This window comes from Enoplosus armatus, chromosome 23 (assembly GCF_043641665.1).
Source record: "Enoplosus armatus isolate fEnoArm2 chromosome 23, fEnoArm2.hap1, whole genome shotgun sequence".
NCBI lineage: Eukaryota > Metazoa > Chordata > Actinopteri > Centrarchiformes > Enoplosidae > Enoplosus > Enoplosus armatus.
In genome coordinates, this window is record NC_092202.1 from 4,289,140 (window position 1) to 4,341,428 (window position 52,289).

General features: G+C 41.2%; 7 protein-coding genes and 1 long non-coding RNA gene across 10 annotated transcripts; 5 read left to right on the forward strand and 3 right to left on the reverse strand.

The window, feature by feature from the left end:
* Positions 1-6,404: 6,404 nt before the first annotated feature.
* Positions 6,405-15,998, reverse strand: LOC139305851 (heterogeneous nuclear ribonucleoprotein C). 3 transcript variants are annotated; one of them, XM_070929805.1, is made up of 11 exons: positions 15,896-15,955; positions 14,130-14,163; positions 13,591-13,645; positions 11,283-11,332; positions 10,370-10,617; positions 9,490-9,562; positions 9,285-9,332; positions 8,757-8,917; positions 8,550-8,663; positions 7,752-7,903; positions 6,405-7,404 (listed from the first exon to the last, which is right to left on the reverse strand). In XM_070929805.1, exons 3-11 carry the CDS (start codon positions 13,615-13,617, stop codon positions 7,291-7,293), a joined length of 987 nt encoding a protein of 328 aa, XP_070785906.1. In that variant the 5' UTR covers positions 13,618-13,645; positions 14,130-14,163; positions 15,896-15,955; the 3' UTR covers positions 6,405-7,290. The 3 variants fall into 3 exon arrangements, with proteins under 3 accessions (XP_070785906.1, XP_070785907.1, XP_070785905.1); XM_070929806.1 differs by lacking the exons at positions 14,130-14,163; positions 15,896-15,955 and adding an exon at positions 15,965-15,998; XM_070929804.1 differs by lacking the exon at positions 14,130-14,163 and having other exon boundaries at positions 15,896-15,924.
* A 160-nt stretch (positions 15,999-16,158) lies between these two features.
* On the reverse strand, positions 16,159-20,489 carry LOC139305843 (FH1/FH2 domain-containing protein 1). The gene is made up of 9 exons (XM_070929797.1): positions 19,430-20,489; positions 19,135-19,275; positions 18,723-18,905; positions 18,167-18,286; positions 17,892-18,053; positions 17,344-17,594; positions 16,999-17,221; positions 16,802-16,910; positions 16,159-16,694 (listed from the first exon to the last, which is right to left on the reverse strand). Exons 1-9 carry the CDS (start codon positions 19,967-19,969, stop codon positions 16,666-16,668), a joined length of 1,758 nt encoding a protein of 585 aa, XP_070785898.1. The 5' UTR covers positions 19,970-20,489; the 3' UTR covers positions 16,159-16,665.
* Positions 20,490-22,707: 2,218 nt separating this feature from the next.
* On the forward strand, positions 22,708-26,778 carry LOC139306242 (uncharacterized). The gene is made up of 5 exons (XM_070930193.1): positions 22,708-22,801; positions 23,989-24,090; positions 24,646-24,735; positions 24,993-25,067; positions 26,629-26,778. Exons 2-5 carry the CDS (start codon positions 24,022-24,024, stop codon positions 26,776-26,778), a joined length of 384 nt encoding a protein of 127 aa, XP_070786294.1. The 5' UTR covers positions 22,708-22,801; positions 23,989-24,021.
* Positions 26,779-26,807: 29 nt separating this feature from the next.
* LOC139305853 (uncharacterized) lies at positions 26,808-28,901 on the forward strand. Its single transcript, XR_011599350.1, has 2 exons — positions 26,808-26,964; positions 27,296-28,901. It is a non-coding gene; the product is annotated as an uncharacterized lncRNA (long non-coding RNA).
* A 3,150-nt stretch (positions 28,902-32,051) lies between these two features.
* On the forward strand, positions 32,052-36,229 carry LOC139306243 (kelch-like protein 26). The gene is made up of 5 exons (XM_070930194.1): positions 32,052-32,399; positions 32,583-33,906; positions 34,038-34,977; positions 35,069-35,236; positions 35,707-36,229. The coding sequence occupies exons 1-5, from the start codon at positions 32,052-32,054 to the stop codon at positions 36,227-36,229; spliced, it is 3,303 nt and encodes a 1,100-aa protein (XP_070786295.1).
* A 460-nt stretch (positions 36,230-36,689) lies between these two features.
* Positions 36,690-38,691, reverse strand: LOC139305852 (cerebellin-1-like). The gene is made up of 4 exons (XM_070929807.1): positions 38,388-38,691; positions 38,232-38,297; positions 37,863-37,994; positions 36,690-37,249 (listed from the first exon to the last, which is right to left on the reverse strand). The coding sequence occupies exons 1-4, from the start codon at positions 38,644-38,646 to the stop codon at positions 36,969-36,971; spliced, it is 738 nt and encodes a 245-aa protein (XP_070785908.1). The 5' UTR covers positions 38,647-38,691; the 3' UTR covers positions 36,690-36,968.
* Positions 38,692-41,622: 2,931 nt separating this feature from the next.
* LOC139306244 (C-type mannose receptor 2-like) lies at positions 41,623-44,314 on the forward strand. The gene is made up of 4 exons (XM_070930195.1): positions 41,623-41,656; positions 41,871-42,248; positions 42,683-43,012; positions 43,509-44,314. The coding sequence occupies exons 1-4, from the start codon at positions 41,623-41,625 to the stop codon at positions 43,853-43,855; spliced, it is 1,089 nt and encodes a 362-aa protein (XP_070786296.1). The 3' UTR covers positions 43,856-44,314.
* A 1,356-nt stretch (positions 44,315-45,670) lies between these two features.
* Positions 45,671-48,332, forward strand: LOC139306246 (C-type mannose receptor 2-like). Its single transcript, XM_070930196.1, has 4 exons — positions 45,671-45,701; positions 45,958-46,335; positions 46,769-47,098; positions 47,594-48,332. Exons 1-4 carry the CDS (start codon positions 45,671-45,673, stop codon positions 47,938-47,940), a joined length of 1,086 nt encoding a protein of 361 aa, XP_070786297.1. The 3' UTR covers positions 47,941-48,332.
* The last annotated feature ends 3,957 nt before the right edge of the window (positions 48,333-52,289 follow it).

Below are 52,289 nucleotides of genomic sequence, written 5' to 3' on the forward strand. Positions count from 1 at the left end.
TCTGGTGCATTGACTACGTGTATATCTATATGTAGCACAATCACTAAAAACAATCTACTAAACATAAAATAAAAGTGACAATATGAGTATATTCTACTGCAGTGAGTGGGTGACTGTAATCTACATTATGTCAGTTAGTATTGTCTATGTATATGTATATGTATTGTCGGTTGAGCTTACATAACAAGTCCATGATGTATAGTTATAGTTATGCTGGTATGCAGAGCTCATACACTGACTGTATTTTAGATCATTGCCTAGAAAATGTAGGCACTGATTTGGTGACTTGAAGGTCAAAAGTCTATGTTAAAACTGGGCTAAATGTCTTTTTTTAGACATGTTTTGGATGTGAAAAGGGAGGACGGTTCACTAAATTTCCAACATGCAAGCTGCAATATGCAACATGAGATAATTTCCATACCATATACTATACTTGCGACATGTGCATGTGCATGCAAGAGCTCTGTAGGACTCAGAAATTGATCTGCAATTTGTGAGCGATGATCATTTGTGAAACAAGCCCCAGGTCTTTTAAATGCAGTTGAAGTAATGGTTATATTTAGTAATGTTATTTAATCAGGTAATCTTCAGGTAATCAAGATCTCTTAAGAGACCTAGGAACATCGATGCAGCCAGCATACATACAAAAAACAATCAACCAAATAGAACTAATTAAAACTATTACAGGTCGTAAAAAAACATCAGATAATGAAGCTTTAACGTCTGTAGGGTAATGAAAGAATCTATCTTGAGAGCTGTTTGCAGTTTCTTCCAATTAAAGGGGGCATAGTTGAATTGGGTCCTCTTTAGGTTAGAGGTAGTGTGCTGTGTATATGGGATATCGAGGTTCAGTAATTACTGAATTAGATAGTTACAAGACTTAAATAAGAGAGGGAACGTGAGGTAGGTGGAAAGCTTTACCAGTAGAGCTTTATAGAAGATGATGTTACAGGTCCACTTTCCAAATGTGTTCCAGAAACATATGAATGTAGTATTGTCCAGTGGAAAACAGTACATTCACAGTACATCAGTGTCAGTCAAAGTGAACAGAAACGATGTACATTTACTTAAACTTGTGCTATTTTGTACTTCTCCTGTACTACATTTCAGCTAGCCAAGCTCTGTCCAAATGTTTGTTTAATTGGTACAAAAATGGATTTGTCGTTTCATGGGGTGTTATGTGTCGGACTATTTCGTGTTGCGGGGCAACCAGTGTAGACTCCAGAAAGTTACCGGTCCCGGACAAGAAATAGTCCGGCTGCAGCTTCATATTTAAGCCTATTTCCCAAAACGTTTGATTATTCCTTTAAGTGAGACTTTAAATGCAGGATTTGCACTCAGTATTTTTACATTATGATATTGCTACTTGTACCACTGGTGTTTTCCCCACTCTCAGGCACCAGCCACTGCATCAGTGTGGTGTACATAAATGTATTACGGTGGAAAACACATGTATTGGCAGATTTTTTGTGTTCCTGAACACAAGCAGTTTATCTGCGAGGAGCAGGGAGGCTGAGGTCTGATTACAGCCGCGGGGGTCGGATCTAATCTCAGGCTACTGTCAGATCAGACAACAGTTGCTGCGGAAGGAGGGAAAGGAGAGCGATACTGTTTAATGGTTAAAGAAAGAGTGGAGAGAAGGAAGTAGATAGAGGGACGGGGATGGAAAGAGATATGGAAAAAGCAATGAAGTGTGGTGACGGATGAAGGGATGTAGGGCAAGACAAACAGAGAAACAGACGGAGAACAGTAAATAGAGAAGGGGTGTTCAAAGGTTGCACAGATTTAAAGAAGATAAAGGAAGACAGAGAGGGGGACATAATAGAGAGGAAAGAGAGGGAGGGAGATAATCCAACTTTTCCTCCCTGCGGTGAACATGGCCTCTGGTAGAAAACGAGGAAAAAGGCAAAACTGCCTAAAGCAACAATTCCTCCTCTCATCCTCCTCCTCTTCTTCTCCTCTTCCCCCTTTTGTGTTCAGTGGAAACCCTCTTTCTCTCTCATTTATATTCACACCAGCTATGGGGCTAGTCACAGGGCAACCACTGCACAATACTGTTCAAAACACACACACACACTGTTACAGTCAGGCTCTTCTTTGTGAGGCTAAATTAAGTGCAACCAAGTGCAGCCACAACAGGCTGGACCAAAAAAAAAAGAGGAACTTTCTTTCATCACTAACATGCTGGTGTCAAATGGTTTGACGGGAGGTGATCGTTTCTTTTTTGTATTCCACAGATCTCACATGCAGTATGCACAGCAAAAAGAAAAGGAAAGGAGAAGAAGTAATTGAATATATCTAAATGAACAACAGGGAGCCAAAATCTGGCAGCCCTCAGTCAATTATTTGACTAATCTGCAAAAACTTATATTTTTAGAACAAATGACTAACTGTTACACCATAATCAAGCAAAAATGCCAAAGAAAACTGGTATGAACCAGAACCAGAACACCAGTCCTCAAATGTGGGGATTCAGAAAGAATAATAAATTAATTAATTGAAGAAATACTGAGAGATGAATCATAAAAAATCAATCAATAAAAAAGAATCATTATATTGTAGTTACAGTCCCACCTGGCCCACCAGAGTCATGATGAGTGGCACACAATTGACCCAAATAAACTCTCACCACTTCTGTGAACCAACACTGTCCCAAAGTGCTACAACAAAAGGCCGTGGTGGCATCAGGCTGTATTCTGTCGTGATGTGGTTGACAGAAAAATGATCATAGAGGCCACGTTTGAATAAAAATATTAAGTTAACAGTGTTTAATATAGTTAAGTAGTAAGAAACTCTGCTGGTGGCAGTGTTTCTTACTACTACAACACCTTTCTCAACAAGTCTTGATTTCAAATCAGAAGCAGGGGACTTTGTGGGTGTGTTAACACAGGACTGATAGTCTTACAGTCAGACCCTCCATCACTCAGTGCATCCGTAATTACCAGAGTTAATGGACGGGGAATTAGGTGTAAATTGATGTTAAAACAGGTGTAAATGCCCTTCTTGTTATTGCTGCTGCTTTAACACACACACACACACCAACTTTTAACTCGTATTTCATTGAGTTTTCCTAACTCTCTCTCTCACACACACACACACATATAGATGCTTCTGACGCACTCACATAGCCTCCGTTACTTTTATGAGTCTCTTTCATGGTGTTTTTGTTTTGTGCTCCTTCTTTCTCCGCTGTCTCTCGCTCTCTCACACAGTCGTACAAAGAGCTGCCAGCAGCGACACTGATGAATCACCCTGGAGGCTCAAAGCTCCATCCCTCGACCTCCCATCGTCACCTCCCTCCTCTTCCTCCCCTCCGACCTCTCTGCAGCCTTGTAATACTCTTCCCTTTCATCTGCCTCCTCCTCGCCCCCCCCACCCCCACCCCCCCATCCCTCGATCCTTCCTCTCTCTCCACCTCAGCCGCGACCTCTCTTTGGCTCAGATTATGGCGCCGCTTTTATCTTCCCTCCTTCTTTCAGTTCAATCTTCACCCGCCTGCAAGGCAGCATCACCTGCTGCATCGTTCACCTCTGTTCATTTTTATTTTTACATCTGATGGTTAAAGGCAGTTTACAGTATAAAACTAAAACTATCATTACACTAGAGGGCTTCTGCACAGAGCACAGACTTGCAGACATGCTAAGTGGACAAAAATAATGTCCACAACAAAAGGATCATGTGACATCAACAAGTATTATGATGACAAAGTAGAATTATGTTGTAAAAGCACTATAAGACGTGTTTAGTTTAATTTAGTTTAGGCTTCGGTTAAGGTTAGGGAAGCCTGTGGTCACTAATAAATGAAAAGCTTGCAACAGAAAATGTCTTTTCACATTAAGTACTGAAACCAAGATAATGCAGTTAACAGTAAATACACCAAAACCACAAAACAGTCACTTTCCGTTGAGTTCTCATTATCAAAGCGGTGCTTGTTACTTAAAATGTTTCTTCCACATCTTACTTTCATGGTGAAAGAAGATTTTTCATGCTAATGTCAGGTGCTAAAGTGGTGAAAAGATTTCATAGCTTTTTATTATATGGCTCATTATGTATATACTGTACTGTGCAAGTACCATTAACTCTATAGGTGATGGAGCAATAATCATTTTAATAATTACAAACTGCTCTCACAGTGGACGATTAGGCTGGGCAGGAAAAAAACATAATGAGGCCATTAGTAATGTTATTAGTCACACAGGTGTAACTATATAGCTAATAGCGTTGGCTGCATTTAGTTGTGCCAGCTGAGCAAGCATGCACACAGAGGGCGCAGCTGGCAAACCTAAATGGAACGCAGCCCTTATTAATGCCATTACAGACATGACAAAATGACCACCATGATAAAGGTCTATTTCAGGCCGGCACCTGCTGTTTTGTTGCCAAGTGATTTTTACTCCTTATAGAAACATGGAAAATCTGGTGGTTTAAATGGTGGTTAATGCTGCCATCATCAGTTTTCATGTGTTCTTTGTCTGTTTTCCATGTAAAGCGTCCTTGGGTCCCCTGAAAGGTGCTATATCAACGCAAACTGTTATTATTATTAAAATGTGAATCAGTGTTTCACCGTCAAAAGTGTCATCTGACTCAGATTTGTTTATCCTTTAGCCACGATTTGAAGTCAAGTGCCTTTCTCAACAACAGCTGTATTTACTCAAATAAGCCATTTTCTGCCTCTCTAACTAGCGCCCCATGAAGTCACATGGGTTCACACTTTAATTTGCATTCAAAAGCATTTCTAAGATCAATGTTTGAAATGAAAAAGTGAGTCAACTTCGCGACGGCTGCAGAGAGTTTTATGGCATTAAAGAGTGGCAGTGTTTCAGGCCTGTTGTGGAATGTGCCTCAATGATATAATCTGTTCATTTGATCATCTAAATGTTGGCCTGCTCATATAGCTTCTTGACGACATGGAATACTTTTAATAAATCCATCAAAACCTCAAATGTGATGTTAATAAAACACACATATTTTCAAGAGGCCGCAATAAAAGCGTTTTTCTGCACAAGATCAACCGTCAGTGCTTAGAGGATGTTTTAAGCAAAGGTACTGCTCTGCAATCACTCACTTTTAACTGTTACACATTTCCACATCCTTCATCCCCTCCAGCGCACGCCACAAAATCTTTTCCGCTTGTCCTGTCATCTCTCCATCTGTCAGCTCCTCCATCTGTTTCCAGTCTTCTCCGGCCTGTTCATCCATCGCCTCATTATCCATCCCCTTTACATCTGTCTGTTGTTCCCTCGTTAATCACAGCTCACCCTGAACACTGCCGCTTATTGATTAGTTATCCATCTTTCCTCTTTGCATTCCTCTTTATTCCTGCCGTCATTAGCAAGCTCCAAGGTGCCTGCAGACTCCCGGCAGGATAATGTATATTAATAAGGAAGCAGCGTATTGATGCAGTTTGGTCAATAGTAATGAAGTTGTGGACAAAAAAGCTGGTTTCCGTTCAGTAGATTTATTTTCTGAATTCTTCCTTTCCATGTCTAGCTTGTAGACTGAATGGAAATGTTCACAGGTAGAGAAAGAAAAGTATTTTTGATCAGGTTTAAGAAATGTAGGGTCAGATCACCCAAATTACACAAAAAAATATTTTCTCATTTAGCTCAAATGATATTTAGCCATGCAGATGTTTTTGGTCTTACTTGTCCATGTTTTACAACAGAGGATTTCTAACAGTGAGGTGCGTAAGCCCAGGGTTAGGGAGTTGAAGGGAGGAGGGCGAGACTTGAGGCCAAGACAAGGTAAGGTAATTAACATACTTAAAACCCGGCCGATTGCTGCAATTTGCGTCAAAAGTCATGCATGGACAGCTACACATATTTTTAGATTCAGTGTGACTCACACTTTACACAGGATATCATTACCTCTGATGTCCATCGCGAATAAACTTCCATAAATCTGTTTAGAAATCATAGAAAAAAAGACGTTCCTTATAAACTCCATAACTTGCCTGAGAATCATCACGTTTATACGTTTTCTTCAGTATCAAAACAATCCAGTGATGGTTGTCATTGCAAACAGGAACTCCTTAATTCGGCATACTTTTACTGGTGCCAATTTGCCAAAATTTCTCAATTTTTGGAAACCCCGTTTGAGATATTCCTCTCTCAGATCTTTGCCTTCTTCCCAATATAATGGAGAATCTGCTGTCAACAAAGGGTATTTTTACAGAAATCTTTGAGACAAGGTAATAAAAACACTTAAAGCGCAATCCAGCCTCAACCTGTGTGCTCTATAGCTAAACCCACCCACCATATATGTCAATTACACTCTCATCCTATTGCACAGCTCATAATTTCTCTGTGTCTATCCACCTTAATGGCACACAAACGGCCGACAGCCTCACAGCGCACCTGAATGCATCCATGTGAATTGTACCAAAAGCTCGTACAAGTTCCAACTTGGAAAACATGTTTATTCACTTTCACCAGTGCAATCGAATGACAAACAGAACATCAACAGAAACGGACAAACATGGAGTAGCACTGCATTACACAAGTCAAGGTCAGTTAAGGTCGCAACACCTCGGCAACAAACGAAACTATTTTCAAAGCACTGAGCATTTTGTCTGAGCATCTGCGCAGTCCGACGTGAGGTTCTTTGTACATGCTCATGTTGTTATCAGACAAGCAGAAGGGTTAAGATTTTCTGACAGATATAAGTCCTTGTGTGGCCAGTTGTTATGATACACTGCCACCTGCTGGTTGGAGGAAGATGTACAGCAGCTGGATCAGGAATATATTTTAAACTTTATATATTTTCACACCTGGGCTGTAGTACCATGTCTGGTATTTGTTGCAATGTCCGGTGGTAATTTGTTCATTTTTCATTAGTGATACGGGGGATAGAGTGGCTTATAGCCCTGAGTTTAAACATATTACATTTATCCTCAAGTGAACTTACATTTTGTCTAAATGTAACACATCAGAGTTTGTATCTATCCAATTGCAGAAAATATCCATAAAAAAAGTCAAATTGGCCAGAAAAAAATTAAGAAAAAAGTAGGAAACATCAAATTACGAACCCGAAAGAAAATTGTAAAATCCAGAAACAAGTACTTGACATATTTATGAGTTTGTGTATGTGTGTGAGAGAGAGCGATATCTACAATACACTGTATAGAAATGTCCAGTCAATTCAGCAGATATGAACGCATGACCACTGTGTACAAGTCTGGTGTGGAGATACAATCATACACAATTTGTTTTGTGTATGTGTGTGTGTGTGTGTGTGTGTGTGTGTGTGTGTGTGTGTGTGTGTGTGTACATCTGTCTGCCTGTGTAGTGTTTAGGAGTCGTCTCCGTTGGCGCTATCGCCGTCGTCCTCCCCTTCCTCCTGCTCGCCCTCCTCCTCCTCCTCCTCCTCCTCCTCATCATCCTCCTCTCTCCCTCTGCTTTTCATCTGGAAGGAAGTAGAAACAGGACAAATAACCTCCACTTATCACATAAAGGATATACAGTATGAATGCGTTAGTCTCTTTAACATATAAACACATCAGAAGATAATCATGAACCATATCTTTGGGTTTTGGATGATTGGTTAAACCAAAAAAAAAAGCAATTTTAAGAAATCATCTTGGGCTCAAATTTCATTTTTCAGTAGTTTCTGGCATTAACTGACGTACTGAGTAGCCGGAAAAGTAATCAACAGACTGAAATGGTAATTATATTATTGCAACTTGCTTCAAAAGTCACTGATGTCTTAGCTCTGGTCCTGGTTCTCTCCCTCTCCTCATCCTCACTCCTCACCTCGTCCTCGTCCTCCAGCAGATCCCCCTCGTCCTCTGAGTCGTTCAGCTCCTGGCTCTCTCTGTCCCGCTTCAGGCTGTCATCTTTCTTGCTGGAGGTGGAGGAATTGAGGGAGGACAGCTCACCTGGTTCCGGTTTGCTGCTTTTCATCTCTGAGTAAATGGAGGGAGATATTTGGGGGGGGGGGGGGTGTAATACAAAGAGAGAGAGAGAGGTGGATGAGCTCAAAAGCTGATGGGATCAAGGGCCACAAAATGGAACCTGATGGTGGCTGTTGAAGCTCATGCGCCTTCTGAAACCCCCCCAACTCACAAGGGAGGAGGGAAGGGAGGATGGGTTTGTTTGATCGACACCCCCATCCTAACTGTCACTAGCGCTAGTTAGCTTGATAGACCTGGACATTTCATAGAAGGCACCAACGGCTCATCATACTGGATGAATTTGCAAATGGCCCTTCGTGACTCATCCTAGTGCAGCATGAGTCACAGAGAGCATCCGGTGACTTCTGAAAAGGGTGAGAAAAACAACCAAAAAATGCAACTCCTGTTACACATTTGGCATTTGTAGTGATAGATTTTTACTTCCTTTGGTGTTAAGCAATCACACATTAGCAACTAATTAATAATAAATGTGCTATGTGGTTAAAGTTCAGGTTAAAGTTCTTAGTTTTTTAAAAAGTTACCTCTTGTTTGTCAAAAACAGAGTTGTTAAATTCGCTGTCAACAGGTCGTTTTACTCAATAAATATGTTTGGTCACAAAAAGTAAGGAGACTGAAAACAAAACCACTGGGGGCCCACCTGACTTCTTGCTGTGGTCCTTCTCCATGCGCTCTAGGCTCTCCAGCAGGTAGTCCACCTTGTGTTTGATCTGCGTGAGCTCTCTCTTGATGGTCTGCAGATCATCTGCCTTCACTGTGGAAGGGAAGCAGTAGAAAAGTCATTAGCACACTGATGCGGGTGTGAGGGGAGCAGCACATCACACCACGACACAATGGTGGTGCCTACTGGTACGGGAGGTCCTCTGGCTGCTCTTGGAGGAGGAGAAGCTGGTTTTGGTTCTTCGGCTCCCTCCTCCGCTCAGACTGACCCTCGGGCGCTTTGAGGGAATGACAGCACGGGACAGGGGAGGAGGGGGGGGAGGCACCCGGGACTGGTAGGAGTACACCCTGAGATACGAAAGAGACGCGAAAATATAAAAAAGATGCCACGACAAGCATGAGTGGTACATTTGTATCACTGTCAAAGTTTTCAGTTACAAAAAAACTTTGTCAACTCTTTTTGTTGTCAGTTTTGTATTTTTAATAATATTACTTATTAATATTATGCTAATCCAAAACCCAAAACAATAATAGTATCCCTTTGCACACATTTAATCTCAAATTTAGAACAAACTATAAACTGAATTAATAAACCATAAAAATCAGGAAATCATGCACTCTGGACAATAAGGACTTCAGCAACACCAGACAACAGGTATATGGATTAAAAAAAACGTGCAATTATTCTTAAAAACTTAAAGAATAGACAGTTTACCTATCGTAGTAATCTCTTTGAAAGTCATAGTCCAAATCAATAGATGAACTGTGGAGAGAGCAGAGACGTGGTAGAAAGATTAACTACAGCAAAATGCTCATGATGCAATACCTCCTGACATTTTTGGCATTTTGAAGCCTGTCTGAATGCAGAATTACTGAAATTGGCTACGATGCTGCTGTGAGCATAATTACTGCGTACACACCTGTACATGTCTCCCGCAGAACGCTTCACCGTCTTCGATCTGTGAGGTTTCGGCTCGCCTGCCAGGTTGATGTCTGAGGGAGGGAAAAAACAAGGAAGGACAGGAGGAAGCAAGAGTTAAGAGCTGCCAGGAGTCGGGAGAATGTGCCAGAACATGTTATGGACAGAAAGTGTGAAATCTCAATTAACACATTTCATCACTCCCTCCCCACCACCCGATGGTGTTATTTTGGAAGACTAATGCAGGTTTTACCCCGACCAGGTGGCATTTGCAAATAATTACTCACGTTTATTTTAACCTGCGTTGAGCACCAGACAGGTCAGAAAATGTAGACCGAAAACAGCTGTTGCTCTGTCTTTACTTTAATGAGAGATGTTGATGTTTTTACTTGTACAAATAAATCCTTTAAAATCCTCCTTTCAGTGTTGTTTTTACTTTTAAGCAGTAGGGGGCAGCACAGTGGCTCAGCTGTTGGTAATGCAACATGAATTTTAAGGTGAACTTAAGACTATAAATTAGTAATTAGAAAAAAAACACATTTCCTGTGATTTCACTGACACTATGTGGATGGACCCTTAATGAGAAACTGAGTGTGTTTTGGTGAATGTTGTGTTTTTGTGTCTGTCTTTTGGCAAACTAACTTCATGGAGTCTTGTTGCCACCATGAGGTTGCCCGGCAACCAGTACCTGCCCAAGATATGTTGAACTATTTCTTTAAGGAAGACAATAAAGTCAAACCGTGATAAATCTCATCTCACACAGCCTTGGGGTGGACTATCTTCAGCTGAATTAAAACGTCTGTCTCTGAATTGACTGGGAGACCAGTACTGATTTTAAGACTCAGTACTGGTCTCCGTAGCTTCACCCCCCTCCGCCTCACCTAGCACCTGTCCAACGATCATGCGGCCGTCCTCGCTGGCCACGGCGGCCCGGGCGTTCCTCTCATTGGAGTACTGGACGAAGGCGTAGCCCTTGTGGATGGAGCAGCCGACGACCTTGCCGTACTTGGAGAAGATGGCCTCCACGTCGGCCTTGGTGACCAGCAGGGTGTTGAGGTTGCCGATGAAGACGCGGGAGTTGAGGGAGCGAGGGTCAGTCTTGTTGGTCACGTTGCTGCTGGCCATTGGGCTGGAGGTGGAGGGAAGGGAGGGAGGGAGGGGAGGCCGGGGGGAGAAGGGGAGGAGAAAAAGGAGTTATGAGATCAGGGACAATATTTAGAGATGAGTGATGTTCAGGGAGACAGGAAGGTGTGGAAGAAAGAGAACGGGCAGATAAACACATTGTGAGGGCATCATTAGTCTACAAAATGTAAGAAAATGCCCATCACAATGTTGCAGAGCCAAAGTCGACATCTTCAAATTGCTTGTTTTATACGACCAACAGTCCAAAACATGTAAAATAGAGAATAGCAAATGCCTCACATTTGAGAAGCTGGAGCCAGCAAGTTCTCGACTTTTCTGCTTGTGAATCATTATCAAAACTAAAAATAAGCCATGAATTGACCCCTCATTTCAGCACTAATGACATGTTATATGCTCATTTACTAATATTAATACATGACAACCAGATTTACCCATCCGTATCTTAACAAAATGGCATCGTAATCATATATACGTGTGAAAATTCAAGGTGTGACTCCTACTTTCTACCACCTTCTACAACACAGCATCTTACACACAGTCACACACACTAAATGTGTGTTTGCACTTTCAAATGGGGAGACTCGAGCCGCTAAAAGATATCAGACAGCAGAAAAGACAGTGTGATCGGGTCATGAAGCAGCCGGCACTCACTCCATTATGTCTGTACTCGGGTCGGTGAAGGTCTGCCTGCCTGTCTGACTCTGTTGGAGAGAAGAGGGTCATCGAGGAACTTTGAGAGATGGAGTCAGTGACTGTGGGGAGACATCTACTACACCTCCAAAAAGTTTGTTCTTTTTTTTTTTTTTTTGGTTTCTTGGCAAACCCAAGACAAGCTTGGAAAAGATATAGGGGCTGTTTAAGAGAGGGTAGATAAAATGTTTTAAAAAATGGAGGTGGTAATAAAAAAAACCTGTGGGATAAATGGTTGTTTGTTATGACAGAACAAGATTTTGCATTAAAGTGAGATGGCTGCTTTTGACAGCCTTCTTTACTTTCTAAATTTGTATTTGTACTACAGATAACGTCCATGTCTCTAAGAAACACTTTACAGTACCCCTGCAGTAAACGTCACTTTAGTGAAGCTCATAATGTTTTTGCGTTGACTTGTCCTTTTAAACTTATCACTATTGCAGGCCAGATTGTTGCTGCTGTTGCATTAGTGGCAAACACTGCAAAGTTATGTAACATTGCAGGGGGTGTGGGGGGTCTCACAAAATCATGAACACATGTGCCAAACACAAGGAAGCTATGAATTACACTCACTGTAACACTTTTACTTCCTTATTAAAACGACTGACTATGACATGAACATGTTCAGAAATAAAAGATTTGCTCCAGCGTCTTGCTGTAAGGTGTTTCTGTTATTTTGTCCAGCCCCTGTAATTGACTACATTCTTCACCTTTCTGTTTTTTTGGGGATTTTCTTTCAGCATCAGGACACATAAACCCCACCATGAGTATACACTGGCTTTACTCATTAGCCTTTTGTGTATCTCTCTTGTTTTTTGGCTAATTCCCTCTCAGTGCGGGGAGCCGTTCATCTTATTATCAACCACTTCAGCCATTACAAAGCCATATATCACCCGCCAAAACACAACGCTGCAACCAGCTGGGCTAAACTGTGTCCCAGCAGCAGCCTCTCCCTCTCTGGCCAGTAGCTACTAGCCGGGGATTACATGGTTTGCAGCAGGCTGTCTGGCCAAAGCTTAATGCTCCGCTCTCCTCTACATGATTTGGCCGGGATGTTTCTATTGCTTGGCAAGCTGACAGGGTGTCTACAACACCGGGCGTGTGCAGGAGAGAGGGGGGGGGGGGGGGGGGGCTGGAGGGCTGCTATCACAGGCCACTTAGCAAATGTTTCTAATTCTTTGTGGCATGTTGGGGTTCAAGCAGGAATATCCAGGGTTTATATACAAGCACTCTGTGCGATTTTCATGACAGAGACTGATGCTGAACACAGCCAATCAGAGAACGTTGTTGGTCAGTAAAGAAAGACATTTATTGGAGAATTTGGTATTCATTCATATTTACACACTGGGTGGACAACAGAGCAGGAACATCTTACATGTAATGTAATGTGCCCTGTGGATGAAAAATTAAGCCCTTAGTGTTTTTGTTTGGACTCTTGGATCTACTTGATGATGCTAGTCCTGTTTTTGCCCGTGTTATCTTCCTGTGTTTAGCACATGCCGTCCACTTTTTAGGACTTTTCTCGACACCATGTGATGTGTAAATCACAGTTAAAAACCCAAGATACAGTGCCACTTCGCTTTAATAAGGGTCTGACATTCACCATGTTTATCATTGAGCTTCTTTGGCAACTTCCTGTAAGTATAACAAGGCCATCAGTTTTAATCAGCACTTGATAATCTCAATAAACTGAGCAACATAAGCTTCACACAAGTGGTGTCTGCAGGGCTATGATATCGGATTGCATTACATTGTACTGGGCTTTATTATGTGATGGCCTGTAGCTGAGCTATAATAGTGTTTTCTGGGATCTGTAGTTTCATTTTGACTGGAAACTGGGTTCATTACAGCACATCAGTTATGTGAGTGAGTGTTGGTTTAATGTTTGTGCTTCAACTGTGAACGACACTGTGCCTGCGGCTCTCAGGACTCATGCTTGAAGACACACAAGACAAAATGACAGACAGAGCGGCTTTGCAGTTTGTACAGATGTGTTCGGAGCTGTGTGTCGTTTGTGTGCGTGTACTTTATAGATTTATGAAGTACAAATTAAGAAGGAAATTGTAAATAGAAATATAAACTTAACCTTTGGAGGTTTAATGAGGTTTTAAACGCTCAGTGTAACTGACGATAAATGTGAGAAAGGCTGTTAGGGTACAAAAAAAGAGAATTGCTTTTAATCAAATAGATTCAGTATTAGTGATTACTGAATACATTAGTAATTCATGGTATTCAGAAGGCAAGCTTATTTTAATGGGTACAAACTTACTATTCGGGGTGATAATGGTGACATCATTACTATCAGAGCAGGTATCTTTGTTTTTCTGTGGATAATGGACCAGATTTGACTCCATCAAATGACATGCACACTCAAAAAGAAAAAGATTAATCACATTACAAAGCAAAGGCAGCAAAAATGGGGAACTATTTTGCCTTTGTCAGTGTCAGTCCTTAATCCAAGGACTGGATGCAGGAGGGAGTCGAGGGAGTGTTATACAGTCATTAGCTACAAACAGGGTCTCTAATAAGCAACACTGAACATTATGCATTTGATTATCATAAACTGGGAACATGTGGGAAGCTCTTGTAAGAGGTCGCTAGTGTCAAACAGCAGTCCATTTACTACTTTCACAGCACAAAAAAAAAAAAAAAAAACACTACATGCTACTTGCTCTAGGGAGTCGAAAAGGGTGAGAAACGGGCGAAATCACAAAGGGGTGAAAACAAAAGTGGAATATAAAAAAAGTGATGCAAAAGCTGAGGTGAAAAATAAAACCAAAAAAAAAAAAAAGGTTGAGACCAACTTACGATTTGCCGCTGTTCAAAAAAGTGGCTTCAAAAACTAAACAGGGGGAAACAAAAAGCGTAACATTAGAAAAGAGGCTCTTCTAAAAATGAACTAGAACTATTATTACAACAAGCAGGGATGGCAAAGTATGGGATTTATGTAAAAGCTTTGACAAAGCTATTAGCCACTTTTCAAGCAGCCTACTACAAGTTTGAACTTGGTTGCTTTTTGAGGAACAAATACCTAGCAGAATTATTTCATGAATAATTAATGTTTATCACACTTTATCATACTATTGCTCCTGGTTTGTTTTCCTTTGAATGCTACAACTGCTCCAGCAGCAGGTGAACGTGGCACCAACGCTGCCAGGGTTGCCAGCTCAGTTGATAATGTGCAGCACCGCTAGGAGTTGAACTGGCAACCCAAATGGCAAAAAAAGGAATGAAATGGATATGAAAAAAATATTTGTCTTTCTTCATGAAATAAAATACTCGTCTGTAAAACTCAACCTGCTTATTTGTGCTCAGACTACTGCAGATATGCAAGCTGACATCAACCAATATGAGCAGGTAAATATCAGACACTGGTGTCAGCTTCTAGGGCCACACCAGGGTATCACCAGTCTGAGGGAATTGGTGGCTCCCTACTCTTTCCTCCTGCCTACCCTCCTTGTAGGGGCTGGAGTAAAGGGTCGGCTGCAGAACAGCGCCCCTGGAGCCTGGAGGTGCTCAAGGACACTTCCAGAGGACACAATTGGGGCCAAGGGGGGTGGGGTACAGTAGGGGGTAAAACAGGGATCTTGCAGTTTTGGGGGCCACCGTCAGCAGCAAGTCTACCCAGCCTTCCCATTGTAAACGTCTGTTGCAAATTAGATTATAAGTTTTTCACAGACATGTATACAACTGATCAGTCATAAAATCAAGAAAACAGAGCAATTTAGAGGTGCAGGCCTGATTACAGCTCATTGCAGGCCCCTCTGTAGGCCTTCCTCCTGGGTCTAAGCAGCTCCACAGCTCAGAATAAACTGCTCCTGAATTAATGAGTTTCTCAATCTGCAAATACACTCAAATAATTATCAGAATTACCAAATACACAAATTATGTCGCACCAACGCTACAGAAATCCCAGGTCCATGACTGCACAATACATCAAAACACTGTTGTGTTAATGTTCCTTAAAAACGCGCCCACTTGCCATTAAGGGAAAAAAACATTTTGCCTCAAAAAAATTACATCATTCCTGAGAGATTTGCAGCAGAAAATATACTGCCTCAGCACTGCCAAAATCACAAAGAAAATATGAAAAACACGTCTTAGTGTCAATAGTAGTCAATGTCAACGACTGCAAATCAAGTTACGGGTGGGGGCAAAACACAGGACGAGAATAAAAAACCTTTTAAAAACATATTTCCAGAAAAAGGGCCACCGGAATTGAACACTGTCCAGAAAAGACTGGAACAATCTTCCATATTTCTTTCCTCGAAAATATGACCACAATCAGATAAACAATAAGGTAACACAGCAGCCTTGAAAAATGGAGGTTTTCAATTGTCTTATTCGAAAAACAAAAGCAAAAATGTTGCTGTGGAAGCTACTTAAAACTAGTTTCTGCGCAGCTCATACAGCCATCACAAAATGTACGCCACTAAAGCCAACACAGTCTCGGGAATACCAGCCAGGAAAAATGCATTAAAAATAAAAACAAAAAGTCCCAAAGACGGTTCAAAGTCAGGAAAAAAAATAAAAAAAAAGATAGGGGAAAAAATCTCTCGGTTAAAAATACTCACCAGGAGCTTAATACAAAAATGAGTAAAATTCAACGCTGTTTTTACTTGAGTAGGTAAAGATCCGCTTACGGCTCTGCAGGATGATTGTATCACCTTGAAAGCAGTCGACACGAAATGGCGTCGACTCATGCCCACAACCGAAGGGTCACGCCCACTGCTGAATCCCAGTTTCTGATTGGATATTGAAATCGCCCTGTGTGAATATACTCCTCAGTGATTGGCAGACGAGCTTGCCAGTCGGACTCACGACATGACGACATCCGTATACTGTACTCGGGTTTATTTGTTTTAAATTTTTTTGAATGACATTTCTCTGCAGGTGAACTTAAAGGCTGTCGTCACCTCACGTCCTCGCGCCACATTCTTATTTTGCCAGCTTTAAAAAAAAAGTTGATATAAATGCTTCCACGCGCTGCGTCCAAGCGCGAGCCACAGCCACGCAGAACAGACAGGCGGGTTGTGATGTCACAGTAACAGTTTTTAATACAATTAATCAATGTTGTTATGTTACAATCACATTAGCATAATGGTAATGGTACTTACATTTAGATTTTACACATTTTATTGCTCATTTTGCTGTTTTATTGTTCATTTTATTGCATCTTTACAGAACACCTCAAACATGATTAAATATTTAATTGCATGTGAAATCTCACGCCCCTGTCCATTTTTTTACTGATAAACAACTTTGTGCTGCAAAACTTATTTAACAGCAATAAGTCATAAATAACAATCATAAACAAATGACTTTTGAAAGTATATCAGCAGGGTCACCACTTCATTTTCCGTGAGAATGGACCTGAGAAGTAAACAAACGTGGGTTCAGTATACAACATTTGATATATAAAAGAGGTAAAGAGAAGTAGGTTGAGGCTTTTTCAAGCATGTGTGTATCACATAAAGTACCTTGGATGTCAGTCATCCTCCTGCGGTTTCGAGGCAGAGTGACGTCCATTCTTGGGATGGACTCAGGTGTTCTCAGCACCTCCTCCAGCTTACGTTGCTCCTCATTTTCCTGGTGGATCAGCAGATAGCGAGTTAACGAAACCAAACAAAAAACCAAACAAACGGTACATCACTTTAAGAGCATCTAAAATAAAAACCTGCGTCGGCGTTTGTTGACGTTTCCGTCTGGCTGCGGGAGTGTTAGGGCCTGGGCTTTCTGCTCCACCTTTCTGTCGTTCCCTCTCTCTCTGCAGGAGGATGCCCTGCCGTGTGGTCCTGTACTCCAAAGAAAAGTTACTGACGGTTTTGCAGAAGTCCTCCTCTTTGGTGTCCCTCACCATAGCTCGGGAGTAGCCAAGGAATAAGAGGAAAGAGTGGAACCTGGAAAAACAAAAGTGGAGAGGAAAACAACCGCTTTTACTGTTCACTAGAACAACAATAAGAGGGAAAACCTTTGGCCCCAGCCAAAACAAAAAGAAATGAACCATGCACTCGCAGCAGACCTGTTGATAACCCGGCGGTGGACAGCTCTCAGGACCTTCAGCCTCTCCTCGCACTCTTTCAAAATCTTCGGCAACCTGTGATGGAGCGAGCCGTCCGGGGCCAAGGCCTCGTCTTCTCGTCCCCTCCTCTTCTCCAACTTTCCTCCTTTCCTCTTCTCCTCTGCCTTGTCCAATATCTTAAGCTGCTCCCATGATGCTTTGCACATCACCTCAAACTGGGTGATGTTGGTCTGGACTAGGGAGTAGTCGCACTGTAAAGACATTTTGAAGTGGATTCACAGTGTATTGTTAATTACATCAATTTTGAATGAATGAACATGGATTATTGTCTATTTGAAATAAGATTACATTTGTTTTAGTCTCAGTTTTGACTTGGTTTGGACTCCCTCTCCACCTGACCTTTAAAATGAGTTGGAATCAGTCGTGGCAATCTTTATTTCAGACTTTTTTTTATATCCAAATCATCCTCAGACTCAAATGCAGCACAACATACACCCTCAGGACCCTCACACACACACACACACACACACATAGTCACAACTACGCACCTTGCCAGCTTTAGTAACAGCAGTGATGTCGGAGTAGAGGTCAGACGATTGCGGGTAGAGCTGCATCAGGAGCACACAGACGTGATGCAGCAGGGGCTGGCGAGTGTGTGTGTCCCTCACCTGGGACAGCTTCCCCAGGTAACTCAGCTCAAAACCACGGGCCTTAGCATATTAAAATGTACTGTGAGAATGTTTTGGGGAAAGAACAAAGACCCACTACCACTCAGAAGTGCAATAAAGATGGATAATAAACATTGGGATCCCAACGCACGCACCTTACATCCATTGAGAAAGTTACCGATCGCTAACACTGTTGCTAGAATACATCTAAAGGTCTGGCTGGCTGCGAGCTGCTCCATGGCCAACTTCAGATGGAAGAGAGGCTCAGCAATTTCCTGTTAAGAGGAGGGACACATTTAGAGCACAATGTGGGTAGTGATTCATACAGACTAGCCATCAAATCCATGTTTTATTTTTAGACATATTTGGTGACTTGAAGTCATCCATGTGGTGTTTTTGTACTGCATTCCTTTAAGGATTACTTACCAATCATACTTCACAGTAATGTGTGGCTTTTTTGAAGATGTAGCTTGTGTGGGTCATGGTGGTCATGCTAATGCTCATGTTAACTACCAAGATTCAGTTTTATTTTTAAATGCAAATCTATCAGTTTCCTCCCAAAGTGCGTAGATCAGCTCATTTTGCATCACTTAGAGGGTAACAAATCAGACATATATCTTTACGAAATGCTGTAAAAATGATTAATACATTTCAAGTGGCAAAACTGTTTTCCTTCTCATTCCATCGCATGCTCATTCTACTTTCTCTTACCCTTTCTAAAGAGTCATAGTCCAGAGCGAAGGCCCACAGCTGAAGCCTGGATTTCAGATGTGGGATTTCCCCCAAAGTGAGTAGGCAGAGCTCGGCGGGGGCCAGAGGGGAGTGGGGGTTCTGGGCCTTGGCCTCCTTGATCAGACAAAGTTCCTCTTCTGTTGGGATTAGTGCTTGAAGCCTCTGATTTAGAAGGGAATGTGGAAAGAGATTAACTCTTAATGCAGGGCTATTATTCCAGACTCCTAATGGGACTTTCTGCTGTCAGTCCTTATCTGCACCGTGCTCAAGTTTCATTTTGCCATAATAGAGACTTGGTAAGGGCAACAAATTGCCTATCCAACAAAAGCAAACTTTAGAGGTTAAGCAAATGCTGAAGCTCAAATTCTGGAGGACATGACGTCTACTGTACCTGAACATCCTCTCTGTCCAGCACACTGCTGTCCATGCTGTAGATAGCAGGGGGGAGGAGGCGGGGAGGGGGCAGGCTGCTCATGGCGATGGTTATGATGTTACTCCGCTTCATCCCCAACACTGAGACCGGAGGCTGCTTCTGTGTTAGGATACAGAATAAAGTATTTTTGTAAGTGCATTTTAGGCTTACTTTTAGCCTACTGAGGAAGTATAAAGTACAAAATGTAGAAAACATGTTTGGTATTACAATCTCACTACATTCCTGAGGCATCATCCTGTCTCACTGGTCTTACCTGCCTCCCAGAAACCACATTAAAACTGGTGCTATTGGCCTTAGATTCAAACAGGTACTCCAGTTGGTTTGTATCCAAATGGACTGGCTCAAGTCTGGACCAAATAGTCTGAGTCCCAAAGCGGGTCATTCTGGGAAGGGGAGCCAAACTCTGCAGTTCCCTCCAGTGGAGCTTCAAGGTGCGACATTTGATGGTTGCACCTTTGTGGGAGGCTGAGGGCAAAGGTGGGGCAAGCGGAGGAGGGGGAGGAAGAGGAGGGGGTGCTGGAGGGGCTTGGAGACAGGTTGATGTTTCATTGATTGAACTGGTTCCCTCGTCCTCTTTACTGTCTTCCTCATCCCAGAGGTCTGAGAAATCCAAGGTGTTGAGGCAAAGACGTGCAGCTGGTTTTAGGAATGAACCCCAGGATTGGTCGAAATCCCAGGTCAGGGTGTTATCCTTAGTTTGGTCGGACTCCTTCATTGGTCTGTCAGAGCAGTCCGTGACTCCAAAACAAAGTTCTTCTGAACTTGAGAAAAAATGAGCATGCTCCTTCTTCATATCAGATAAAAACAAGGCCTTTTTGGATCAAATCAGATTAAGTGCATATTTGCTTTCGTCCTTATTTTCCACACAGCAGGTAAACTGTAGCTTCCTTGTCTCATCTTCTCACTGTGCAGTCAGCAAATCCATCTGACACTGTGTATACGCAACTGAATGTCTGTGGATGCTCAGCCTCACTTGTCGACCACAGAAGCGCATAACTCACAACCAAATCACAATCTTCGAACCACCTCTGGGTGTTCTCGCAGCACCCTAACCTGCAATTGCCTTGGGTGCAGTGTTTGTCCTTCAAAATCTAAAATGACGAGTCAAGTCTGATGCTTTGATCCAAAAGGTCCACTGTTTTCCTGTGTGTGCACCAGAAACCTGTGAGAGAAAGAATTCATATGAGTTTTGGTGGGTTGCGCTTAGCCCTGCATCCAATTTTGATGAGAAAATCCAAGGAATGACTTTCTTCATCGCCTCCAGAATATCCAAATGACGTGCTTCTGCAGTTCTCCCTTGACTTTCCTCTCTCTCCGTTTCTCTTTCTGTAAGTGACAGCGAGAGAGCAAAAGAGGGAGAGAGAGGTTCATTGGTCGGTTGGTGCATTAGTCTTGGTTTATTTGAGTTGCACCCTTTCCCTTAATTTCCTTATCGAGCCTGCATCTCCTGTTTATATTGCTACTTGTGTGTACACAAACCTCTCTATCTGCCACTGAAGATCTGTTACTTCCCTCCTCTTCTGCCTCCTCTTCTCCCCCCGTGAGTGCATAAAAGAGCACGTTCGACCAAATTTGCACTGCATCGCTTTTTTACATACATGCAACTTTGTGGATGACACAACAGCATACAGTAGCTGCAATGTTCCGCATTTTCTGAAGAAACATTGTTCTAAAATGCTCATTATGCAGTACAGAGAATGATTACGGGCAGCAATGCATGAGGAAAGGCACTGGGGAACATCTTAAAAAGGAAGAAATATTCTTTAATAAAACAGGAAGGTGCAGTTCAGCAACTGCAAAAACATCACAATTGTTACTGAGTGAAACACATTAAAACTAAAAACACTGAAAAAAGTGGAATCATTCCAAAACATTCAGTATACAGTTATGTTCACAGGGGTCATTTGCATGGTCGACATGCCGCAGTAATGAGGATTCCTCCCTCGGCCATTAGGTCTCCCCCTAATTACACTTTATCTCGTTCAGCGGGGCTCATGGGACATTTAGGCCAAAATGAGCTCTATTCGGAAAGCTTAAGCTCTTTTTAACATTTATTTATCAACAGGGGTTTCAAGCCTGCTGCAGAAGAGGACAGGGAGTGGTCATGCAACTACGGGCTTCTACTTCTTTGACCAAATTCATACAACTGTGTCAAGTGTTAGTTGGAGTTTTTGAAATCAACTGACTAATGCTAATCACTATGTGTTCAAATACATGAAAATGAAGACTGAACTGGATTTCACCAAGATCCACTTACTAGACAAAATCTTAGCAGTCCTAGCTGTACAGTGTTTTGGTGATGGTATGTGGCGCAGTTACTGAGACAGACAGATTCCCCTTGGGAACAAACATGTCCGGGTTATTTCCTTTGATGATCCTTGTGTGTGTGCTTCTCTGCATCTATTCCGCTGTCTGTCCTCCAACTCTCTCCGGGCCTTCACAGTTCAAGATAAAGATCAGGGCAGTTTGCTTTGAGAATATGAAGAGTTTTTTAAGTTGTGAGGGTCAGGAACCACAGCTTGGATTTAGTCATGTAAAGGTAATCTTTAACTGGGACACTCATACTTACAATAAATCCCATTGAATAAAAGGGATTTTACGCTGAGTTGTGATTTGAGCTTGAATTCAATATAAACCAACTCAACACACACCTTTGAATGTGCACCATTTTTCTCTGAGCAACTAAACGTCTCATTTTCCAGAAAGACAATTACACACCAGTGTACCACACTGCTATGCACCATGCATTCATTGCAACAATGCTGTGTCGGTTGTGACCAGTGGAGGTAAGTAGGCTCCCTCCTTTGGACCTGATGATTGGTGGGTTCATAAAACCACTTTCAGATCATGGTCCAGGGGCAAGAACCCAGGCAAAGATAGAAGAAGACCAAAAACAAGTTAAACTTTTCTGAAAGTATGTTATGCAAGGCTGGATTACCAATTGTAATTGAAATTGTGCGAATATGCACCACTCACGCACAGCATCAACTAACATGACATGGTCCTAAAAGTCGGTCTTTCTTTATTACTTGATCTTGAGGCCCAGTTATGAAGCAGATCCATGTTTCATAATCTAGTTTGGGTCAGAGAACTTGACTATTTCATCTTTGGATATTTATTCCTAAATGAGAATCAGCTTTATTGGCCAAGTAGGCCATACAAACACATACAAGGAATTTGAAATTCAATTAATCTTTGATTTTGTTGTTTTGGTTTGTTATGAAGTCAAATAACACAATGTGGTGTCACTGCCTGCCTTTCATATATATATAGATATACAGTATATTCACGCCCTGACATGTTTGGCTTTCTTCAATACTGCCTTTTATTTTGAAAGTCCCGAACGGAAGTCCCTCCTTCCGCTTTCCGCGCTCCCGCGTTGTTTTGGGAACATTCGGTATCCCGGTGAGCGCGCGCTTCCCGGGCTGTAGCTGCCTGTCATCGGTCGGGCTGACATCACTGAGGATTTGCTACAATGTCAAACGCTCGGAAGCAGCGCGAGCTCATGGCTTCCCCGCGCCGCAATGAGAAGCATCGCCGCGTTCTGCTGCTCATCCTCTAAATACAGAAGTCCATTCACTTTTTTATGGGTTTAATCCATGTTCCTGGACAGGATGCGTTTGAGGTAGGCTGAGATGGCTTACACTGTTCTGTTTTATTATCGCTTAGAATCAAGAGTTGTTTTCGTTTTTGTGCGTGTGAAAATCATTTTCTGTGTCTGAAAATCATTAGAAAACAACATTTCTTAGTGTTGACAGCATCTTTTCCTCTCGCATCTTTATCTGAAAAGTTGTCCGGCTCTAACATTGACTGTCGTAGGCTATTACGTAATCGGAGTGCGGACACTGCTGAGCAGATGTTACCGTGAGGTGAAGAAGTGATGACAAATCTCTGACGGCACGACCGCACAGCATCATCTGTACACCACTGTAACACCAAGTTAAAAATAATAATAATAATAATAATAATAATAATAATAATAATAATAATACTAATTTCCTCTTGAAATGATGCACCATTATCATTAGCCAGCCAAACGGGAATTGTAGGAATATCAGGCCTATATTATCAATGAAAAAAAAGTTTAATATGACTCAGTCACTTCATTTTTTGAGGACCACAGGCTGATTTCTATTCATATTTTTATCAATCAAAACTATATTCAGACACTTTTATTATTCCAAAATCATTACGTTTTGGATTTCAATTTAGAGTTTTTTGTAACATGATGCATCAGCGATGAAGTTGACTGACTAATTCAGCGTTATTGGTTCTTGCATAACAACAAGCAATGATGATAAGGACTTAACAGTATGGACTGGACAGGGTTAAAGTCAATATCACAATATTAATAAACATATCTGGTTCTACTCTCTATCAGTGCCCCCTTTATAAAGGGTCTATATATTTATCAATCATTAAAGGTGTCATGCTGGACGAGGATAAACACCAGTTAAAGATTTTTCACAACCTGGTGGCCCAGAAGTTTCTCTTATTAACAGTTATAATTATTTACCAACCAATAATAAAGCCATTATTTAGAACTTATTTATCAACCCTTTATAATAATAGCCTTATTAGAAAGTAGCATCAATTAGAATGAATTAGAATTGATTAGATTACAGCCTTTCACTACTGTTACAATTTTATAGGGCGACACAATTGTTTAATAAATTGATCATAGCATTTATGAACCATAAAACAAGCCTCTCGGACCTCAAATGTTCGACGTCAAGGAGGGAAAAATTAATCAAAAACCTCAATGAATGCTACTGAGCTACTTCCCCCTACTGTGTGTGTGTGCCTCAGCAGGTCTATGTGAGCGTGTGAGCCAGGTCAGAGGTCATGCTGCGGAGGGAATCTGACTCCCACGGCCTCTTTTCCTCCGGAGAGACGTCTGACAATGACTGCGAGGTGAGGTCATTTATTTATACCTGTTACCTGCGTACTTTGGGAATCTGCATATGATATAAAAGTGGGCTCAGAATCACATTTTGTGGCCTGTCATTGATTAATTTGAACAATAGAGATGAGTCATATAATGATGATGCAGCTGAAACAATTGCTGAACGGCTAATATACCATCATGTCTTTAATTATAGCTCTGCTGTTATTTACTTCTTTATCAGCCCTCATAACTCAGATGTCTGGCAGTGCCAGTTAACCATCCTCCACTTTTGAGCAGTTTAAAATGCGAGTAGGTGGAAAAGGTTAAAAGCCAGAAATCTCCTCACTGAGCCACTGACAGGGATGCAGGAAATGAAAACTTTTGCTCATGACATGCAACAAATGAACGCCACCGTGCTCATTCTACACGGTAGATTATTTCACTTTGTGTCCGTCAAACTCCGTTTCCTTTAACTTGCTTTGTTAACGTGCTGCCGGCTGAAGATAAAAGGGACAAGAAGCTTCACATAAGTCAACAGATCACGGTTGTTTATCCTCTCTGTCTTTGTCTCTTCGTCTCAGATGGGGGCGAGTTGTGGAGAGGTAGATGTAGTGTGTCTGTGCGAGGCCGGTCCCTGTACACTTTACTCAGAAGCACACACGCCTACGCCGGTGAGTGCTCAGGCATCCCACTTAAGTGTCTGTGGCCGTCGCTCAGAGTGTTTCTTCATCTGTAATCGTGCTCTAAATACATGCCTTTAACTTGCTGCTGACCTCGCTATACCTGTGCTGCTGTCTGTTTTTTACTGTGTGTTTTAAAGGATAGTGTTTGTTTCACATTGTCATATTTCTTGAAATCAACAATTTCATTAATAATGTAATTAAGTCTCTGCTTTCTCCATCGTCTTGTCTTTGCTTTCTGTTCTCAGGACACGCTGCTGTGTGAGCACTGTGGAAAAAACAGAGTAATGATAACCAGGTACTCTGAGGGATACGGCACTGAGGTAACGTGTGACATATGTGCGTGTTTCTTTATGACCGGCCCGCGTGTGCAATGTCCGACCTGCAGGAGCCTGAAGATTTGATATTTGTGTTGCCTTTATTTTGGCAGGCAGCTGTGGTTTTGTAAGCCTGTTTCAAGGTTCCAGCATGAGAGGCATACATGACTAATACCAGGGTTCATTACACGGAGGCCAAAACCGATGCTGATAGCTGATATTTCTCTTTTGGATTTTCAGTAGCTCAAAATTTTGAGTATAACTCCAAAAAATGAAAAGGCTGAATGTTTCACCTCAGAATAGTTTTCTTGTCAGAGTCAAAAAGCCTGTTCAACAACAATTTTGAGAGGAAACCACGTTGTACATAAAGCCATATCACTACTTGAATTGGAAGTGGGTGTAGACTTTTGATGTGTTTTCACTGTTTTATTTAAAGGAATAGTTCAACATTTTGGGATAAATGCTCATTTGAGAGTTAGATGAGAAGATCAATACCACTCTTATAAAAGAGTGAAATATGAAGCTACAGCCAGGACACCGTTAGCTTAGCCAGGAAAGAGCACATAACCCCCCTGTAAAACCACAACGTGTCGTTTTAATAATTCAGACAGAGTCGGGCTAGCTGTTTCCCTTTGTTTCCAATCTTTGTGCTAAGCTAAGCTAACTGTCGTCTGGCTGCAGCCAAGAAAGAAGAGAGGGAATAAGTGAAAGTATTCCTTTAACCGTCTAAATTGTAAGGGTGAAATTGCTTATTTCTATGGATGAAAAATGTAGCGTTCGTAGTATATATAGTATATATACCAAAATTATATGTTTCAATAGGAATATGATGATGTTGACTATTTTGTTCATTTAAGCCAAACTTCTCAAATGTTAAAATATAACCTAAACAGAAGCAGCCATTAACCTTTGCCTAAATAAAATACAGTATAGTTCTGATTTAAATTGGTAAATTGATTAAATAAAAAGACTTCATTTGATACGTTTTCAATATTCAGATCTACAGACAAGTATTAAGGTTGGTTTTGATGATTTATAAGTGTCCAGAACTTCAATTTAGTGTTTTTTAAGTAGAGAATAGTGAATGAGTGACTTTGGACTATGTATCTACACAGTGCTTCATCTACATCAATTAGATATCAGTAGATATCGGTCTTTGTATTTGCATGTGAGCTGCAAAGTAAAACCAGGCAATAGGAAGCAGCCATCAGTTTAGGTGTCTCTGAGCTCATTAGTCATGTGTAGAGGTGTCAGCTGATTCATGCACCACAACAATGGTGATAATAAAAAGTGACGCATGAGAACACTCACACAGACAAATGCCATCATCATCAAGTGTTGTTGTTTTTGGTTTAGAAATAGTGGCAGTCAGCGATGACTCACTGGGGCTCGTCAACGACTACAAAATAAAAGCTCCCGTACAGTAAATGTGGAGGTTGTTGTTTGTTTCTCAAAAAGAAAGAAAATGACTTATTGTATGTGTATTATATTGGTCTTTTTTCATACTTTTTTGTATTTGATTACATATTGTGTATTTATACCTTTCATACGTTTCATTCCTCTGCAGGAGGAGTGTGTTCTGTCTGACCCTCAGGGAGAGAGTGATGCAGATGCTGATATAGAGGATACAGATTGCAGGTTTGATGTGCACAAACACATACATGTGTTTATTCACACGCAGTATCTCTTAGTTTGGTGTCTGACCACGTACATTTAACCTGATTGGTTCAGACTCCAGGAGCCAGGTTCTCTCCAGCGAATCAGCTCGCGGAGACGTAAGCGGCCGCGGGTCGCGCGGCAAGACACCACCGAGAGTGAGGACGATGGTGGGCGGAGCCACAGATCGCATCGCTGGAACCTCAGGCTCAGTCCTGACAGGGCACACAGCAGGACCATACTGGAGGTAGAAAACACATCAATGTGAAGTCTAATTAGTCTAATTTCTGTACATCTGCTCACCAAGGCGCGACTTCAACACAACACGGAGGCTTGAGAAGAGAACTGTTGTAGCAGAAATAGTATCCCATTCTTTCTAATTGTGTCCAATACTGTTCATTTGGCATTCACTGTAAAATACAAAAAAAGTACATTTTGAAACACATATCTGTTACGCTAAAGAGGAAATGATCTGAAGGGATAAACTGAATAGACTTCAGATATAGAATAATGTGCAGGTTGTGTTTGCATTTTCATCAGAGCACATTCGTCTCATGTGTTTCCTCTTTGTCTTCCAGGAGAGCGTATCACAGGTCAGGCCACTGGTCATCTGCCGGCCAAACGTCGAGAGGCAAAAGAGTCCGGGCGAAGTGCCCCGAGGCTCCAGACGTCTGATGTCTCTGTGGCCATCCTCCCTCTCTCTCCCTCTCATCCTCCTCCTCTCGCTGCCGCTCTCCCTCTCCCTCATCATTGTCATCGTGTCTTTCTTTCTACCGTGGGCCAGCGCTTGACCCAACATTTCTGTTTTCAAGAGAATAGTTTAATCCCCAAAAGATTTCAAAAAAGGTCCACCTGCTGCTAAAATGTAGTGGATAGCACAAAATGGAAACAAAGACACGATGGTGCTTTACACAGGATAGTCGACTAGCTTTCATTTCAATTCAGTTTTTTTTCCTCCCAGAATAGACTGAAAGGATTTTAAACATGTTGATTTTGGGGGACAGTTGGCCTTTTGGCTTCATTAACACCAGAAGGGCACAGGATCAAATATCTCAAATATCCAATCCTTCATGCTGCACCACTCTCTGCACATTTACATGAATGATGAAAACAACACAAACTCAGTGCTTGCTTTTGCCTCATAAAATCTCACCTTCCGTCTCACTTTCTCACCCCCTCGTTGGTAAAAATAGACCTCTCATCTCGCTCCTTATTCTAACGAGCCACAGGAGTGATACGTGGGGGAAAGGTTTCAGGGCTGCGCAGGTACACTCAGAAAGGAAAATAACAGGCTCAATAGGAAAAATGCGAAAAGAGACGATGCTGCTGAACTATGCAATTCTTCTGTTCTTACCGCGGCTTCTTAACTGCTGTTTAAGAACGTCTCCTATTTCCTTGGCACTGTCGTCACCTTCTTGGCCCTTTCCCTTTTCTCTCAATACACTTTATGAATGCAGGGACTTATGATTCTAAATAGAGCATGACCTAATTTAAAAAGCAATAGCAGGAGATCTGATATCGCTCCCTATGAGCTTGTGATCTACGGTACATCTGTTAGTTTAATGAATGGTTTACATGTATTATTTTACTTGTTGCAGACCGATTTAAAAACAGGTGGATCCTTCTTCTTCTTCTTCTTCTTCTCCTTCTTCTTCTTCTTCTTCTTCTTCTTCTTCTTCCTGACTACACTTGTGTATGTTTTTAGTAAATTAAGCCGACCTCAAAATTAAATGAGCTTTAGTGGAACTTGTTAAAGCAATTTAAACACTTAAAACAGTCTTACATTTGAAACATTACTCTCATGTTTATTAATATTTATGTTGTGTCTATATTTATGAATTATTATTTAAAAAGTGAGCCTGACAATCAGTCATGCTACTTCCTCTGAGCTGAAATAATTGGAACAAGCCATTTCGCTGTGTGTTTTCTGAACTGTGTGTTTGATGTTATGTTGTTTTTGTATGTTTTTAAAGTTATGATATTTTTTCACATCACACAGGAGTTGCTTGCTTCCTTGTAGAGAAATGTTAATTTCAAATTAAGACCAGGTTGTACTGTATGAGCTAATTTGACTTTTTCTCTTCCAGCCTGTTGTAAATCCTAAATTTGATTTCCATGTGTACGTTCACCTCTGTGTTTCATGGGGCCATAGAAGTTCAATAAAACTAGATTGTATTTTGACAATTCTGTAGTCGGACACAGTGGCTTTCTGGAGTCTCTGCTGGTTGCCTGGCAACCTCATGGTGCATCAACCCGCACATAACCACCCATAAAACCACTTGTTTTTATACTTCAGTTTTTGTAAATATTAAAATGAGTGTGCTTTAGAGGAGCTGGTAGGTTGACAGATCCAGGCTAGCTGCTACCCCCTGTTTCCAGTCTAAGCTAAGCTAACTGTTAGCTGTAGCTTTATATTAACCGTACAGACATGAGAGTGGATCTTCTTATCTAACTTTCGGCAAGAAAGTAAAAAAGTATTTACTACGTATTTGTCAAAATGTTAACCTTAAGTTTTTCTGCAGCGGCTTTCATTTAAGAACAAAAGTGTTCATATGGCTTTTAAGAATATGAGTAAGTGAAGACAATGCTTCTTCTTCTTCTTCTTCTTCTTCTTCTTCTTCTTCTGCTGCTGCTGCTGCTGCTATTAAGAAGAAGAAGAAAAAGAGGATTGCAGCTTGGCCTCATGTCCCAGCAGTGTTTGCTGCTCTTGAGGAAAGGGCCTGAGGGGGAGGGTCCCATAACGAGGTTAGCGCTCTTCACTCCTCCTCTCGCTGCGTGCGTTGTCATGGTAACACTCAGGACTGCAGAGGAAACAGACTTTTCATAAGTAGATTGTGAGCTGCTGCCCAGAGCGAAACACTCACTGTGGGTGATAATGTGAGTACAGCAACATCTGCACATCTGCTGTGTTACAAACTCAGGATGTGAACATGGCGGTGAACAAACATGTTCCTCCAGAACATCTCATGTTTAGCAATGTTGCACTGTCAGAAAAGTTGTTTTCAGCATAGTATGATTCACTTTTTTTATTTATAAATATCCAGTGGGGCTATGTGGTGGCTGTATACATTAATGCTCGGACAGGACCTTTTCAAAGTCCTTAAAAAAACACACATGCTCCAAGAAAGTCGTCTTTGGGTAGATTGCATGCATTCGAATGCTTAGAAACACACAACACACACATTCAGTCTGGAGAGAGATGCTCTACTTCAAAACGTTTCCAAATGTAAAATAGTTTTCAATTTATTTAAATGCATTCAACTTTTCTTTTTGTGTGGGGTTGAATAACAACCTGACTCACTTGTCTGCTTGTTTAAACCTCCCTGTATGTATGTACAGTATGTGTGTATGTGTGTGTGATGCCTCACACGTGAATGGCTGTGAAAAGAGCAGAGTCATTGTGTCCTCAGGTAGGAGTGTTTTAAAGCGAGGTGTTGCCCACCAGTTTCCTTTCCAACTCACCCACTCACAGTGCTTCAACTTCAAAGCATTTCAATAGAAACTCACCCTGTGTTGATAAGATTACAGTAAAGGGCTGTTATTTTAGAGCATTTAGGAGGCAGAATTTCCTCAAGGTTAAAGAGACAGATCTTCAATCAGGGGACTTGGTTTTGCCCACCTATAGAGTAGCCTGGTTACAGACCTCAGAACTGTATCTTAGATTTGTTCCATAATTACGGCTGTTTCCGTCAATTGAAGAAACAATCGACAGATCATAGCCATAGGTGGAACCACAGTATCATATCAGACAAGAAACTGTATGGCTTTTCTGTCATTATCAGCTATTCACTAAAACAGCAGCCAGTTGCCGCAGCTCTTCGTAAGTTCAAACGAAGTGTTTATTAAATATAAATGTATGCATCGCTCAATTAAAACACAGAGATTAGTTGTCACTCAATATTTACCCCCTGAAACTGCCAGGTGAAGGCTTACCAACTGGCACCTGGCAGATTCAATTTTAAATTATATTTCACATACACTAAACACAACACAACACTCAATAACACAATATACATTAAAAAACAAAATGTTATGCAAGTAACATAAAACTAAATAAGCGTCAGTTAGATTAGCAGAATTATAACTCCCACTCATTCACAAATATTGCTAACTCTGCTAACTGAAAATGTACCAACATTTACAAAGGATTGACAGTTAATGTTCACTTCCTGTTGACATGACGATGAGCTGATTGATTTCGATTGAACAGTGCAACAAATGTTTTCCAGCAACTGATTTCTAAAGTTGTTACTGGGACACATTGTATAGGTGCAATTCAATTCAGTAAAATCACTAGTTTGAAACTAAGCTGTTGTTAAGAATTTAGGAAGGACTTAATAAACAAACACTTATGACTTTATGGATAGCTGACAATGTGGTTATACAAGGAGATAACATATATAGGTTCCATTGTGACATACTTGTGACCTGTGAAACTATTTTTCAAGTCAAGGCTACACTGTGACCCAGCTGTTTGCTTTCGCTGTCAGCACACAAGGCGACAGGTGTAAATGCCGTTGTTTTGTTGCCCATTGGGCCTCCTTCTTCCCCTCATGCCTCTCAATCCTTGACCCAGATTCCACTGTATTTGGACTCGGAGGACCAATGTGATCCCACTGATGACCCTCTAGGCATTTAATACTGATCTCAGTCATATGGTCCAAGACTAAAGAAGACTGCCAAAACCCCCAAAGATGTCTTGGTTCACAGTCGGACAGGCAGAGATCCAGCTGCCTCCAGGTCTAGATCACTCCCTTGTTTATTACTTGGGTAAAATCTAAGAATACGTTTATGAACTGGAGAATTGATCAGTACAGGAAGAAGACTGCAAAGTGTAATCATTAAAAATGAGGATAAATTGCATGGTCTGTAAATATACTTTGTGTGATTAATGATTAATAATGGTAACAAATTGAAGAAACAAAGAACAAGACCCTACATTTAGGGTATCAACACCTAATAAACCTTTGTTTGGTCTCAGACTGACACCTCAAACTGTCTAGAATTTCAATTACCTCGTGATATAGTACGCTGTATATAGAAACGTGTCTAGTTATCTGAGGAATCATAGGCTCATGCGCCACCCTTGAACATTCACATACAAGAGGAGAGAGAGGCAACAAACACACAACGCAGCTGGTGTTTACAGTCGGTAAAAGAGGTAAAGCTACTTGCAACATCCAAACTGTGGATTACTATTGGACATATATGATTTTTCTGTGCATTCTTCCTCATAAATAAAAAGTAAGTGATTTGCAATCTTTTGGCTTCTAGAGGCGTAAATATTCTGAGGGATTAAAGGGATTAGAACAGATTACAGGGATATCGGACAGTATGGCAGTGGCTAATCCATGCGTCCAGAAGGACTGGGATGAATGGAAGGAAGAGATGGAGGAGAACAGGAGAAAGAGATGGAGGGAGCGGGTGAGATGTACTAAGCTGGAGGTGAGTGATGAGGAGGAAGAAGGGGAGGACGATGGTGAGGAAGAGGAGGCAGAAGACACGGGCAGTGAGGAAGAGGAAGTGAGTGAAGATGAGGAAGAAGAAGAAGAGGAGGAGGAGGAAGAAGAAATGGAGATAAGGGTAGTAGAGGAGATGGAGGAAGAAGGAGAAAGTGTGGTAGAGAGGGAGGTTAAGGAGGATGAGGATGAGGATGAGGATGAGGAGAAAGAGGTGAAGAAAGTAGAGGAGCTGGAGAAAGGGGAGGAAGGAGAAAATGAGGTAGAGAGGGAGGTTAAGGAGGATGAGGATGAGGAGAAAGAGGTGAAGAAAGTAGAGGAGCTGGAGAAAGGGGAGGAAGGAGAAAATGAGGTAGAGAGGGAGGTTAAGGAGGATGAGGATGAGGATGAGGAGAAAGAGGTGAAGAAAGTAGAGGAGCTGGAGAAAGGGGAGGAAGGAAAAAATGAGGTAGAGAGGGAGGTTAAGGAGGATGAGGAGCTGGATGCGGAAGAGGAGAAGGAGGTAATGGAAACTGAAGAAGTGGAGGAAGAGGAGAAGGAGTTAGAGAATGAGGTGATGAGGGAGGTTAAAGAGAATGGAGAGGTGGAAGAAAAGGAGGTGACGGGAACAGAAGAAATGGAGGAAGAGCAGGAAGAAGGAGAAGATGAGTTTGAGAGGGATGTTATGGTGAATGAGGAGGAAGACAGGCAGGTAAGGGAAGAAGAGCAGGTTGAGGAGGAAGATGATGGGGAAGAGGAGCATCAGCAACAGGAGGAAATTGGACAATATCACCTGGCAGAGCAATTCAGAGAACAGATGAGAAGACGTGAGGATGAGAACATTCAGCAAAACCAAGAAAGTACAAGAAGGCAAGAAGACAAAACAGTCAGTGAGGAAGAAAATTTGTCAGATTCAGTGGAATCTGATCATGAAGATTCTTACTTGACGGGATCTGAGGATCAATGTTGCAACTTTGAAAGGATAAAGGATGACAACAACAAACAATATAAGGATCCTGAGGAACTGGAGGATCCTAATGAAAAGTCATGGAGGAATGAAAATAGCATCCAAGAAGCGAGGGCCTTAGAGGGAGAATTTGAGGAAAGTGAGAATTTGACAGATGAGGAAGAGACTACAGATGACGCGGAAGCAGAACATTCAACGGACGAAGACGTGGATAGTAATTGGGAAGATGTGGTAAAGATTTACCGCAAAGAGGATTATCTCACAGATGTATTCGGCACCTTGACAGAGTTCAGGGAATCTTCCCTTCTCACTGACCTTACTTTGAGCACAGAGGATGGAAAGAGTTTTCATGTACACTCCCCTGTTCTGGCTGCTGTCAGCTCCCTCATCCGGGAAAATCTGAGTAGAAGTAATGGAATTGAAAAAAGAAAAGGCAATGATACGAGCGTTGGCGTCCGCATGTGGTCACTGTCTCTGGGTCCAGATGTAGATCACGTTGGATTAGAGGCAGTTGTGGAGTTTGCCTACACTGGACTCGTATCACGTTTGAACAAGAACACTGTGCACCAGATAAAGGCTGCAGCTCAAACATTGGGTACCCCCAGGGTGCTAGATCTCTGCACAGAGGAAGAGGAAAAATTCACAAAAACTGGAGGGCAGAAGAAAGAAGAAAGGATCTCGGCTGCAGAACAAATGATCATCAGTCTTCAGTCCATCAAACAGTTGTGGATGGACAGAGTGGGCTGTGATATCATTCTGGAAGCTCTCGGAGGATCGCTTCCTGGTGAGTAGACCACCAATGAGTACATTTGTGCATTGTTCATACGTAAATGAAAAAAAATGAATTCCTGTAGAGTCCTGTACATTTTAGTTGGGACCACAGAATGAGTGTACTCATTACTATCCTCCCTTCAGTCCACAGAGTCATTCTGGCTGTGTTGAGTGACTACTTCCGTGGCATGTTCACCTTGGGGATGAGGGAGTGCCATCAGGCCTGTGTGAGCCTTCCCTTCCTTTTGGCTTCAGAGCTGGAGGCTCTGATTGACTGCTCCTACAGCGGGGCTCTCCCCCTCAGCTGGAGGTGCATCTTTGAGATCACCAGCACCGCTCTCCAGCTCCAATACCAACCTGCCCTCTCCTTGTGCCTTAACTTCCTGCAACAAGAAATAAATCCTCACTCCTGCCTGGATGTGGCATCTTTTGCTGAGGCCTATGAGATGGTGGAGCTTCTTGAAGTCGCAGATGATTTTGTCTTGCGGCAATTCCAAGAGGTGGCATGCACCTCAAAGTTCAAGGACCTGCCAGCCAAACAGCTGCTAAAGTACCTGAACAGTCTCTCGCTCTGTGTTCCATCTGAGCTTGTGGTGTTCAAAGCAGTGGTGACATGGATCCAAGCAAGGCCCAAGATAAGGCTGTGGCTTGCTAAAGAACTTATGAAAACCATCCACTTTCCCCTTATGACGTTCAAGGAATTCAAAGAGGTCCAATCTCTGAACATGTGGTCTGATCACAGCCTGGCAGAGCTCTATGAAGCAATTTTTGAGGATTTCTGCTCGAATGACATTGCACCACAAAGTCAGTGCCGCATCTATATGCCGAAAGAGAGTCTGGTCTTGATTGGAGGTGACCAGACATCTGAAGATCTGGGTAGCCGCAGCATTAGCAGAGAACTCTGGTTTGGGAATTCCCTGAGGAACCATACAGGGATAAAAAAGGCCATGGAATGGAGAAGGTTGGGAGAGATGCCAGAGCCAGCGAGGTTCAGACATGAGGTGACTGTGCTCAAAGGACAACTATATGTGTTTGGAGGCAAGAAGTATTATGGCATCAGTGACACCCTGAATTCTGTTTACAGGTGAGAGAGGGTAATCTTGGATCCCCACTAAAACAACCATTTACAATGCCTCTTATATTTTATCCTCAGTCTCATTTTACCACATCTGTAGGTATGACCCCCTTCAAAACAGCTGGGAGAGCCTGGCGGAAATGCAAGAGAAGAGATGCTCTTTTTCCGTAGTTGTGCTGGGTGGAAAGATATATGCCATCGGCGGACACTGTGACCCTGACTATATTGACAGTGTGGAACGATACTGCCCCACTGCAAACTCTTGGAGGTACGTTGGAAGTCTTGCTAAAATTTCCCGTACAACCATCTACCAACTTGGTAGCTTCTACCATATTAAGTATGGCTGGATACCATCTGTACGTTGTGTAGGCAGTGATGGGATGACTGACCAGATATTATGATTTGCTTGCTAACAAAATCAGATTGGCAAAATGAAGTCTACTGAAATCTGTTGAGAAATCCTACATTGCCTAAGAGAAGGGATCTGAAATGTGGCCATCAGAGGATACTTTATGCTAACTGTATAAGTTACAGAATCCTGGCCTGACACAGAAATGATATACTTTAATGAAAATAAACGAGTTGTTTAGAGGCTGTTGAGGGTAGATTAGCTTTTACGGCACATCCATTATAACCTGATACTTCTCATTTGCTATAAATAGTCAATTATGTGACATACTTTGTCTCAGACTGAAGTTAATACTTTCAGATACTGAAATAAAATGTCTTCTCTTTCAGCTTCACTTGGCCCTTGGATCTGCCTCTGAGTGGCCATGTAGCAAAAGTTTTACAAGGGAAGATCTTTGTTTCAGGAGGCCTGAACAGCGACTACCAATGTCTTGCATCCATGTTTCTTTACCACCCAGAGACTGGAAGCACTTATTTGGCAAACATGGCTAAATCTCGAGCTCATCACTGCATGGAGACCCTGGGTGAATGTCTTTATGTAGCAGGTGGAATCACCACAGATGATAGCATGACTATTGTCGACCAGCTAGCTTGTGAGGTGTACAATCCAGTGGCCGACTCCTGGACTGCCTTCACATTTCTGTCAGTGTCACATGTAGGAGCAGGAAGTGCAGTTTTGGAAGGAAAGTTTTATGTGATGGGTGGATACAGCCAGGAGGACTACAGTGACACGAAGATGGTCCATCGTTATGATCCCACCTCACAGAGATGGGAGAACATGGGCAAGATGCCTGGACCGAACAACGACATAAGAGCATCTCTGCTGTATTTGCCATCACATTTCCGATTGTAAGACGTGGTGATATATGTCATTACTATTGTTGTTTTAAATAGTTTTATGATGCTGAATTTCAGGATACTTATTGCATGTTAATAACAGTGGTATACAGTGTGTTTATTTTTTGTAATTTAGCAAACATTCTTCCACTGTAGACGAGGAAAGGATGTTTACAATACCTGTCTCATAATAACTTGATATCTTGATCAAGGTTAATTTTATCTTCCACAGTACAGGTATATGAATTTAACCTTTAGGCATGCCAAATGTAGGATATATATGTAATGATATGGTATTCAAAAGGTGCTTTAATAAAAATCGATGAGATTACCGCAATGACCAACTATGAACACAAGAGAGAGCTGCACCTTTTTGTGTTACTTCAAGTGGGAGGCTGGTGAACACATTTGTCATTGCAGAAGGTGCAGAAAGTGATGTTTAGTCACCAGAGACAGTAAAAGAGACAATGTAAGAAGTTATTGTTTTGCATTTATTGTTCTGAAGAAGGTTCACACATTTTTATTTTCATTAAAATTTACTTGAAAATGAAAAACATGCATTGGGTTTTTGAGATTGTTCAATGAAAGTTTGTTTAATCTAATTTAGAAAATAAAGGAGGTAATATTAGCCAGGATAATAGTACAGTGTAATTTTCATATTGGCACATCAACATCGATTTTACAGATGTCACTATTTTTGCATGAGAGTCTCTCCTCAGTGTAAAAGCACAATGCAATGCATTGTTTCTAATAATTTACATAGGGATGACAAGAAAACCACTGAAGGTGGTGTGTCCATTCAGGTTGTCAAACACTCTGCCGTTATCCCACAGTTCCATGTACACCTTATCACCAGCAGCCAATTGCAGAACAACAGCATTACTGCTACTGTCTGAGCCATCAGCCGAAGGGCTATCATATGTTGAAATTTGATGGATGCTGTTTTTCATTAAAATGGCCCCCATGACATGGGTGTTGTAGCCATAGGTACTGAAGCTGAAGTAGTAGAGACCGTTCACCGGTGCTGTGAAGATTCCTGCAGCAGAGCAAAGACGAGCAGATGTAAGATGAGTTACTCCACCGACAAGTAGATTTGAGTTTTATTTCTCTCAATTTTGTTAGCGGCAGAGCTACTTTGGAGGCAAACCTTAGTAGGTGGAGCAAATGAATTATGGCTTTTCAGGATCTGGGTTGGCTAACAGGAAACTCAAAATATGACTAATTCATTCATGATCAGATCAACAGAATATAGGCTATAGACTACAATGACTGGAATATATACGATGTGTTCTCTTAATTATTGTAAATCCAATTTACTAAAAATTATGATCAATTGGCCCAAACAATTGATGTTTGACTCAACCAATAAAATGATGTCCATGTGAGTGAATCATTTCACATTACACTTGGTCATTTGATCTATTGTCAAAATAAATATTTTGATTGTGCAGCTTTAAATTTCAATCAGCCGTCCAACACTACAGACCTGAGTCAAACAGTATCAGCAAAGTCTTCTACGTTGTTTGAGCTTGTTTGAAATACCAGACGCAGATGTGTGAGTTTTACAGCCTTAGGACTTTTAGTGTCTACAAGTAGGCTTTCAGCCACATCTCAAACACGCACAGACACAATGTAGGAGTGTACCGTACCTGTATTTTGGTCATAACCATTGCCAGTGTTTGAGAAGACCCTTTTGAAAACCAGGGTCTTGTCTGTGCAGGGTCCTCTGTAAATCTCCCCTAAGTTTGCCAAAGAGGCTGAGAACGCAACCCGAGGAGCACCTGTGGACAGACAGTTACACGGAGAAATTGTAAATGTTAATATAAAAGATGTAAATCAATGACAGAGTGATAAAGGTTACTTTAATGTAAAAACAAAAAAAGCCCTTAAACTTAGAAATGACAAGACAGTAGATTTCCTTCTAGATTTTCTTTTCGTCTTGTAAGATTTTAAAGATTTATCTCAGTATGATCCCATAACATCACAGTATTGAACATTGGTAACACAGAAATTCTTACCTTTATCACTATTCTGTTTCAGTTTATCAAGTTCCTTCTCGGTGACATTCAGTCTCGTTTGCAGGCCTGTAGAAGTAAAAAAGAAAACAAACTGCATCACTCAAAGGTTTGGGTGGGAATATACGTGGTGATAATTCATCATCATGAATCTTGTACCTTCATTGTCTTTGCTCAGTCTGTCCACTTCAGCTTTCTGTCTTGTCAGCTCGTCTACAGTCGCATTGAGCCTGGCCTCCAGAGCTTCAACATCATTCTGCCATCTTTCTGCATGTTTCAGTTTGTCCTCCAAGTTCTTCATTAATTCCACTTTTTCTTTCAGCCACTCACTAATATCCATGTCGCCTCTCTGTCCAAACCCTGGCTCCACAAGCAAGAGCCCCAGGAGGGTCAGCAGAAGCAAAGCCCTGAACTCCATTTCCTCAATCTTAAATTTGTAGTCTTGCAGTTTGTGGACGGTGGTTTTTCCTCAGTGGCTTGTGAACCTACTCCGAGAGCGTGTCAGAGAGTAAGCAGTGTTGAGGCCCTCAGGCACCCCAGCTCGAGTCGTGTCCCAACAGGCCGACTGGGAGGATTTTGTGAGTGTGTTTGCCAGTAAAATACCAATAGGGAATGTGCCATACAAAGAGAAACAACATTTCTATACATTTTGTACATGAACATCACCAACAGTATAACCTTGCATTACTTCCAATGCCAAGTAGCATTTCATACTACATCATGTTGTGGGATTATAGGATTTTTACAAAACCATTAACTTATTTGGAGATTTCCAACCACAAGAGAAAATGATTCATTTCTGACATGTAAGTGTGAATATACATATATATTTTTACAATGGGCCAGTGTCTCAATATAACACAGCATGAAAATAATACATTGTCTCATGTCCACAGGCCATGGCAGTGTGATTCAGACAAAAGGAAGAGATGACAGGGAAAGGTCTTTCTGGGTTCGCAGCAAACCACAGCGGGCACTAATTTGACTTGTATAGTATTTCCATCATAGGTCAAATAAAGGCAGCGTTTGTTCTTGTTGTGCTGTTTTGTTATGTTCATGTAAATGTCATGGTTTTTCCTGGCAGGATACTCTGACCTGTGGCCTCCACTGTGACACGGTGCTGAACGTCCTCACTTTCTACTGCCAGTGAATCCCGTCTTACAGGGATGGATATTTTAAGACAGTAAATCGGAACAAACCCATGGGAACAAAGACAAAAAGCCACATAAACCTAAGAAGTGAAATAATAATAAAAGTTTTTGCAAGGTGTGCAATTGGTGGGTTAACAAACTCTATAATATTTGAGGATAAAGAAAATATGTGTACAGATTAAGAGAGTGATGGAAGATAACACCAATACAGTTATATGTAATCAAGATCATCTTCAGGATGATGTGGATGCCAACGCATCTTAGTCAGTTGCCCTCGGCAACAGCTTCCGGTGAAAACAAAGAGAGAGGAAGAGCCGAGGACTCGGCCGGAGCCACAACCTGGAACAAAAAGGGACACAGGATGCACCCAGACCCAAAGAGAATGAGTGTAATCCAGGTAGAGTGGTTGTACAGCCTGTGCTGTAACGGGTTGTTCATAAGTTCCAGCTATGCAACAACCACTATGTGTCCATCAGCAGCTGCAGACACTGCGAATCTGACTGCACCAAAAACCAACATGAGGTGTCTTGGTCAGGTGTTGAGCCACCGTGAACCTTGTGGGATTCAGATGCCAGATTTTCTGGGTTCTCTGCAAACCATAGCGTGCATTCATTTGTCAAGTAAGGACAGCGACCCCTTCTCTTTCAAACTTCATGAATCTGCACTATTTGTACAGGCTGCATTTTGTGTAACGCATGTTCTGTCTGCTTCATACTATTGAATACTAATTCAATTGCAACTATCCTTAAGGATATGGACTTCTTCTTGTCAACAATGGACAGTTTCCTGGCGATGATAAAGATCTGAAACCTCGATATTTGAATATTAAAATGCTAACGTCAACGTGGCAACCAGAGTGCATGAACAGGATTAATATACCGTTGTGAGCCGTCTCCACTGGCACAGAAGGGAGAGACATCAGAGCAGAGTGAAGGTGAGGAGAGCAGGAATCAGAAGACGTAAGTAAAGACTCTGCTGTATTATTTGACATTTAATGTTTGTGTGTACACAGAACAACTGGCAATGTACTGTAATTAAATACTTTTTCAGTAAATGCTACCTGTAGAGTGGCTTTTGTTGTGTCAGAGGGATGTTTTAAATTCTAACTATAACGCTGTGTGATTAGTTCGATTACCCGACATAAAATGGGCTCTTTGTTTCTGAGAAAGACATGAAATTAATTTTAATTTGGCATGATCAACGCTCTTTTCACTCAGTGCTTCATCATGCTCATGCTTTAAGCTAAATAAGAGAGTGCATCAGATAAATGAGTTGAATAATGAACAGAAAAAAACCCTTAAAATAGTAATCCATTCAAGACAAACAACACCAATCTAATATGAGAAAAAAAAGCCATCTTAAGCATTATTTACACGCAAAAGATGCAGTTTAAAAGAACAAAAAAGGAATAGGCCACAAAATGAATTGAATAAATGAATAAAATAAAACAGAAAATGAGAGAGGAAAAAGTGGAATAAAGTCAAAGATTAGTGGTTTATTTTTTCTGACTATGTCCAGCTTGCTTGTTAGCACTTCTTGCTCTTACACCTCCTGTGTGCGAAGCTCCCTCCTCTTTTTCATAGAAATACATGTGACATGATATAACCATGAAATTGATCCAACAAAATCTTAAAGCCCAGCTCATTATTTTTGATGTGTTATTTCACGCTGCTTCGTTTCTCAACAATCACAGAAACCTGAGATCTCTTCATGGCCAGTGTGGGACCAATATCTCTGTCATTGTACACGTGCATTTCACTATTGTATTAAGACTGACTTGAAAACAATGTGAACCTAATCCTTTTAACATATTGAACGGCCTACAAACAGGTAAATACACCAATTACTTAAAAATGTATTTGTTATCACCCTCCTCAGCATCCCAGACAGGGCTGTTGTACTGTATTGCACAAAACTCTACGTGTTTCGGATATTGTGTCCAGACCCAGTGCATTATATACATTTTCATGTGTGATTTGAGTAAAATACAGGGCTAAAGGGGCACTTGTGATTGTGAACAACTGTTAAATCTGGTTGTACTATGGTTTGCATTCATCCCACTAACTTATATTCCTCTTTCTTGCTGGACTTCGGACTAAACTTTGAGTCCTGAGGGAATTGGACAGTTTTTTTTTTCTGGAAATAAGCAATATAAGTTTCAATGTATTTCAGAGTAGATGTTAAAATCATTGTGTTTGGTCCACCGCACACTAAAATATCAGTTTTCATCTAACAGAGCAAAGATGCAGTGGAGTCTGTTTCTGCTCATTCTGATGGGTAAGTGGATCATCTTACCAGCTCTATAGCAGTAGTCCTGGACAGATGGATGAAATAAAATGTGGCTCAATAAAATGTAAAATGAGTGGACAAAATTAAATAAAGAGGATGGTGTAAATATTGTGTGTGACCTGGGTACTCATGATATTGATTCAATGAACAGATGCTTGTCGTGCTATCAGCTCCAACACAGCAGTGTCTTCTCTGGTTTTAGGTCAGTGTTCCTTCTTCACATGTCGCCTGTATGAATACCACGTTATTGAAGAGAGTAAGACCTGGAAGGATGCCCAGACGCACTGCAGAGAGCATCACACTGACCTGGCCACAGTGTATGACGTGACAGACATGACGAGACTCCGTGACTCTACAAAGAATCAAGACGAAGCCTGGATTGGGCTGTACAGCAACCCAGGGGGAGACAACAGGAGGTGGCACTGGTCTCTACCAGGGGTGGAGTTCAACGATAGGGAGACAGAATGGGGTGCAGGAGAGCCGTATAATGGCCAACCTCGAGAGAACTGTGTGTGGCTCAACAATAAGAAATTGACTGATGACGAATGTACTAACGAAAGAAAATTCATCTGCTACGATGGTGAGAACATGTGGCTAATAAAGCTGTTATGTGTATTCAGCATATCATCCTGTCCAACAGTTGTTTTCTATGTGGACACATAACTCATCTCTTCATATGGAATGAAGTCAAAACTTGGCTGATATGTTTAAAAAGTAATATATCTACAAGTCATTAAATCTTATATAATGAAATTCCACTTGTTTGTCTAAAAAAAAATAATTCTAATCCATTATAGGCCTGTTTTTCTTTTTCTTTTATTTTACATGAAATGATCTGATCTATCTAATTATACCACAAACACGTTCATCTAGTAAACATGTGAACCTGCAGTGGAATCATGTTCATTTATCTCACATTACTGTTTCACCCGTTTTAAGTAAGACAATAGGATTTTATGAGACTAAAGAAAATGTGCATTTCTAACTGTGCATGTTTGTCTGTTTATTCCACAGAAACAAAAAAAAAAAATAAAAGCTTCCATTTGATTGACAATCAGATGACCTGGCCAGAGGCTCAGAACTACTGCAGAGAAAATCACACTGATCTGGTCAGTGGACGCAAACAGTTAAAAGACGACGAACTCAAGAATAAAAAGCAGTTCTGGATCGGCCTGTTCAGAGACACCTGGAGGTGGTCAGATGGGAGCAATTTCTCTTTCAGAAACTGGGAGGTATTTGAAGATGAAGAAGACGATGACGATAAGAAATGTGCTATGACTGTGTCAAATGGAAAATGGGGCTCTGATGATTGTAATGAGATAAAACCCTTCGTCTGCTATGACGGTGAGTTTAACAAAGGTCTTTCTCAGCTGTTTTCTCCCATAAGAGCAGAACTGGAATCAGTCTGGAAATCTGTCTGAATTTACAGTATTTATAAATTACTGAAGTTACTTATTTCTGCATGTGTGTTGAATTTCTGCCATGAATATACTTTTTTCAAGAGCACAGGATTTCGGTCTGTATTCTTACTTCGAGGATAATAACAGTTTGAATGCCAGTTGGTCATGTCACAGCTACATGTACATAAGCTATTTTTTTTTAAACTGTACAGATTATTTAGTTATGTTAGAGACTGTGTTACGACACCGCTAGCTTTAAAATAAAATGTCACATCTGCTTCTTAAGACATTCTTAAGATATTGAAAGATATTTGATATTAGCCCCAAACATACAAGCAGTGATTTAAAGCTATAATTTGTTATATCACTGTTGGAGATTCATGTTGGAGACCAGTGTTCTCAACAATGAACTGACCAAAGCTGCTGGTGTGGTATGACAGATGTCGTGATCCTGATCGAAAAAAACAAGACCTGGGAGGAGGCCTTGACTTACTGCAGAAAGAACCACCGTGACCTGGTCTCCATCACTAACCTAGACCAGCAGAGATGGGTCCAAGAGAAAGCCAAGGAGGCCGACACTACCCACGTCTGGCTGGGCCTGCGCTACACCTGCACTCTGGGTTTCTGGTTCTGGGTCAGTGACGAGGTGGTCCGCCATGAGAACTGGGCTTCAGATGGAGAGAAGGACGGCTGTGGCATGTCTGCAGCCATGGACACAGGAGGACAACATAAGTGGTTCAAAAAGGCTGAAACTGAGCAGTTTAATTTCATCTGTTCTAAGCGTTGAAGCCTTTTTGTTTTTGGTGGTACATTACATTTGATCTGCTCTCTGGGTTTATTCAGTTTGAGACAAATAACTACACCTACACTAAGAAGAAAGTTATCCTGTAAACATGTTTTTCTGTTGTCTAAAATCAGCAACACCTGAATGACTCTCTTGACTGCTGGATGCCAGACACCACAGCCAACAACAAGCAGCGACCATTTGTTATTCCTTTGAGTTGTTGTTGTTTTATTCTTCTCTTAAAGTGTGGACCTTTAATTCATCAAGTTGTCATTCATAGCATATATAATGCCAGACATGTTTTTTCTTTCCCATTTGTATGGTTTTGGTTTCTGTTGCATATTTTATTTTTAATTGTTGAAAGTTTAGTTAAGATCTGGTGATGGTAATAACATGTAAAATCATATTTCATCATATTTATCATTGAATTATTTTGCAAACAGATAATTGCTTATTTAATACTGAATAAACTGTTAAACTATGGAGTGGTCCTCTTTTATTTTAACTCATGTGTTTATAGACCTAAAACTGTGGTGGTGTCCATGTGGCCAACTACTGACCTGGGCTCAGTTCCTGCTTATTACATGTAAGTTTCTTCAAGTCCTAACAGACTCACTGATGTTGTCCAGTTCTGCTTTTGTTGTTCTTGCTGCTTCTCTGCCTAAGTGGGTTTGTGGACAGTGTCTCCCCCTGCAGGCTAGATGAAGAACAGCGGTGGAAGAAGTACTCAGATCCTTTACTTAAGAAAAACCACGAATACAAAGTAAGAATAGTCCATTTCAAGTAAAAGTTGTAGTTTTAACTTTTTTAGATACATGTCCCGTGGTTTCCCCTCAGGAGGAGCCTGACCTCGAGGTTAATGCCAGATACATCTGAGGGGGTCGCGAGACGATTAATGGGAGAGAAAAGAAGAAAAAACAAAGTTCTGCTCCACATTTTCTGCTGCTTGTTGGACTTTCAACTCTGTTCCGATAAATTGCTTCTCTCATAACTTTATATGGACTTCTTGTCATCGATGGGTCAGTTCCTGGTCATAAAAACTCCATTTTCATATTCAAATGCTGACATTAAGGTGGCTGTTAGTAGAGCTTGTAATATTTAATTTAGAGCAGTCTGCATCAGCACATCAAGGAGAGACACCAGAGCGAAGAAATCACCAGATGTAAGTTTAAACTTACAACTCACGTTGTGTTTAAAGGTGGACAGTGCAGTTTATAAATATTTATATGTAACTTAGAGTTATTTGGCCTTCAGTACTTGTATTTAACATTTTGTATGTAGAGATTTTATTATGTTATCATTTCATTTTCTAGTTTTTACAAATGGTGGACACAATAACAGAAACGCCTGACAATATAATGCAAACAATTAAAATACACCTATGAATAAAAACAACCTTTGTCGAGCTCTCGGTACAATGTTGAGTTTTTGATGACTCTGTGTCAGACCTGTTTTAAATCGACTCGTAAATCTTCATGACACATCGTGTGAGGTGTTCCTCTTGTTTTGTGCATCACCTTCACATTCTTGACATTAAATTCACATTACGAGCTTCTGTATAGAAATATTCATTCAAGGTTGTTGTATTGCAATATTCTTTAGTCCTGCTTTGACTATGGTTTGTATATTTCCCACCACCCTGTATTCCTCTTCCTTATTAGACTGAACTCTGTATACTGGAGGGAGTGGTGCAGTTTAACCTTGACATACAGTAATGCAGTGTTTAAGTATCTTTGACCCAACAGAGACAAGATGTTAAAATCATTGTGTTCGGTCCACCGCACACTAAAACATCAATTTTAATCTAACAGAGCAAAGATGCAGTGGAGTCTGTTTCTGCTGCTGATGGGTGAGTGGATCATCTTACCAGCTCTACTGCAGTAGTCCTGCTGCCACTTTCAGCTAAAACTACTACAGCTTACTCTGGATTCATAAAACAGCTGATAAGCTCAATGTTATTGTGTAAAATAAGTGGATAAAATGACATAAAGAGGATGCTAGTGTAGAAGTAGTGTGTGTGACCTGGGTACTCCTGATATTGATTCAATGAACAGATGCTTGTCGTGCTATCAGCTCCAACACAGCAGTGTCTTCTCTGGTTTTAGGTCAGTGTTCCTTCTTCACATGTCGCCTGTATGAATACCACGTTATTGAAGAGAGTAAGACCTGGAAGGATGCCCAGACGCACTGCAGAGAGCATCACACTGACCTGGCCACAGTGTATGACGTGACAGACATGACGAGACTCCGTGACTCTACAAAGAATCAAGACGAAGCCTGGATTGGGCTGTACAGCAACCCAGGGGGAGACAACAGGAGGTGGCACTGGTCTCTACCAGGGGTGGAGTTCAACGATAGGGAGACAGAATGGGGTGCAGGAGAGCCGTATAATGGCCAACCTCTAGAGAACTGTGTGTGGCTCGACAATAAGAAATTGACTGATGACGAATGTACTAACGAAAGAAAATTCATCTGCTACGATGGTGAGAACATGTGGCTAATAAAGCTGTTATGTGTATTCAGCATATCATCCTGTCCAACAGTTGTTTTCTATGTGGACACATAACTCATCTCTTCATATGGAATGAAGTCAAAACTTGGCTGATATGTTTAAAAAGTAATATATCTACAAGTCATTAAATCTTATATAATGAAATTCCACTTGTTTGTCTAAAAAAAATAATTCTAATCCATCATAGGCCTGTTTTTCTTTTTCTTTTATTTTACATGAAATGATCTGATCTATCTAATTATACCACAAACACGTTCATCTAGTAAACATGTGAACCTGCAGTGGAATCATGTTCATTTATCTCACATTACTGTTTCACCCGTTTTAAGTAAGACAATAGGATTTTATGAGACTAAAGAAAATGTGCATTTCTAACTGTGCATGTTTGTCTGTTTATTCCACAGAAACAAAAAAATTAAATAAAAGCTTCCATTTGATTGACAATCAGATGACCTGGCCAGAGGCTCAGAACTACTGCAGAGAAAATCACACTGATCTGGTCAGTGGACGCAAACAGTTAAAAGACGACGAACTCAGGAATGAAAAGGTGTTCTGGATCGGCCTGTTCAGAGACACCTGGAGGTGGTCAGATGGGAGCAATTTCTCTTTCAGAAACTGGGAGGTATTTGAAGATGAAGAAGACGATGACAACAACAAATGTGCTATGACTGTGTTAAATGGAAAATGGGGATCTGATGATTGTAATGAGATAAAACCCTTCGTCTGCTATGACGGTGAGTTTAACAAAGGTCTTTCTCAGCTGTTTTCTCCCATAAGAGCAGAACTGGAATCAGTCTGGAAATCTGTCTGAATTTACAGTATTTATAAATTACTGAAGTTACTTATTTCTGCATGTGTGTTGAATTTCTGCCATGAATATACTTTTTTCAAGAGCACAGGATTTCGGTCTGTATTCTTACTTCGAGGATAATAACAGTTTGAATGCCAGTTGGTCATGTCACAGCTACATGTACATAAGCTATTTTTTTTTAAACTGTACAGATTATTTAGTATGTTAGAGACTGTGTTACGACACCGCTAGCTTTAAAATAAAATGTCACATCTGCTTCTTAAGACATTCTTAAGATATTGAAAGATATTTGATATTAGCCCCAAACATACAAGCAGTGATTTAAAGCTATAATTTGTTATATCACTGTTGGAGATTCATGTTGGAGACCAGTGTTCTCAACAATGAACTGACCAAAGCTGCTGGTGTGGTATGACAGATGACGTGATCCTGATCGAAAAAAACAAGACCTGGGAGGAGGCCTTGACTTACTGCAGAAAGAACCACCGTGACCTGGTCTCCATCACTAACCTAGACCAGCAGAGATGGGTCCAAGAGAAAGCCAAGGAGGCCGACACTACCCACGTCTGGCTGGGCCTGCGCTACACCTGCACTCTGGGTTTCTGGTTCTGGGTCAGTGACGAGGTGGTCCGCCATGAGAACTGGGCTTCAGATGGAGAGAAGGACGGCTGTGGCATGTCTGCAGCCATGGACACAGGAGGACAACATAAGTGGTTCAAAAAGGCTGAAACTGAGCAGTTTAATTTCATCTGTTCTAAGCGTTGAAGCCTTTTTGTTTTTGGTGGTACATTACATTTGATCTGCTCTCTGGGTTTATTCAGTTTGAGACAAATAATTACACCTACACTAAGAAGAAAGTTATTCTGTAAACATGTTTTTCTGTTGTCTAAAATCAGCAACACCTGAATGACTCTCTTGACTGCTGGATGCCAGACACCACAGCCAACAACAAGCAGCGACCATTTGTTATTCCTTTGAGTTGTTGTTGTTTTATTCTTCTCTTAAAGTGTGGACCTTTAATTCATCAAGTTGTCATTTATAGCATATATAATGCCAGACATGTTTTTTCTTTCCCATTTGTGTGCTTTTGGTTTCTGTTGCATATTTTATTTTTAATTGTTGAAAGTTTAGTTAAGATCTGGTGATGGTAATAGCATGTAAAATCATATTTCATCATATTTATCATTGAATTATTTTGCAAACAGATAATTGCTTATCTAATACTGAATAAACTGTTAAACTATGGAGTGGTCCTCTTTTATTTTAACTCATGTGTTTATAGACCTAAAACTGTGGTGGTGTCCATGTGGCCAACTACTGACCTGGGCTCAGTTCCTGCTTATTACATGTAAGTTTCTTCGAGTCCTAACAGACTCACTGATGTTGTCCAGTTCTGCTTTTGTTGTTCTTGCTGCTTCTCTGCCTAAGTGGGTTTGTGGACAGTGTCTCCCCCTGCAGGCTAGATGAAGAACAGCGGTGGAAGAAGTACTCAGATCCTTTACTTAAGAAAAACCACGAATACAAAGTAAGAATAGTCCATTTCAAGTAAAAGTTGTAGTTTTAACTTTTTTAGATACATGTCCAGTGGTTTCCCCTCAGGAGGAGCCTGACCTCGAGGTTAATGCCAGATACATCTGAGGGGGTCGCGAGACGATTAATGGGAGAGAAAAGAAGAAAAAATAAAGTTCTGCTCCACATTTTCTGCTGCTTGTTGGACTTTCAACTCTGTTCCGATAAATTGCTTCTCTCATAACTTTATATGGACTTCTTGTCATCGATGGGTCAGTTCCTGGTCATAAAAACTCCATTTTCATATTCAAATGCTGACATTAAGGTGGCTGTTAGTAGAGCTTGTAATATTTAATTTAGAGCAGTCTGCATCAGCACATCAAGGAGAGACACCAGAGCGAAGAAATCACCAGATGTAAGTTTAAACTTACAACTCACGTTGTGTTTAAAGGTGGACAGTGCAGTTTATAAATATTTATATGTAACTTAGAGCTATTTGGCCTTCAGTACTTCATTTTCTAGTTTTTACAAATGGTGGACACAATAACAGAAACGCCTGGCAATATAATGCAAACAATTAAAATACACCTATGAATAAAAACAACCTTTGTCGAGCTCTCGGTACAATGTTGAGTTTTTGATGACTCTGTGTCAGACCTGTTTTAAATCGACTCGTAAATCTTCATGACACATCGTGTGAGGTGTTCCTCTTGTTTTGTGCATCACCTTCACATTCTTGACATTAAATTCACATTACGAGCTTCTGTATAGAAATATTCATTCAAGGTTGTTGTATTGCAATATTCTTTAGTCCTGCTTTGACTATGGTTTGTATATTTCCCACCACCCTGTATTCCTCTTCCTTATTAGACTGAACTCTGTATACTGGAGGGAGTGGTGCAGTTTAACCTTGACATACAGTAATGCAGTGTTTAAGTATCTTTGACCCAACAGAGACAAGATGTTAAAATCATTGTGTTCGGTCCACCGCATACTAAAACATCAATTTTAATCTAACAGAGCAAAGATGCAGTGGAGTCTGTTTCTGCTGCTGATGGGTGAGTGGATCATCTTACCAGCTCTACTGCAGTAGTCCTGCTGCCACTTTCAGCTAAAACTACTACAGCTTACTCTGGATTCATAAAACAGCTGATAAGCTCAATGTTATTGTGTAAAATAAGTGGATAAAATGACATAAAGAGGATGCTAGTGTAGAAGTAGTGTGTGTGACCTGGGTACTCATGATATTGATTCAATGAACAGATGCTTGTCGTGCTATCAGCTCCAACACAGCAGTGTCTTCTCTGGTTTAAGGTCAGTGTTCCTTCTTCACATGTCGCCTGTATGAATACCACGTTATTGAAGAGAGTAAGACCTGGAAGGATGCCCAGACGCACTGCAGAGAGCATCACACTGACCTGGCCACAGTGTATGACGTGACAGACATGACGAGACTCCGTGACTCTACAAAGAATCAAGACGAAGCCTGGATTGGGCTGTACAGCAACCCAGGGGGAGACAACAGGACGTGGCACTGGTCTCAAGAATGAAAAGGTGTTCTGGATCGGCCTGTTCAGAGACACCTGGAGGTGGTCAGATGGGAGCAATTTCTCTTTCAGAAACTGGGATCTGGAGTTATTTGAAGATGAAGAAGACGATGACGACAAGAAATGTGCTATGACTGTGTTAAATGGAAAATGGGGCTCTGATGATTGTAATGAGACAAAACCCTTCGTCTGCTATGACGGTGAGTTTTACAAAGATCTCTCTCAGCTGTTTTCTCCCATAAGAGCAGAACTGGAATCAGTCTGGAAATCTGTCTGAATTTACAGTATTTATAAATTACTGAAGAGGGGGGCTGTTACTGCACTGCATGTGTTGAATAAAGTCTAATTTTAGTGATCAATACTGTCGTCTTTCCTTATGTCACAGTAATGGATAAATCTAGCTGCTATGTAATGAGACACAAAGCTTGCATTGTGTAATTGAACTTGAATTTGGCTTAACATAAAAACAACAATTCAAAAAGCTGTGAAAACCCATCGGACACTACCTGCTCAGCACCAAACAGCCAACGCCTTGTTTATTGTTCTTCCTGATTCACACAAAGCTGCATCATCAGAGCATTACTTGATCAGGCAGGTTTGACTAGCATACAGTGCATCACTTGATGCATGATCACTTGTTACCGTATCAACCTGTCACCACTCATCAGTCTACATCCTCGTTCCAACGTAAAGCGTAACCACTCGTGTTCATCATTCCTTAGACGGCTGATACGAAATATGAAACATGTCCTGTTGACTGTTTCCTGGTTCATAAAAACATCAGTGGGGACTATCTTAGCGTGACATTTCCAAATGATTATGCAGATTGGACTTTTTTTGAAAAAGCACTGTATCATCAGATGATTTCGGCGTGTTTTATTTTCATGTCTATGGGATGCAGAGTGTCTTCTGTGCACGCAATTGCATTTTGTGCACATTATGTATGTTTCACGGCATGAAATATGTATGAATGAATGGTTTGGCTCTTGGTTTAGACCATTATGTCACTTCATTATGTCTCTCTTGTTCTGCCAGTTCATTCAATCACACAATTTAGGGTTCATTTAGGTTTCTTGGCAGTGGATAGAAACACACTGGCAACTAGTGTTGTTTGAGTCTATTCTGTTTGATATGCTGCCTGCAGTGTATTTGTATTGTGCGCTGTTGCTGTCAGATAAACAATTGCCTGCTCAGTCAAATTCCATGAAGTAAGTGAACTGTGGCATAACATGATATGTGAACATGCTATGAGATTTCCTGGTTCAGAGTGATCTCCCTATGGTAAGCGATCTAAGCTGATGATAAAGGGGAGCTGCGCCTTAAAACCCACAGCCTGACATGGCAGAGGCCTAATTTACAAAAACAGTGAACACCTTGACAACATTCAGAGAGAACTCCCTGAGACCTAAGAGAAAATGCTGAACAGGATTGAGGCAATACAAAGAACGGTTGAAGGACTGGTCAAAAACAGGGACAGCGCTGAGGGAAACTCGAAGACTCGAAATAAGGGGGGAAAGAAGCCAACCTTGAAACTGTGGACACAGAGACCGGCGTCACCTGCACCAGTGATTGTTAGTTTTGGGAGTTCAGGTGTGAGTGATTTGTTATCTGCAATGAATAACTAGAAGAAACAGAAGGAAAAATTAGACAGGCTAGCTGGTGCAGTAGCTATACATGTACAGTGCTTTGTCCCTGTCAAATAAACAACAAATACTGCACTGTCAAACCCTTTAACATGCAGAAAAAATGCGCAGCTCTTAAGGCACTGCATTCACTGCAATGGACATCACATGTTCATTAGTTTCAATGTCAAGTTTTGACTCACCGTTGACTTTAGACATTAGGTAATTGTCCATGCCAAATGAAACACAATTATATGGAATAAGTCAGAGACAGAGACAGAGAGGTCCCTTTGACAGTAGAAGCTTGAGGGTCCAGCTGAGGACGCATTGACAGATGACACACAGACAGAAGAGATGGAGGAACAAGTCAACAGTTTAATGTACTTCATGTACCTTTCAGATGCTTCTGAATTCAGTCTCTTAGCTCTGAATTCAT

Excerpts from the sequence above, each read along its gene's own strand:
- LOC139305851 (XM_070929806.1), bottom strand. The coding sequence starts at position 13,617 with ATGATGTCACCATTATCACCCCGAATA. Across the intron at positions 10,618-11,282 it reads CCGAGTACAGACATAATGGA|CCCAATGGCCAGCAGCAACG; the intron begins GTGAGTGCCGGC and ends CTCCACCTCCAG. Across the intron at positions 8,664-8,756 it reads CCAGAGGACCTCCCGTACCA|TGAAGGCAGATGATCTGCAG; the intron begins GTAGGCACCACC and ends TCCCTTCCACAG.
- LOC139305843 (XM_070929797.1), bottom strand. The coding sequence starts at position 19,969 with ATGAAGAAGGAGCATGCTCATTTTTTCTCAAGTTCAGAAGAACTTTGT. Across the intron at positions 18,906-19,134 it reads TGGACAGAGAGGATGTTCAG|AGGCTTCAAGCACTAATCCC; the intron begins GTACAGTAGACG and ends CTTCTAAATCAG. Across the intron at positions 18,287-18,722 it reads ACTATGACTCTTTAGAAAGG|GAAATTGCTGAGCCTCTCTT; the intron begins GTAAGAGAAAGT and ends TCCTCTTAACAG.
- LOC139306242 (XM_070930193.1), top strand. The coding sequence starts at position 24,022 with ATGCTGCGGAGGGAATCTGACTCCCACGGCCTCTTTTCCTCCGGAGAG. Across the intron at positions 24,091-24,645 it reads CGTCTGACAATGACTGCGAG|ATGGGGGCGAGTTGTGGAGA; the intron begins GTGAGGTCATTT and ends TCTTCGTCTCAG. Across the intron at positions 25,068-26,628 it reads CTGAGGGATACGGCACTGAG|GAGGAGTGTGTTCTGTCTGA; the intron begins GTAACGTGTGAC and ends ATTCCTCTGCAG.
- LOC139306243 (XM_070930194.1), top strand. The coding sequence starts at position 32,052 with ATGGCAGTGGCTAATCCATGCGTCCAGAAGGACTGGGATGAATGGAAG. Across the intron at positions 32,400-32,582 it reads AGGAGAAAGAGGTGAAGAAA|AAAGTAGAGGAGCTGGAGAA; the intron begins GTAGAGGAGCTG and ends AAAGAGGTGAAG. Across the intron at positions 33,907-34,037 it reads TCTCGGAGGATCGCTTCCTG|TCCACAGAGTCATTCTGGCT; the intron begins GTGAGTAGACCA and ends TCCTCCCTTCAG.
- LOC139305852 (XM_070929807.1), bottom strand. The coding sequence starts at position 38,646 with ATGGAGTTCAGGGCTTTGCTTCTGCTGACCCTCCTGGGGCTCTTGCTT. Across the intron at positions 37,995-38,231 it reads GAAACAGAATAGTGATAAAG|GTGCTCCTCGGGTTGCGTTC; the intron begins GTAAGAATTTCT and ends GTCTGTCCACAG. Across the intron at positions 37,250-37,862 it reads TGGTTATGACCAAAATACAG|GAATCTTCACAGCACCGGTG; the intron begins GTACGGTACACT and ends GCTCTGCTGCAG.
- LOC139306244 (XM_070930195.1), top strand. The coding sequence starts at position 41,623 with ATGCAGTGGAGTCTGTTTCTGCTCATTCTGATGG. Across the intron at positions 41,657-41,870 it reads GTTTCTGCTCATTCTGATGG|GTCAGTGTTCCTTCTTCACA; the intron begins GTAAGTGGATCA and ends CTCTGGTTTTAG. Across the intron at positions 42,249-42,682 it reads AAAATTCATCTGCTACGATG|AAACAAAAAAAAAAAATAAA; the intron begins GTGAGAACATGT and ends TTTATTCCACAG.
- LOC139306246 (XM_070930196.1), top strand. The coding sequence starts at position 45,671 with ATGCAGTGGAGTCTGTTTCTGCTGCTGATGG. Across the intron at positions 45,702-45,957 it reads TCTGTTTCTGCTGCTGATGG|GTCAGTGTTCCTTCTTCACA; the intron begins GTGAGTGGATCA and ends CTCTGGTTTTAG. Across the intron at positions 46,336-46,768 it reads AAAATTCATCTGCTACGATG|AAACAAAAAAATTAAATAAA; the intron begins GTGAGAACATGT and ends TTTATTCCACAG.